Raw genomic sequence first — 67192 nt, forward strand, 5'->3', positions numbered from 1 at the left:
CTGAAAAGGACATAACTTCCAACATCTGATTCAGTATAAGCAGGCTCTGGTGAAGAGAACTATTCGTCAGGCAAAGAGGTCATGTTGGCTTTGGTGCTGTGACACCATTTGAAGGGCGACACCTGTGGGAGAAGTGTGGGGGATGATTAAGAGGATGAAGGGAGTGGGATTATCCAGTGTTGACAAGTGGGAAGGATGTGGCAGTAACAGATGCGAAGGCAGAAATGATGGCCGAAGCATTTGTCCAAGTGCATAGCTAGGCAAATTTGTCAGAGGGGGAGGGGGAGAACGAGAGAGGAGCATCCTGGGGTGCTGGATAGGAGGATGTAAATTATGTGTTGAATGCACCATTTACAATGGCAGAGGTGAAAAGGGCAAAAGGTAAGGTTGGGTTAACTTCACCTGGGAAGATGAGGTGTGCTATGTTATGTTTTCCCATTTTAGTGATGCACTGTATAAGGTATTGGTGTTGTACAACAGAGTGTGGGAGGAGGGGAAACTACCAGGCAGTTGGAAGGAGACAGTAGTGGTACCAATCTGGAAGCCAGGGAAGGACCTAACGAGGTTAACAGGCTATCTGCCAGTAGCTTTAACATCACATGTATGTAAGATTATGGAACGTATGATTACGAAGAGGTTAACTTACTTTCTGGAGAGCTAGTATCGCCACATCAGAGTGGGTTCAGGAAGGGTGGGGGAACTATGGACCCAGTTCTCTGCTTTGAATCAGAGGTCAGGAAGGCTCAGGTGAACTAGGAGATTGTTGTAGCTGTCTATTTTGATGTGAAGGCATACGATATGATGTGGAAGGAGGAGTTGTTAACCAAGCTTGATATTATGAGGGTAGGAGGAAGAACGTACAACTGGATAAAGAATTTCCTGTTTGAAGGTCTATCCAGGTGAGGGTGGGGAAGTCTATCAGGGTGGATAACGGTACACCGCAGGGGAGCGTGATTAGTCCTATGTTGTTCTCAATGATGTTTACTTTCAGATACGGACGGATATTGGGAGGTTGTTATTTGCAGAAGATGGGGCCTTATGGAAGAGGGGAAGAAATGTGCCATACATAGTCAGGAAGGTAAAGGAAACAAGTGATGTAGGTAGAGCGGTGAGAATTAATGTGGGGATTCAGGTTCTCTGTCGAGAAAACTCAGACAGTGTTCTTTAGCAGGAGGAAGGTGGGAGATGAGGTATGCTTGAGGTAATATGGGAGAAACTTGGAGACTATGGCAGTATAGCATATGGTTCGGCAGCCCGGACCTCATTGGAAAGACTAGATGTCATACCGGGGCAAGCACTTAGAATATGTAGTGGGGCGTTTCGGACCTCCCCAGTATCTGCACTACCGGTGGAGATGGGGGATATGCCATTGCAGATTAGGAGACAGCAGCTGGCAATGAATTATTGGGTCAACCTACAGGGACATGGGATGTCTCAGCCTGCAAAAGGGATTTTACAGGCATGCTGGGAACACGAGCGAAGACAGAACACAAGCTTTGGGTGGGTGGGTAATACCCAGGCTAAGGAGATGGGATTGTATGGAAGGGAGTTTAGTCCAATGGTAGCTATTCCTGTAAATACACCATGGCTACTCCCACCTCCAGTAGTTGATCTAGAAGTGTTGGAGAGACGACAGAAAGATAGGGAGAGTGTTGATCCATCTGATTTGTTTAAGAGACGTCTGGATACTGTGTATCAGAATTTTGTGGCTATTTACACAGATGTTTCAAAAGATCCAAGGACAGGAAACACTTGGTCAGAATTTGTAGTGCAGGAATGTGGTGTGGCAATCAGGAAACATATTACAGATAATCTGGTTGTATATACGGCAGAGCTGATGGCCATACTGTTGGCCTTGCAGTGGGTGGAGGAAGTCAAACCAGACAGGGTAGTTATTTGCTCTGATTAATGTATAGTGAGTCTCCAGTCCTTTAGCTCACGTAGGAGACAAGACCTGCTTTATGAGGTGCTACAAACCCATTGCAGGATTAGACAAATGAGTACAGATAAGATTTACTTCGGTTCCAGCCCATGTGGGGGTGGAAGGGAACATGGCAGTTGATGTACAGGCTAAACAAGCACTTAGTAGTGGGAATGTTGAAGTTGTAGTTTCAATGACCAAGGCAGAGGCAAAAAGACTGATATGGACAGTGATGTTGCAGAGATGGCAGGAGAAGGATAGACAGGCATTTATTTCATGTACAGAGGAAGGGGAGGGGAGGACAGCAGGAAGGGACAGAGGAGAGGAGGCTAATTTTACAAGATTAAGGGTGGGATACAGCCAGTTGAATAAGACCTTAAATGTGATAGGAAAGTATCTAACAGGAAAGTGTGATTATTGCCAGGAAACAGAAATCGTGGAGCATGTGTGGGCAGTATCAGGGGGGAAGAGAGAGGTTGAGATCTAGTATGAGAGAGAAGGGATACAGGAAATTAGTTTAAAGGGTATATTGAGTAGAACGTCATTAGATATAGTCTCAAATATTGTATATGTTTTATTAAGAGCAACGGGCTGACAGGTAGGATTTAGTTTCTCCCTGTCGCTGGCCCACACTCCATGACAGTAGGTGGCGGTAATGCACCATAACGTTGGATGCCAACCGCCGATAAACCACACTGAAGAAAAATAAGAAAAAGGCTGTTTTTGTTTCCAGTGAGCTGCTGCGAAAATGGCGGTGTCTCGTCGCTCATCGCAGCAACAACAGCAGGGTAACCTGCAATCTCCGCCACGAAACAGTTCTCTTTCTGTAAGTCCTCCGGACTCTCTGCCAATTGATCTTGTGGCAGCGACGTCAATGCCCCCGGATGGTGAGCGTGGATGCAGTGCAGGCATGGAGAATCCTTCGGGCTCTCCGGATCTTCCAGCCCCGGCCCTCAGCACTGGGAGCAGCACAAGCCCGACCACAACAACCTCCGGCGGGGAGAGTAGTAGTGTCTCGAGCCCCGGTTCAGGAGGCATGAGCCCCGGCGACGGCAGTAGCGGGGTCGGGGGGGCTTTCAGGGATCTATTTGAGGCCTGTCGGAATGGAGATGTATCCCGTGTGAAGAGACTTGTAGACTCGGTGAATGTGAATGCGAAGGACATGGCCGGGCGAAAATCTACCCCTCTGCATTTCGCTGCAGGTTAGCTAAGCGTTAGCAAGCTTTGTTTTTGTTGTCAGCGCGAGCTGGATCGTTGACGTGTTTTCACACATCGCCTTACTTGTGCGTGCTAAAATATCACAATCTGTAGTTGTCACGACGGGAATGGCTCTCTAGTTATTAGTTAACAATACATGTTCATGTTTTTATTCTCTAACGTTAACTATCTGGCTAGTTTGCCAAGACCAAGGCCCATCGAAAACGGATAGCAAACTATAACGCTAAAAACAGTTTGGCACACCTACCGATGGGGACAGAAGGCCTCAAATCTAACTCATCCCTCGTAGCTGCTAACTACTTACTAAGTGTAAACAAAAATTCACAGATGTGTTGTTTCATGGGTGTTAATACATTTAATAATTGGCGACCCCCAGTGTTTTAACTTGTTTTGTTCTTACCCAGTACTAACACACCCCTGTTCAGCAACGCAATGGTTGGTTACCAGCTGATTTATGGAATCCGGACTGTTAGTGCAGGGCTTGGACAAAATTGTGCACCCCGTTTTTACATTCTAGAGGAGCTGCAAATAAAAATAGTAGTTTAGGTTGTTGATATTGTGCTCTCTGTAATGTTGTTAGTTTTCTTTTGTAGAAGCGACATTACTTTACCATTTAGGGCCAAACCTCTTAACCGCTAGGCTACCTGCCGCCTTATACATTTTGCCTTCCTGTATTGTACTTATGCTAAAATGTTTATTCTATTCTACTGACCCATTTACTTTATGTTGGTATTCTTATCTTTATTTCTTATGGTTGTTGCAATGTCGAAGGAACCTGCAAGTAAGCATTTAGTTGGACGTGTATACCACGTGTCTCCTTTACATACACCTAATGAAACTTAACTTGTATGCACTGACCAGGTTTTGTCTGTTGCCATGTCAGGTTTTGGACGAAAGGATGTGGTTGAGCACCTTTTACAGACTGGAGCTAATGTGCATGCTAGAGATGACGGTGGTCTCATTCCCCTTCACAACGCCTGCTCCTTTGGCCATGCCGAGGTGGTCAGTCTCCTGCTGTGCCAAGGTGCAGACCCCAATGCACGGGACAACTGGAACTACACACCTCTGCACGAGGCAGCCATCAAAGGCAAGATTGATGTGTGCATCGGTAAGGATGGATTACTATGATGATGGTCTGTTTTGTTTTGTCTTTGAATATAATGAGGGTGACATGCACATCCTAAACTTGAGAATACCTGTGCTGGGCACATTTTTTTATATTTTTTTTACCGTGACAAATGAATGAGAGGTCCACACAATATTGCTGCGCCCAGTGCTTTATTCCTGCACCCAAATATACTATTTTGTTTCTTTCAACACTTAACTTTCCCAAAATTAACAAGGTTTATGTTGACTATATTGAATTTAAGTAATCTACAAGTGTGCTTAGGTGCATGACTATAGTTAAAGTACTCTAAACTCAAAGGTATAAGACTATAATTGAATTAAAATATTGAAACTGTTTCCTGTCTCCTTCACAAAGTGCTCCTCCAGCATGGCGCCGATCCCAACATCCGTAATACGGACGGCAAGTCTGCCCTGGATCTGGCAGACCCCTCTGCCAAGGCTGTGCTTACTGGTGAGTTTCATACAACTATCCCCTTTCAGTCGGTTATCTCCCCCATTATGTTGGGTATGTTCCAGGTTGTCTTTCTGTTTTAACTTGACTGCAACTTTAACGACCTGGACTGTAACCTTTTTATGTGAATCATGGCTTGTCTTGACTTTGTGCTGTTCTAACCTGGTATTTTTGTATTCAGGTGAGTACAAGAAGGATGAACTCCTGGAAGCAGCAAGGTCAGTGCTATTTTTATGTTACCTATCACATCTTTACACATTTTATAATGCAACATATGTAATGTCTCTCCTCTGTTGTCTGTGTGCTACAGGAGTGGCAACGAGGAAAAACTGATGGCACTACTGACCCCGTTAAATGTCAACTGCCATGCCAGTGATGGCCGCAAGGTAAAATATCACCATCGCAACCTTCCATCCCCACACATTATGTTAATGTTGTATAATATTGTAGCAGATGCTTGACATGTTCATAAGATTTGCGTGACCAACAGCAACAAAAGTATGGAGAAACTCTGTCAGCCTAATTACCAAAACAAAGTCACTGTGGTGTGGGGATTAAAAACACCATCTAATCCTAGTCTGCATAATTTGAAAAGGATTTGTCATTGGATTGGATTTAAGCAGGGGAAGCTTGACTCAATTTACTGTATTGACTTAAAGGGATACTTGGGATTTTGGCAAGGAAGCCATTTGTCTACTTCCCCAGAGTCAAATGCACTAATGGATACCATTTTTATGTCTCTGCATCCAGTATGAAGGAAGTTAGATGTAGTTTTGTGGGCAAATGCTAACTAGCGTTAGCGCTATGTCTGGAAGTCAATGGGAAAGATTTTTATAACCAAACCAAGATGGACCACAGCCTGTCGTTTCCAATAGGACCAAATAAGTCATAGTGGGCAGAACAAGCAAGGAGGTGGGCAGAGCCAAGCAAGAGCTAGCGAGATCCTACTGGCCCGTTCTAGCAAGCGTCTGCATATTTCCTTTAGGTAACGCCTACTCAGTGACGTGCACGTATGCAATAACTCAATTCACCTTTGCATTCCTTCGAAACAATGCCATTTTTTAAACTTTGGCAAAGGGTAAAGTCTACAAAACTTAGTCCACTCTGTTCATAACAGATTGTAGTTTTGGCAACAGAAAACTGTATTGAGATCAAATGTTTCATCGATGAGACAATTTGCTAAATGTTGGCCAAACCATCTCCTTTCATCTTCTGCCGGCCACTGGGCTTCCTCTCACTACTATATTTTGTAGTAAGTGTAAACACCAAGCGGGTGCTTCATATTTATACATCTGGTGAAATATCTGTGTCTATGGTATCTATTAGCATGCTAGCAATTACCATAGACTTCCAGTCATTGCGCTAAAACTAGTTACCAATTGCACTAATGCTAGTTAGCAACTTCTTTCACACTGCACACAGAGACATACAAATGGTAATGGTATCCACGTGTTCATCTAACTCTGGGGGAGTCCTTCAGTATCCCTTTAACGGTTATCTATCAACATGGATTTCTCTGATATTTGACCTAAAAGATGCCCATCTGTCTAAATATTTTTAGCTCCTGTGATCAGAGTCGAAATGTCATCCGTTTGTTTCATTGTATATAAACATATCTCACCCTGTTCAACCATCCCCTGTGTGTAGAAGTTAAGTAAAAAATGTTTTTCTGTGGTTAAGACGAAGGCTTTTATCTTATTTTCTACTCCTTCTGTGGTTAGGTATTGCTCCAAATATTTTTGGCGGGTGGGTTTGGTAGGAATTATTTTCACTTTTATTTTGGTCCCTCAGTTACCCCTAACCCTAGAAACACTGATCCTCTGTCTTCTACACACCCAATGTTTTCTATAACCAAGTTGTCCCTATATCCATCGAATTTTTCTAATTCCTAAGAAAACTGTTATCTTGAGCGCTAATTGAATATAATAGCTCTAAGCCTTCAGCTCTTTTTTATTTTTATGTAGGCCTAAAAATCTGTTTAATATTAGGTCATGGTTAACCACGTCCATTCATATTCTATCATGTAGGGTATATGTTATGGGAACTTCATTTTAAATCATTGCATTCTGCCTCCTTTAGCACACTGTGTCATTGACTTGTTGTCATGACTCGTGCTGGGCTTTGTCGACATACTGTAGATAGAGTGCCTGTTTAGGATTATAGAAATCTTTGCGTTGTTGTTTTTATCTGTTGATGCGTGAGTGTTTAGATCAAAGAGCATTGTGCTTCACCAGAGCCTTCCTTTCTCTACTCAGTGCATCACGACTAGACAATTAACTTCAGTCTGAGGAAAGTGTGTACTTGAAAAGTCAGAAGGCTCTACTTTGCATTGGTAATTGTGGCATTGGACTGGGTTATTTTTGATTTTAATTTTTTTGTTTACCCCTTTTCCTGTTTGGCACCAGTTTTTAAATATTCAATTTTTCACCCCCAGTGCATTTTCATAAATAGGCGAGTCCTCGTCAAAAATCTCCTAGTTGGCAAGAAACCATATCTTGGTCTCCTTTTCGTAATTATGAGTAATGTGTACTCTTGAGGCTATTGACTAGGATGAGCAGTATTTTTCTGCCATTGTAATTCACTCTGGCTAACCAGGTCCCAAAAGTGGATAAATTAAAATCCTAATCAATATTCTTTGATATATGTTTTCCAAGCACATTACCTTGTTCTCAACTGACATTTAGGAAATCCTTATTTTTTTCTAATCATAGCAGCTTTTCCTCCTCCATCTCTGATTTGTTGGCGGAACATATTTGGGTTTATGACTGGGCCATTTGTCCTTAGGGGATAACCAGGGAGCCTGGCTGCCTTACTAAGAATACCTCGGAGTCACATTTCCCTTAAGCTGTGTACTCATTGTACCTGGTGTCTCTTTGAATTTATATAAAGTGATAATTCTGGTGTGTCTCTCAATTACTTTAAAAGGGTGATGGGCTAGAAGTATTATCTCTTGCTGTGAAAGAAAAATGCTACAATTTAGTAATTTTTTGTTTTGTTTTGTTTTTTGTGTGAATCTGGCAACATTGTCGATCAGTCAACATCCCAAAAAATGCTGGTAAGTTTATCTCGATAACAGCCACCTGATTGTTGCACTTTTGTGATGTACATTTTTTCTTTAATCCGTGTTGTATTTGACCAATACGCTGGCTCTCACTCATAATTGCACATCATGGACCTGGGTCTACTGGTCACTTTCATATTCCCCACCCTAATGCTCCTGTGTGTGTGTGTGCCAGACCTGGGTTGAAATATGATTTGTTGTCTTTCAAATACTTTAGCTGTGCGTGATTGAGCTTGTCTGGTGCAATAGTAATGATGGAGTAGGACTAGTCCCCAAAGTGTAAACTACACCCATTTGACACTTCTGGCAGTCTCAATCAAATTCGGAAAGTATTTGAAAGAAATCAGACGTGCCTACTATATTTGAACCCAGGTGTGGTGTGTGTGTGTGTGTGTTTTAGTGCGTGTGGTGGAGGTTGGAAGGTGGTTCTAAGGCCATGGCCGCTCTGCTTGTTGGATTTGGAAAGGAGCTCAAATTCCACATTGCCTGCTTTTCGAGTGCTCCCTCCTCCTTTCTGCACCCCTCTAACTGCTTTACACCCTTTCACCTCTGCCGAGTTTCAATCACTTCTTGCTCTTCAATCATTCTATTTATTGTAGGCCTGTGACTTTTTTCTTTTTTGATAATCATACGTGCATGTCTGGAAGCATCCACCTGCATTTTGTCAATCAGTTCTTGTACTGTTTGTGATTTCGTCACTGTCCACTTCTCACTTCTTCTAGTCTTGACTAGGTCATATTCCTTGGTTAAAAACGAAACAAATCATTCCTCATCTTTAAGTGCTGTGCCGTCGTCGCTGCTCATGCTTTTTGTATTAATGCTTTTCTTTTCTTGTGATTGCCTTCATCAAACACTGAATGATCCTATTATTAGTCAGGGCCCGGTTTCCAAACAGAACCGAAGACCTGTCATTGCCTTAAGATGCTTTTGGGAAACCGGGCCCTGATTTGATTTGGATAATCTGTTGTGTTCTGGTGATTCAGTGATCATCCTCACTATGTCTGAGTTGTGCAGTGGTCTTATTTTAATACCAGTGCATGAATGCTACTGTTTCTTCCTCTCTGTCTGCGAGGTCAGCTGTTGGTAGACTCATGGGTGGATAACCGGTATCTATGACACAGCTTTGCATACACTAACGTTGTAATGCTTGGTTCACATAGGCATCATGTGATTTGGAATGGGCATACACATTTTTATGAATACACAGTAGATTCAAGCCTTCCTTAGCCAGCCTTTTAGCAAGCGTTATGTTTTGTAAGGGGTGTAGTTGAGGGACAAACTCCGTTTTGACTAGCTCAATGTTTACATTTCACATTAATTTGATGCATGTTGGAAGTCAGATTTCCCTTTTGTCCTTTATTTTCAGAGGTAAGCTCGCGTCAGTGTGTGACCTAAGAAGTATATTTTTAAGATGCATGATCTGAGACTTGCTGTCAAACTTGCATAGTTAGTGCTAAGCGATTAACCACTTTTTTTTAGGGGTGGGGCTATTAAACAACTATTTGACCAAAGTCTGTTAAACTCCTTGAATTCCATTTAGTTTAGGTTTTTTGTGAGACGAACGTGCCGTTTCTCTAGAGAGAAATCAAATAATTCACGAGAGAAGTCAAGAACTGGGAAGCTGGGCTGAAGGGAGTTGTAGTTTTCATTAAGCAAATATTCAACCTAATTCTGCTCAGGAATGTGGTAATTACCTAAATCAAATTTATTTATATAGCCCTTTCTACATCAGCTGATATCACAAAGTGCTGTACAGAAACCCAGCCTAAAACCCCAAACAGCAAGCAATGCAGGTGTAGAAGCACGACGGCTAGGAAAAACTCCCTAGAAAGGCCCAAACCTAGGAAGAAACCTAGAGAGGAACCAGGCTATGAGGGGTGGCCAGTCCTCTTCTGGCTGTGCCGGGTGGAGATTATAACAGAACATGACCAAGATGTTCAAATGTTCATAAATGACCAGCATGGTCAAATAATAATAATCACAGTAGTTGTCGAAGGTGCAGCAAGTCAGCACCTCAGGAGTAAATGTCAGTTGGCTTTCCATAGCCGATCATTAAGAGTATCTCTACCGCTCCTGCTGTCTCTAGAGAGTTGAAAACAGCAGGTCCGGTGAACAGGGTAGGGTTCCATAGCCGCAGGCAGAACAGTTGAAACTGGAGCAGCAGTACGGACAGGTGGACTGGGGACAGCAAGGAGTCATCATGCCAGGTAGTCCTGAGGCATGGTCCTAGGGCTTAGGTCCTCCGAGAGAGAGAAAGAGAGAATTAGAGAGAGCATACTTAAATTCACACAGGACACCGGATAAGACAGGAGAAGTACTCCAGATATAACAGACTGACCCTAGCCCCCCGACACATAAACTACTGCAGCATAAATACTGGAGGCTGAGACAGGAGGGGTCGGGAGACATTGTGGCCCCATCCGATGATACCCCCGGACAGGGCCAAACAGGCAGGATATAACCCCACCCACTTTGCCAAAGCACAGCCCCCACACCACTAGAGGGATATCTTCAACCACCAACTTACCATCCTGAGACAAGGCCAAGTATAGCCCATAAAGATCTCCGCCGTGGCACAACCCAAGGGGGGGGGGGGGGGGGGCGCCAACCCAGACAGGAAGACCACGTCAGCGACTCAACCATAATGACCATAACCCATTGCGCCTGTTCTTTCCATCTTGGACAGAGATGGATACACTTTTATGCCTGCTACGTTAGGTTAGATACACACAGACCGCATGAGGGAGGAATGTACACAACACCACGAGAGAGGGATAGAGACAGTTTGTGAAAGTATGCCTTATCTATTTTGAAGAACTAATAAAACATTTAAAAATGTCAGACTGCTCTGCAGCATACTTAAGCAGGCTAACCTAGCTAAATAGGATGACTAATGACAGTACGGTATGGAGAACACAGAAATAATATTGTCTGGCTGCTACTGCCTGAGCAGAGATAATGACTTTAAGGAATTAAAAATCAAGTAATCAAATAACTAAGTAACATACACAACTGATATTTTAATATTTCATAGTAATTTCCTTGATGTCCACTCATAATGAACCTGGCAATTGAATGTTCACTATTTTTGGCTTGGGAATTTCCTTTTAAAAGCTCTAAAATCATTTTAATGTCATTATTTCTTAATGCATTTAATGTATAAATATATTTATTTTTTAATAATCAAACCGAACCGACTTCAAAAAGCACTAGTTGTTGTTTTAGGGTGGGCTACAACCTTTCTGAGCTTGCATCCTTCCACCATTTACCTTGACTGCAATGAAAACACACAGACCACCTAGTGTATACAGTTTGCTTCCAAGTATAATCAGCCATTCACTCACTCTGGCTCCCTAAAGGCAGTGTGTTCTGAGGTGCATTGACTCTGGGCTCTGTGTCTAATAACATGTCCTCTTTTCCAGTCCACCCCACTGCACCTGGCGGCTGGTTACAACCGCGTACGCATCGTCCAGCTACTGCTGCAGCACGGGGCAGACGTCCATGCCAAGGACAAAGGGTAAGACAATTCTGAAATAGACTGCATCGCAAAAACATCATATAGGCCCTGGTTAAAAGTAGTGAATTATATTAGGAGCCATTACCCTGTTTCCTCATCTAAGCCCCATTCTCAGACATTTTCACAGCTGAGAAAGTCAACCATATTGTCATAGTGATAGAATATGTTAATTTGTAGAACTTGAAATGAATGATGATCATTCAATTAAAAGGCTGTATATTTGTCATACAGTGGCCTGGTCCCTCTTCACAACGCCTGCTCCTATGGACACTTTGAGGTCACAGAGCTTCTTCTCAAGGTAAGGGTTTTATAGACCTGTCATTGAAACCCAGCTTTAATTTGACTTTTAGAATGTCGAATGCTTTTATTGATGGAGAATGATGGATTAAATCGTCTATGTGTTTACAGCATGGAGCGTGTGTGAATGCCATGGACCTGTGGCAGTTCACCCCTCTCCACGAGGCTGCATCTAAGAACCGTGTGGAGGTGTGTTCTCTGCTGCTGAGCCACGGGGCCGACCCCAACCTGCTCAACTGCCACAGCAAGAGCGCCGTGGACTTGGCCCCCACCCCCGAACTCAAAGAGCGGCTCACCTGTGAGTTCTGCTGGGAGACATGCATACACACACCCCTTATACATGTTAACAAAGAAGAAAAACATACTTATATACACACACACACACATCACTCCCTATTCACAAAGACTATAGACAGCACACAACACACTCTCACACGCCTTCTAAACTGAAGATAAGGCCTGCCTGAGCACTCGGATCTTCTCACATTAATGTCAATATCCTCTTTCTACCATCCAGATGAGTTTAAAGGTCATTCGCTGCTCCAGGCAGCTCGGGAGGCAGACATGGCCAAAGTGAAGAAGACTCTGGCTCTGGAGATCATTAGCTTCAAACACCCACAGACCAACGAGACAGCCCTGGTGAGATCCATTCTCCTTCTGGCTAATGCTCGATGTCACAGTGCTGACACCTAACAGTATCTCATAATGTACAGCTATGGATGTGTCACAAATGGCAAACTATTCCCTTAAGTGCACTACTTTTGAAAAGTGGTCTGCGGTCAAAAGTTGAGCACTATATAGGGGACAGGGCTGCCATAATATTATGTCTCTATCAGAACGCGTTTGTGTGACATGCATAGCCTAGGATGACCACTATAAAACGAGTACAAAACCTGAGGGATTTTGCATAAACCATGTGATGGACAGTGATTCATGGAAGGTGTTGTCCCTCTGTTTCAGCACTGTGCCGTTGCTTCCCCTCACCCCAAACGGAAGCAGGTGACCGAGCTGCTACTGCGTAAAGGTGCCAACGTCAACGAGAAGAACAAAGAGTAAGACACCATTAAAACTCAGAGACCATGTATCAGTGTTTCTCCTACCACTGTATAAGATGCCCCTCCCCCCAACAAAAATAGTTTAGTACCTATTGTTTTCAATTGAGAATGTTTGAGTTTTTGGGACTTTTGCACGACGCCTGGAAACACTGCCATATGCATTCAAATAGCCCCATAGTGAGGTACGAATGGTTGTCTGTCTCTCGTCCTGTCTGTAGCTTCATGACGACTCTGCATGTAGCGGCTGAGAGAGCACACAACGACATCCTGGAGGTGCTGCAGAAACATGGAGCCAAGGTGAACACTGCATGGTCTCTCTATTACCATATCATTTAATGTACCTTTTCATCTAGCTCTTTTCTCTCCTTTCGCTCTCACTTGCCTCTATCTGATAACGTGACTAAAAAAAATTCATAGCTGTGAGTATGTTGCTGTTTGAGTGACTGACTCTTCCCTCTGTCCGTCTCCCTCCCTCCAGGTAAATGCGGTGGACACCCTAGGGCAGACAGCCCTCCACAGGGCAGCCCTGGCGGGCCACATCCAGACGTGCAGGCTACTGCTGAGCTACGGGGCCGACCCGGCCATCGTCTCCCTACAGGGCTTCACTGCCTCACAGATGGGTAACGAGGCCGTGCAGCAGATCCTCAATGGTACAGCAGTAGAGCGTCTTGGTTAAATACAAAGATCACCTTTCATATTCTTCTATCTACATTGTGATTGACAATGTTGCTTGTGTGGATGTAAGATGCATGGCCTTAAATTCTAGGCTATGCTAATCAATGTTGGAAAGTTAGCAAGTTGTATAACAGAGAAACTATTGATTTATGTTGCCCAATCATTTTAGTGTTTTATTTTTATTTTTTAACTCTCGTTTTTATAATAATTTAAAAAAAAATCTCGGTATGTGTTATTTAACAATGTTGGTCTCTTCCCTACAGAAAATATTCCAACTCGTAACTCTGATGTCGACTACCGGTTTCTGGAAGCCGCCAAGGCTGGAGATTTGGACACTGTGCAGGTAAGCTGATCAGCTACATCGTCTCAGGTTCGTGAGTTCAATCCCGTTACATGCATCAACGATGCTTTACATACTACCACGAATCCAAGATGTCTCCCTCAATCCTCTCTCACACTTGATCTTCTGTCTGTGTCTTGTAGCAACTCTGCACTCCTCAGAACGTGAACTGTCGGGACCTGGAGGGTCGTCACTCTACCCCTCTGCACTTTGCTGCAGGCTACAACCGTGTGGCCGTGGTGGAGTACCTGCTACATCATGGCGCTGACGTACATGCTAAAGACAAAGGGTACGTGTCATCCTCCTAGTCCACCCTAGGCGGACAATGTAGCCTAGCGGTTAAAGCGTTGGGCGAGTAACTGAAAGGTTGCTGGTTCGAAACCCTGAGCCGGACAGATTTAAAAAAAAATCTGTATCTATATATAATCTCTCTGGCTGTCTGTCCTTGAGCAAGGCATTTAACCCTAATTGCTCCTGTAAGTCACTCTGGATAAGAGCGTCTTCTAAATGATTAAAATGTTAATGTATTACCTCGGTCTGTCTGTTTTTACAAGACTGCTGCTTTTGCTTTCACCTCAGATAGTCAATAAAAAGGCTTTCATTCTGTTTTGAATAAGTCTTTATCATTGGATTTTATTTAGCATTAAATACACACGGTACTTGAAACTTTCAATGATTGAAATACATCATTTATAGGATCTCTGTTCCTTCAGTGGTGTAACTAGTCAGTCTCTCTGTCCTGCAGTGGTCTGGTGCCCCTCCACAACGCCTGCTCCTACGGTCACTATGAGGTGGCTGAGCTGCTGGTGAGACACGGGGCATCGGTGAACGTAGCTGACCTCTGGAAGTTCACCCCTCTCCACGAGGCTGCCGCCAAGGGCAAATACGAGATCTGCAAACTGCTGCTCAAGGTTAGTCTTGCTGTGCCTCTTCTGAAATGATCAGGACCAAATGGCCTGAGGCTATAAGGAGGCATTTATATAGTCAAAACAGTGAAGTATCTATAGCTACGACAGAACAAACTATTAAACTATGAGATTTTTGTATGTATACTGAACAATATGTTAAGTGTTGGTCCCATGTGTCATGAGCTGAAATAAAAGATCCTAGAAATGTTCCATGCATACAGAAAAACATATTTCGCTAAAAATTTAGGTACAAATTTGTTTGCATCCCTGTTAGAGCATTTCTCCTTTTCCAAGACAATCCATCCACCAGACATGTGTGGCATATCAAGAAGGTGATTAAATAGCATGATCATTACACAGGTGTACCTTGTGCTGGGGACAAAGGCCACTCTAAAATGTGCAGTTTTCACACAACACAATGCCACAGGTGTCAATTTGTTTTTGACTGCAGTTGGGCATCGTAACCAACTTCAGTGGTCAAATGCTCACCTTCGATGGCCACTGGCATGCTGGAGAATTGTGCTCTTCACAAATGAATCCCAGTTTCAACTGTACCTGGCAGATGATAGATGTGGTATCGTGTGGATGACTGGTTTGCTGATTTCATTGTTGTGAATAGAGTGCCCAATGGTGGTGGTTGGGTTATGGTATGGCATAATCTACGGACAATGAACACAATTGATTTTATTGATGGCAATTTGAATGCACAGACATACCGTGACAAGGTCCTGAGGCCCATTGCTGTGCCATTTATCCACCGCCATCACCTCATGATTCAGCATGACAATGCACCATGTTGCAAGAATCTGTGCACAATTCCTGAATGCTGAAAATGTCCAAGTTCTTCCATGGCCTGCATACTCACCAGACATGTCACCCATTGAGCATGTTTCGGATGCTCTGGATCAATGTGTACAATGGCGTGTTCCAGTTCCCAACCACTTCACACAGTCATTGAAGAGGAGTGGGCCAACATTCCACAGGCCACAATCAAATGGTCAAACCAGACACTGACTGGTTTTCTGATCCACACCCCTACCTTTTTTAAGGTACAGTGGGGCAAAAAAGTATTTAGTCAGCCACCAATTGTGCAAGTTCTCCCACTGTAATTCTCATCATAGGTACACTTCAACTATGACAGACAAAATTAGGGGGGAAAAATCCAGAAAATTACATTGTAGGATTTTTAATGAATTTATTTGCAAATTATGGTGGAAAATAAGTATTTGGTCAATAACAAAAGTTTATCTCAATATTTTGTTATATACCCTTTGTTGGCAATGACAGAGGTCAAATGTTTTCTGTAAGTCTTCACAAGGTTTTCACACACTGTTGCTGGTATTTTGGTCCATTCCTCCATGCAGAGCTCCTCTAGAGCAGTGATTGTTTTGGGGCTGTTGCTGGGCAACATGGACTTTCAACTCCCTCCAAAGATTTTCTATGGGGTTGAGATCTGGAGACTGGCTAGGCCACTCCAGGTCCTTGAAATGCTTCTTACGAAGCCACTTCGTCGTTGCCCGGGCGGTGTGTTTGGGATCATTGTCATGCTGAAAGACCCAGCCACGTTTCATCTTCAATGCCCTTGCTGATGGAAGGAGGTTTTCACTCGAAATCTCACGATACATGGCCCCATTCATTCTTTCCTTTACACGGATCAGTCGTCCTGGTCCCTTTGCAGAAAAACAGCCCCAAAGCATGATGTTTCCACCCCCATGCTTCACAGTAGGTATGGTGTTCTTTGGATGCAACTCAGCATTCTTTGTCCTCCAAACACGACGAGATGTGTTTTTACCAAAAAGTTATATTTTGGTTTCATCTGACCATATGACATTCTCCCAATCTTCTTCTGGATCATCCAAATGCTCTCTAGCAAACTTCAGACGGGCCTGGACATGTACTGGCTTAAGCAGGGGGACACGTCTGGCACTGCAGGATTTGAGTCCCTGGCGGCGTAGTGTGTTACTGATGGTAGGCTTTGTTACTTTGGTCCCAGCTCTCTGCAGGTCATTCACTAGGTCCCCCCGTGTGGTTCTGGGATTTTTGCTCACCGTTCTTGTGATCATTTTGACCCCACGGGGTGAGATCTTGCGTGGAGCCCCAGATCGAGGGAGATTCAGTGGTCTTGTATGTCTTCCATTTCCTAATAATTGCTCCCACAGTTGATTTCTTCAAACCAAGCTGCTTACCTATTGCAGATTCAGTCTTCCCAGCCTGTCTTCCCAGCCTTCCCAACAATCACTGCTCTAGGTCTACAATTTTGTTTCTGGTGTCCTTTGACAGCTCTTGGGTCTTGGCCATAGTGGAGTTTGGAGTGTGACTGTTTGAGGTTGTGGACAGGTGTCTTTTATACTGATAACACGTTCAAACAGGTGCCATTAATACAGGTAACGAGTGGAGGACAGAGGAGCCTCTTAAAGAAGTTACAGGTCTGTGAGAGCCAGAAATCTTGCTTGTTTGTAGGTGACCAAATACTTATTTTCCACCATAATTTGCAAATAAATTCATTAAAAATTGTGATTTTCTGGATTTTCTTTTCTCATTTTGTCTGTCATAGTTGAAGTGTACCTATGATGAAAATTACAGGCCTCATCTTTTTAAGTGGGAGAACTTGCACAATTGGTGGCTGACTAAATACTTTTTTGCCCCACTATCTGTTACCAACCGATGCATATCTGTATTCCCAGTCATGTGAAAACCATAGGTTAGGGCCTAATGAATTTATTTCAGTTGACTGATTTCCTGATATGAACTGTAACTCAATGGAATTTTTATTGTTGCTTGTTGCGTTTTTATATTTTTGTTCAGTGTATATTTATGTTTCTCCAGCATGGAGCGGACCCCACCAAGAAGAACCGTGACGGCAACACTCCTCTGGACATGGTGAAGGATGGCGACACGGACATCCAGGACCTGCTGAGAGGAGACGCTGCACTGCTGGACGCTGCGAAGAAGGGCTGTCTGGCCCGCGTCCAGAAACTCTGCAGCCCAGAGAACATCAACTGTAGAGACACACAGGGACGTAACTCCACCCCCCTGCACCTCGCAGGTACTGGACGTACCAGCGCTCAGAATCTATTCATGGGATCAAATAAATGTTCTACTTTTATAAAGCACTCTTTACATTAGCAATTGTCAGTGCTTTAGTTACCCAGCCTAAACCCATAATAGCAAGCAAAGCAGTGGAATCAATTCATTTAATAGCAAATGTGGAACCCATACACAGATGTTTATCTCCTTACATACAATTATGACAGGCAGATCATCAAACCCTGGGAATTTAGATAATTTGGAGCTATATTATTACTTAGACAAATTACAGAAATATCTTTCATGTTGTCATGTTTCTCCCCTCCTGTAGCTGGCTACAACAACCTGGAGGTTGCGGAGTATCTCCTGGAGCACGGGGCTGACGTCAATGCACAGGACAAAGGAGGCCTCATCCCCCTGCACAACGCTGCCTCCTATGGGGTGAGTCCGCACCAAGTCTACATCAGGCCTTGGAACCCATTGTACATGCTGTACGGTTTGACATAAGTTTTTTTTTAGCATAGACAATGCATACAAAACACCTACCCTGTGACCTTCTGGCCTAAAATATGTAACAGCTTGGAGGATTTCTTAGAAGGTATTGTATGCATTGTTTAGGTTACAAAACCTTATAGAAAACCATACAGGACAGGACAAAACACCCACACTGTGAAAGTGACCTTGTGGAAAGCTTAGATATGTAACAGCTTGGATGTCATCAGTTTTTGGGCATGTCATGATTAAATCGTGTTGCTGGTCTCTCCTCTCGTGTCTCCTCATCTGCTACTTCTATCTTCTCTGCTCCTCTCCACTGTCTCTCATCTACTCCTCTCCTGTCTCTCCTCTTTCTCTCCTCTTCTCTTTTACAGCACGTGGACATTGCTGCACTTCTGATAAAGTTCAACACATGTGTGAACGCTACAGATAAGTGGGCCTTCACCCCGCTCCACGAAGCAGCTCAGAAGGGCCGTACCCAGCTGTGTGCTCTGCTGCTGGCCCACGGAGCAGACCCCAGCATGAAGAACCAGGAGGGACAGACCGCACTGGACCTGGCTACGGTAAAACGTCTTGCTCTCCGACTGTTAGAGCAGTTAGCAATGCCACAAAATCAAGTGTTTTTTTGCTGTAAATGGCAGGCATTTGCTTGAATTATGATATGCCTACCATTTGTCCCCATCTACAGTGCATTCGGGAAGTATTTAAACTCCTTTTTCCACATTTTGTTCGGTTACAGCCTTATTTTAAAATTGATTAAAAAAAATGTTTCTCATCAATCTACACACATTACCCCATAATGACAAAGCAAAAACTGGTTTTTAGAAAGACCCTTTACTCAGTACTTTGTTGAAGCACCTTTGGCAGCGATTACAGCCTCGTCTTCTTGGGTATGATGCTACAAGCTTGGTACACCTGTATTTGGGGAGTTTCTACCATTCTCCTCTGCAGATCCTCTCAAGGTCAGGTTGGATGGGGAGTGTTGCTGCACAGCTATTTTCAGGTCTCTCCATAGATGTTTGATCAGGTTTAAGTCCAGGCTCTGGCTGGGCCACTCAAGGACATTGAGACTTGTCCCAAAGCCATTCCTGCATTGTCTTGCATGTGTGCTTAGGGTCATTGTCCTGTTGGAATGTGAACCTTCGCACAGGTCTGAGGTCCTGAGTGCTCTGGAGCAGGTTTTCATCAAGGATCTCTCTGTACTTTGCTCCGTTCATCTTTGCCTCGATCCTGACTAATCTCCCAGTCCCTGCCGCTGAAAAACATCCCCACAGCATGATGCTGCCATCACCATGCTTCACCGTAGGGATGGTGCCAGGTTTCCTCCAGACGTGACGCTTGGCATTCCGACCAAAGCGTTCAATCTTGGTTTCATCAGACTAGAAAATCTTGTTTCTCATGGTCTGAGTCTTTCGGTGCCTTTTGGCAAACTCCAAGCAGGCTGTCATGTGCCTTTTACTGAGGAGTGGCTTCCGTCTGGCCACTCTACCATAAAGGCCTGATTGGTGGAGTGCTGCAGAGATGGTTGTCCTTCTGGAAGGTTCTCCCATCTCCACAGAGGAGCTCTGAGTGACCATTGGGTTCTTGGTCACCTCCCTGACCAAGTCCCTTCTCCCCCGATTGCTCAGTTTGGCCGGATGGCCAGCTCTAGGAAGAGTCTTGGTGGTTCCAAACTTCTTCCATTTAAGAATTATGGAGGCCACTGTGTTCTTGGGGACCTTCAATGCTGCAGAAATGTTTTGGTACTCTTCCCCAGATCTGTGACTCGACACAATCCTGTCTCGGAGCTCTACGGACAATTCCTTCGACCTCATGGCTTGGTTTTTGCTCTGACATGCAATTTCAACTGTGGGACCTTATATAGACAGGTGTGCCTTTTCACATAATGTACAATCAATTGAATTTATCACAGGTGGAATCGTCAAGTTGTAGAAACATCTCAAGGATGATCAATGGAAACAGGATGCACCTAAGCTCAATTTCGAGTATCATTGCAAAGGCTCTGAATACTTATGTAAATAAGTTATTTCTGTTTTATATTTATAATAAATTAGCAAACATTTCTAAACCTGTTTTTGGTTTGTCATTATGGGGTATTGTGTGATAAAAAAAATAATATTTTTTTTAATCCATTTTATAATAAGGCTGTAACGTAACAAGATGTGGAAAAAGTCGAGTGGTCTGAATACTTTCCGAAGGCGTTATATCTATCCTATATTAGGGATTAGGCCAACAATTCGAGCCCCTTCTCACCCATGACTTCTCTCTCTAAATATGTCCTCCTCTTTCAGGCTGATGACATCCGTGCCCTGCTGATGGATGCCATGCCCCCAGATGCCCTGCCCAGCTGCTTCAAGCCCCAGGCCACGGTGGTCAGTGCAGGCTCGGTCATCTCCCCAGCCTCCACGCCCTCTTGCCTGTCTGCAGCCAGCAGCATCGACAACCTGGCTGGGCCCCTCAACGAGCTCGGGGCCACAGGGACCTCCGGAGTGGCCGACGGGGCCGCGGGCTCTGACAGGAAGGAGGGGGAATGTGAGTATAGATGAAGAGCCTTGATCAAAACTGAGCTGGGTTTTAGCAAGCAGCTGATATTGTACTAGTTTTGGTAGAATATGGTTGAAAGTACAGTACAGTACAGATGAATCAATCATTTTACTCACATGCTGAATTTGCTCTTGTGGTGTTTGTATTCCAGTGGCGATGTTGGATATGAACATCGGTCAGTTCCTGAAGAGCTTGGGTCTGGAGCATATAAGGGAAATCTTTGAGAGAGAACAGGTGAGTGTTCATTGATTTGGGTTTCATGTTATAATTTTTCATTTAATAGGGCTTCTAATTAGTCTGATATTTTATCTATCTTTGCCCCTCTTGGAGTAGCTGTTGTCATGTCACAGTTCAGGATCCCTGCTCTGTACGAAATGTCCTGTTCTTTCCCAGATCTCTCTGGATGTGCTGGCTGACATGGGTCACGAGGAACTGAAGGAGATTGGGATCAACGCTTACGGCCACCGACACAAACTCATCAAGGGAGTGGAGAGGCTGCTGGGGGGACAACAAGGTCAGGACATTCCCAGAGAAATCTCTGAGGCGCTGATGTGATTCCCATTTATTGTTGCATCAAATACTTCCCAGACTTTTCTTCCTATTCCTGGAATGGAGATTCTCTATTGAAAGTTATTTGTAGTTCAGGATTAGGCCTAATATGTCTCTGGTATACTTGCCCTTAAAGTATAGGTGGAAAACCACCCCAATATATAACCAAGTATGAGTGCGTAACAGGTGCTTTGTTTGTTCTCCAGGTGCCAACCCGTACCTGACATTCCACTGTGCCAACCAGGGCACGGTCCTCATCGACCTAGCCCCTGACGACAAAGAGGGCCAATCAGTGGAGGAGGAGGTGGGTACAGACAGATGCGTGTGTGTGTCAAATGAAATGTTATTTGTCACGTGCCGAAAACAACAGGTGTAGACCTTACTGTGAAATGCTTACTTATAAGCCCTTAACAAACAATGCAGTTCAAGAAATAGTTACGTTTATTTAGTAAATATTTTCTTAAGTATTTTTTTTTATTACGTAACATAAACAAGGGGTACCGATACCGAGTCAATTTGTGGGGGTACAGGTTAGTCGAGGTAATATGTGCATGTAGGTAGGGGTAAAGTGACTATGCATAGATAATACACAGCGAGTAGCAGCAGTGTAAAAACAAATGGGGGGGGGGGTCAATGTAAATAGTCCGGGTGGCCATTTGATTAATTGTTCAGCAGGCTTATAGCTTGGGGATAGAAGCTGTTAAGGAGCCTTTTGCACCTAGACTTGGCACTCCAGTACCACTTGCCTTTTGGTAGCAGAGAGAACAGTCTATGACTTGTGTGCTGGAGACTGACAATTTTTAGGGCCTTCCTCTGAAACCGCCTAGTATGTAGGTCCTGGATGGCAGGAAGCTTGGCCCCAGTGATGTATTGGGCTGTACGCGCTACCCTCTGTAGTGGCTTGCGGTCAGATGCCGAGCAGTTGCCATACCAGGCGGTGACGCAACCGGTCAGGATGTTCTCGATGGTGCAGCTGTCTAACCTTTTTGAGAATCTGGGGAACAATGCCAAATCTTTTCAGTCTCCTGAGGGGGAAAAGGTGGTGTTGTGCCCTCTTCAAGACTGTCTTGGTGTGTTTGGGACCACGTGGTAGTTTGTTGGTGAAGGAACTTGAAACTCTCCACTACAGCTCCTTTGATGTTAATCGGCCCTCCTTTTCCTGTTGTCCACAAGCATCTCCTTTGTCTTGCTCACATTGAGGGAGAGGTTGTTGTCTTGGCACCACACTGCCAGGTCTCTGACCTCCTCACCGTTGTCGGTGATCAGGCCTACCACTGTTGTGTCGTCAGCAAACTTAATGATGGTGTTGGAGTCGTGCTTGGCCATGCAGTCGTGGGTGAACAGGGAGTACAGGAGGGGAATAAGCACTCACCCCTGAGGGGCCCCAGTGTTGAGGATCAGCCTGGCAGGTGTGGGGTTGCCTACCCTTGGGGGGCAACCCATCAGAGTCAAGGATCCAGTTGCAGAGGGAGGTGTTTAGTCCCAGGGTCCTTAGCTTAGTGATGAGCTTTGAGGGCACTATGGTGTTGAATGCTGAGCTGTAGTCAATGAACAGCATTCTCACAGAGGTGTTATTTTTGTCCAGGTGGGAAAGGGCAGTGTGGAATGCGATTGACCAAAATTATGTGGACACCTGCTCGTTGAACATCTCATTCCAAAATCCTGGGCATTAATATGGAGTTTTCCCCCCGTTGCTGCTATAACAGCCTCCACTCTTCTGGGAAGGCTTTCCACTAGATGTTGGAACATTGCTGCAGGTACTTGCTTCCATTCAGCCACGAGCATTAGTGAAGTTGGGTACTGATGTTGGGCGATTAGGCCTGGCTCGCAATCGGTGTTCCAATTAATCTCAAAGGTGTTCGATGGGGTTGAGGTCAGGGCTCGGTGCAGGACAGTCAAGTTCTTCCACACTGATTGATAAACCATTTCTGTATGGACCTTGCTTTGTGTACGGGGCATTATCATGCTGAAACAGGAAAGGGCCTTCCCCAAACCGTTGCCACAAAGCTGGAAGCACAGAATCGTCTAGAATGTCATTGTATGCTGTAGCATTTAGATTTCCCTTCACTGGAACTAAGGGGCCTAGCCCGAACCATGAAAAACAGCCCTAGACCTTTTTTCCTCCGCCACCAAACTTTACAGTTGGCACTATGCATTGGGGCAGGTAGCCTTCTTTCTCCTGGTATCTGACAAACCCAGATTTGTTCGTCGGATGTGAAGCGTGATTCATCACTCCAGAGAATGTGTTTCCACTGCTCCAGAGTCCAATGATGGTGAGCTTTACACCACTCTAGCCGACGCTTGGCATTGCGCATGGAAACCCATTTCATGAAGCTCCCGACAAACAGTTATTGTGCTGACGTTGCATTCAGAGGCCGTTTGAAACTGAGTGTTTCAGATTATTGATGTTTTTTATACTCTACGGGCTTCAGCAATCGGCGGTCCCATTCTGTGAGCTTGTGTGGCCTACCACTTTTGCTCCTAGACGTTTCCACTTCACAATAAAATAACTTACCGGGGCAGTTCTAGGAGTGCAGAAATTTGACTTTCTGACTTGTTGGAAAGGTGGCATCCTATGACGGTGCCACGTTGAAAGTCACTGAGCTCTTCCGTAAGGCCATTCTTCTGCCAATGTTTGTCTATGGAGAATTCATTGCTGTGTGCTCGATTTCATACACCTGTCAGCTACGGGTGCGGCTGAAATAGCTGAATTCACTAATTCAAAGGGGTGTCCAAATAGGTGCGTGTGTGTTCTAGAAAATATTAAAAATAAAGAAAAGAAACTCTGGAATGAGTAGGTGTGTTCTAACTTTTGACTGTGTGTGTTATTTAACACGCACAGTACCAGTCAAAAGTTTGGACACCTACTCATTCCAGGGTTTTTTTCTTTATTTTTATTTTGTAGAATAATAATGAAGACATCAAAACTATGAAATAACACACATGGAATCATGTAGTAACTAAAAAGTGTTAAACCAATCAAAATATATTTTATAGTTGGAATTCTTCAAAGTAACAGCTCTTTGCCTTTGACAGCTTTGCATTCTCTCAACCAGCTTCACGTGAATTGCTTTTCCAACAGTCTTGAAGGGGTTCCCACATATGCTGAGCACTTGTTGGCTGCTTTTACTTCACTCTGCGGACCAATTTATACCAAACCATCTGAATTGGGTTGAGATCGGGTGATTGTGGAGGCCAGGTCATCTGATGCAGCACTCATCACTCTCCTTCTTGGTCAAATAGCCCTTACACAGCCTGGAGGTGTGTTGGGTATTTCTGCTGTTGAAAAACAAATGATAGTCCCACTAAGCGCAAACCAGATGGGATGGTGTATTGCTGCAGAATGCTGTGGTAGCCATGCTGGTTAAGTGTGCCTTGAATTCTAGATAAATCACTGACGGTGTCACCAGCAAAGCACCATCACACCACCTCCTCTATGCTTCACGGTGGGAACCACATATGAGGAGATCATCCATTCACCTACTCTGCGTCTCAAAAAGACATGGCGGTTGGAACCGAAAATCTCAAATTTGAACAGTTGATGTTGAGATGTGTCTGTTACTTGAACTCTGAAGCATTTTTATGGGCTGCAATTTCTGAGGCTGGTAACCCTAAAGAACTTGTCCTCTACAGCAGAGGTGACTCTGGGTCTTTCTTTCCTGTGGCAGTCATCATGAGAGCCAGTTTCATCATAGCGCTTGAAGGTTTTTGCACATGAAGAAACTTTCAAAGTTCTTGACATTTTCCACATTGACTGACCTTCATGTCTTAAAGTAATGATGGACTGTCATTTCTCTTTGCTTATTTGAGCTGTTTTTGCCATAATATGGACTTGGTCTTTTACCAAATAGGGCTATCTTCTGTATACCCCCCCCCCCCCACCTTGTCATAACACAACCGATTGGCTCAAATGGATTAAGAAGGCAAGAAATTCCACAAATAAATTTTTAACAAGGCACACCTGTTAAGTGAAATGCATTCCCGGTGACTACCTCATGAAGTTCGTTGAGAGAATGCCAAGAGTGTGCAAAGCTGTCATCAAGGCAAAGGGTGGGTACTTTGAAGTACCTCAATTAGAAAATATATTTAGATTTTTATATAACACTTTTTGGGGGGAGGGAGGGGGTTATTACATGATTCCATATGTGTTATTTCATAGTTTTGATGTTTTCACTATGATTCTACAATATAGAAAATTGTTAAAATAAATTACAACCCTGGAATGATTAGGTGTCCTAACTTGTGACTGGTACTGTCAAAGTATTAATGTTTAATATGTGTAGCCTAGAAAATAGCCTAATTCATTTTTATTTTTTTTAGCATTTAATCAACAATGGCATTATTTCCTTCCAACTATTCTTTTTTTTCTTCAACTACAACCAGTTTGGCCCCAAAACATTTGCAAGGTCATATTGACAATTTTATAAAATGTTTTATTTATTTTACAATTTCATGCTGAAACCCTCATATTTAACAACAATGGTATCCATTAAGTTGACTGTTTTAAATTTAGGATGTTTTACTGCTTTGTCATTCAGTTTTTCCTTTATTTAAATAAAATGTGTATACATGTTAAACAGGGGGCCAGAGATAAGACGCCTCTTATCTGAAGTACCCGGGAACGCCACTAGATGTCGCCTGAAAAAAATGATATTCCTTGATGGTTACCAAAATTCTAATAGTTTCTGATCATATACCCTCCCTTTGCAACCCTACTCAAGGGTGAAAGAGTGCCATGTTTGGAGAAATGTAATGAAATCCTGTATTTTTTTTATGATTTTAACTTTCTTTTTTCTTCTCTGCTCAAGATGCAAAGTAGCATCAGAGAACACAGGGACGGAGGGAACGCAGGAGGGGTGTTCAGCAGATACAACATCATCAAGGTCAGCTTTACATTCAATTACAGTACAACACACTCTACTATCTACATTTGCTCATATGATGGAGCTCGTTGAGATAGAAATACACATCTTTACTTTGGAAATATACACATCTTTACTTTGGAAATACACACATCTTTACTTTGGTACTACCCTTGATCACAGTTATTGGTTGGTAAGAATCCACTATGGTTTCAGGAGCTCAGGTAGTGTTAACAAGCCCATCTTCTGAAAGGGAAGGAATATTAGAAGTCCTCAGTATTGCTTCTCTAGTTGATTCCTGTTTGTGTGTCCATGCAGATCCAGAAGGTGGTCAACAAGAAGCTGCGGGAGCGATACACACACCGCCAGAAGGAGATCTCGGACGAGAACCACAACCACCACAATGAGCGCATGCTCTTCCATGGTAACAAAACATATTCATATTATAACCCGTTTGTTTTTTTTACCACGCTTTTTGTTATTTCTGAATGGCAATAATGTCTTAACTGATCATCCCTGGATAAATGTTAACCCTTTATCATTTATTTCTTGTTTTTAGCGAGTCAATTTCAATCGTATTTGACATTGTTCTTGTTTCATGTTTTTTGGTTCTCCAGGTTCTCCGTTCATAAATGCCATCATCCACAAAGGCTTTGACGAGCGGCATGCGTACATCGGAGGAATGTTTGGAGCAGGGATCTACTTTGCTGAGAACTCCTCTAAGAGTAACCAGTATGTTTATGGCATCGGGGGCGGCACCGGATGCCCCACTCACAAAGACCGCTCCTGTTACCTGTGCCACAGGTGAGACATGATCTATAGAAAGAACACATTTAGGTGCATTTAAGGCTTTACTACTCTAACTCATGAAAGAGAGCACTTGATGACTCGATAGCATTCTATACCACTGTTGCCAAACTAGTTCCCTTCGATCAATTAATCAATCAATTCCGGCCTTCATCAGAGCTTAGATAATTGTGAAACATCATTAGTGAAACATAATTTGACACCTCTTCTCCCTGTTCTTTGTGACCTCCAGGCAGATGTTATTCTGCCGTGTAACCCTGGGGAAGTCCTTCCTCCAGTTCAGTGCCATGAAGATGGCCCACGCCCCCCCTGGACATCACTCTGTGATTGGCCGGCCCAGCGTCAACGGCCTGGCCTACGCAGAGTATGTAATCTACAGAGGAGAGCAGGTGAGACCTCAACTCATTTCAATACAACTTGAATTATACCCAAAGGCAATTCCAGACATTATGGACACAGATTAAGCCTGGACCTGGACTAAAAAGCATCCATAATGGAAAATAATTTGTACTCATTACACTGAACAAAAATATAAACGCAACACGTAAAGTGTTGGTCCCATGTTTCATGAGCTGAAATAAAATGTCCCTGAAATTTTCCAAACGCACGAAGGTATTTCGCAAATTTTGGGCACATTTGTTTATATCCCTGTTAGTGAGCGTTTCTCCTTTGCCAAGATATCCATCCACTTCACAGGTGTGGCATATCAAGAAGCTGATTAAACGGCATGATCATTACACAGGTGCACCTTTTGTTGGGGATAATAGAAGGCCACACTACAATGTGCAGTTTTGTCACACAGCACAATGCCACAGATGTCTAAAGATTTGAGGGAGCGTGCAATTGGCATACTTAATGCAGGAATGTCCACCAGAGCTGTTGCCAAAAAATTGTATCTTCATTTCTCTAAAACAAATTTGGAGCCGGCTTACGGTAAAGAATTTGGCAGTACGTCTAACCGGCCTCAAAACCGCAGACCACATGTAAACACGCCAGCCCAGGACCTCCACATCCTGCTTCTTCACCTGTGGGATCGTCTGAAACCAGTCACAGCTGATGAAACTGGGTTTGTGCAACTGAAGAATTTTTGGTCAAACTGTCTCGGGAAGCTCATCTGCGTGTGCGTCGTCCTCACCAGGGTCTTGATCTGACTGCAGTTCGGTGTTGTAACCTACTTCGGTGGGCAAATGCTCACCTTTTGATGGCCACAGGCACCCTGGAGAAGTGTGCTCTTCACGGATTAATCCTGGTTTCAACTGTACCGGGCAGTTGCAAATAGCTTGTATGGCATTCTGTGGGCTAGTGGTTTGCTGATGTCAATGTTGTGAACAGAGTGCCCCATGGTGGTGATGGAGGTTATGGTATGTCAAGGCATAAGCTACAGACAACGAACACAATTGCATTTTATTGATGGCAATTTGAATGCACAGAGACATCGTGACGAGATCCTGTGGCCCATTGTCGTGCCATTCATCTGCCACCATCACCTCATGTTTCTGCATGATAATGCACGGCCCCATGTCGCATGGATCTGTACACAATTCCTGGGAGCTGAAAATGTCCCAGTTCTTCCATGGCCTGCATACTCACCAGACATGTCGCCCAATGAGCATGTTTCGGATGCTCTTGATCGACGTGTACGACCGTATGTAAGACAACGTGTTCCAGTTCCCGCCAATATCCAGCAACTTCACACAGCCATTGAAGTGTGGGACAACATTCCACAGGCCACAATCAACAGCCTGATCAACTCTATGTGAAGGAGATTTTGCGCTGCATGGGGGAAATGGTGGTCACGCCAGATACTGACTGGTTTTCTGATCCACTTCCTTACTACTATATTTTTGAAGGCATCTGTGACCAACCGGCAGGCATATCTATATTCCCCAGTCATGTGAAATCCATAGATTAGGGCCGAATGAATTTATTTCAATTTACTGAATTCTTTATATGAACTGTAACTCAGTAAAATCTGTGAAATTGTTGCGTTTAATATTTTAGGTCAGTGTATTTGCTCTTCTCATTGACTTCTGTCCCATGTGTGTTTGCAGGCCTACCCAGAGTATCTCATCACCTATCAGATCCTTAAGCCGGAGAGCACAGCCACGTCTGCTGCAGGAGCGGAGCAGAAGTCTTAGTCCTGCACCACCAGACCAATCTCACACAGTTACTGAACACAGTCCTCCTGACCCACAACACACAAGACTGAAGCTTTTTAGTGTTTTGTCTCTGTGCTTTTTTGTTTTATTGTAATGTTTTTTTTTTTTTTTCACAGCCTGAGTTCCAGTTCAATTCTTCTTGTTCAGTAGAGTTAACAGTAGACTGCTCAGATGACATATGAAGTATACTGTAATATATTATCTCCTGCTTGTGGTGATAGTTTTTCGGTTTCCTTTGCATTGGCTGCATGCATAGACAGACGCATGTATGGCCCAATAGCGTGTGTGTGTTCCCCACTAGCTACCCCTGGAGAGGGTTGTAGAGATTCACCCTCTCGTCTGCCCTACAGTGTCAGAATATTAACAATTAGCTACCATTCTCACCTTATCATGCCTTGTGACTTGGAGAATCACCTCTCTTCAACCCTGTTGTTTTCAACCAGAGTATGTAACACCTGTAATACTGGCCTGCCCCAGCCATCCTTGCATACATACATACATGCATGCATGCATACATACTATACATGACCAAAAGTATGTGGACACCTGCTCGTCGAACATCTCATTCCAAAATTATGGGCATTAATATGGAGTTGGTCCCCACCTTTGCTGCTTTAACAGCCTCCACTCCTCTGGGAAGGCTTTCCACTAGATGTTGGAACATTGCTGCAGGGACTTGCTTCTATGCAGCCACAAAAACATTAGTGAGGTCGGGCAATTAGGCCTGGTTCGCAGTCGGTGTTCCAATTCATCCCAAAGGTGTTTGATGGGGTTGAGGTCAGTGCTCTGTGCAGGCTAGTCGAGTTCTTCCACAGCAATCTCCACAAACCATTTCTGTATGGACCTTGCTTTGTGGATGGGGGCATTGTCATGCTGAAACAAGAAAGAGCCTTCCCCAAACTGTTGCCACAAAGCTAAAAGCACAGAATCATCTAGAATGTCATTGTATGCTGTAGCATTAAGATTTCCCTTCACTGGAACCAATGGACCTAGCCCGAACCATGAAAAACAGCCCCAGACCATTATTCCCCCTCCACCAAACTTTACAGTCGGCACTATGCATTCGGACAGGTAGCGTTCTGTGGACTGACAAATGGTGAAGCCTGATTCATCAATCCAGAGAACTCATTTCTACTGCTCCAGAGTCAAATGGTGGCGAGCTTTACACCACTCCAGCCGACGCTTGGCAATGCGCATGGTAATTTTAGGCTTGTGCGGCTGCTCGGCCATGGAAATCCATTTCATGAAGCTCCCGATGAACAGTTCTTGTGCTGGCTGACGTTTCTTCCAGAGGCTTTTTGGAACTCGGAACTCGGTAGTGAGTGTTGCAACCGAGGACAAGTGATTTTTACGGGCTTCAGCACTCGGCAGTCCTGTTCTGTGATCTCGTGTGGCCTACCACTTTGCGGCTGAGCCGTTGTTGTTCCTAGACGTTTCCGCTTTCCAATAACAGCACTTACAGTTGACCGGGGCAGCTCTAGCAGGGCAGAAATTTGATGAACTGACTTGTTGGAAATGTGGCTTCCTATGACTGTGCCATGTTGAAAGTCATTGAGTTCTTCAGTAAGGCCATTCTACTGCCAATGTTTGTCTGTAGAGATTGCATGGCTGTGTGCTCGATTGTATACACCTGTCAGCAACGGGAATGGCTGAAATAGCCAAATCCACTAATTTGAAGGGGTATCCACATACTTTTGTGTATATATATATATTGTACATACTGTACAGCCATAGAATGGCTTATGAAATGTGTGAACCACCCAGTTTATAATGATACAGATAACACTAGTACCATGTGAATTACTCAACGTTATTAATAGGATTGCTTTTCATGGACTCGTCTTGAAAACCTTACTATTTGCCTGAGGCATATTCCAGATAGAGCAGGACATCAGGAGAACCATAGAACTAGAATGAGGAATTCTAATTCTACCAGAACACACGTTTAATGGGAAGAGAACAATTATCTACTCACACGCTATTATTATTATTATTGTTCGTTGCACAAGAAAAGATGTGAACTCCACATCCCGGATTGCCATGGTCTTATTCAAATCCATGTGTAAGGATTTGCACTTTTAAATAAAACTATTTAAGTTATTTGAAATTAATTGCAAATGTTATGGGGGGGGGAAATGTATGTACAGGTTGTGTAAATGGATGTGTATAACTTGATGTTTTAACTATGTAATTTGAGTTTTATTGTAAATTAAGTCTAAATTTCGTTCTGGTCTTGATTCTCTCTACCTTTTGAATAAACATTGTCCACGTAAGAGCAGTTTGCCAAGACTTTATTCACATGTTGGCTGATTATTCTCTACTGTTTTATAAAATAGTATTCAGTTATTATAGAAAAACATCTGATACAAAACTTATATCAAAATATCTTTGCTAATGATGGCAGAAGTTATACATGTTGTAGAGAAAAGTAATTACACAGAGCTGATAGATGACCCTTAAAAGAACAAAAGTTAAAAGATACATGAGGCATGGATACCTTAAAAAAACAAATCCCAACAGCTTGAGCAGTTCAACACCTGATTAGTTATTACAGCGCCATAGATAATACAAACGTCATGTATTTAATAAGAAGCAAGTCAGAATGTTTTAAAACTAGAACCATTACAAAACAGTAGCTACAAGAGTTTTCTGCAATGAGTTTCTGGCTCTCTGTCGAGTGTCCTCGTCGCTGGTGAAGGCTTAACGTCTTCTTGAGTCTCTGGCACTGGAGTAGGGTCTATGGTTCGAGTACTAGTTGGTCTTACTGGAGCTGCCAGACAAAGATATAATGAACCAAGCAGCAAAATGAAGGTGTTCATACTGAACATTCACCTGTGAGACAATGATTGTTTATTGACAAATATGACTCGTTTTGTTAACTTAGCTTGAGCATTTCCAATTTCAAAGCAAAATCAAGCATTCCATGAATAAATCATGTCATAAAATCTTAAGTAAAAACTGATGAGAGAAGGCCTCATCAACATAGCTTTACCTTTGAAAAATGTTTTTGGGTCTTCTGTTGCGTAAAATTGTTTGTTGTTATGCCAATACACTTTACCCCTTTTAAATATTTTTTCATGGCCTTTCAGCCAATCAAAATAGCACTTACATTCCAATCACATCTATAAGGGTGTTTTCACATTTTGCAACCCCTATCAGTGTTTTATGGTTGACTTGTGGTTTAATTTCTAATTAACTTAAGATTGATATCTCAACAAATAAGTTTGTCTCATGAGGATGTAATTTACCACATGCAAAAACAATTCCCCACATGGTATCTTGGTGAAACAGGTACTACCCAAATGTTTGTATATGTCACCATCTTCTAAATTAGGACCACTCTAGGCCAACCTCTGTACAGTAGCATCCAGAACTTTCCAATTCCCTGGTGTTATAGATGAAGCTGGGAAAATGTTTCATGAGTTGGATCTTTTTTAATACAGCCCATCTTTACCTCATTCAAACATTATTTTCAAATGAAATATTCCCATGGGTGTGAGCATACTGCACTAAGGAGGATAGAGGGTTGCCTATAGCGGAGGGGGGCAGGACAAGAATGCAGTTCCAAGAACGGGTACTATATACAGTGGGGAGAACAAGTATTTGATACACTGCCAATTTTTCAGGTTTTCCTACTTACAAAGCATGTAGAGGTCTGTCATTTTTTATCATAGGTACACTTCAACTGTGAGAGACAAAATTCCAGAAAATCACATTGTATGATTTTTAAGTCATTCATTTGCATTTTATTGCATGACATAAGTATTTGATCACCTACCAACCAGTAAGAATTCCGGCGCTCACAGACCTGTTAATTTTTCTTTAAGAAGCCCTCCTGTTCTCCACCCATTACCTGTATTAACTGCACCTGATTGAACTCGTTACCTGTATAAAAGACACCTGTCCACACACTCAATCAAACAGACTCCAACCTCTCCACAATGGCCAAGACCAGAGAGCTGTGTAAGGACATCAGGGATAAAATTGTAGACCTGCACAAGGCTGGGATGGGCTACAGGACAATAGGCAAGAAGCTTGGTGAGAAGGCAACAACTGTTGGCGCAATTATTAGAAAATGGAAGAAGTTCAAGATGACGGTCAATCACCCTCGGTCTGGGGCTCCATGCAAGATCTCACATCGTGGGGCATCAATGATCATGAGGAAGGTGAGGGATCAGCCCAGAACTACACGGCAGGACCTGGTCAATGACCTGAAGAGAGCTGGGACCACAGTCTCAAAGAAAACCATTAGTAACACACTACGCCGTCATGGATTAAAATCCTGCAGCGCACGCAAGGTCCCCCTGCTCAAGCCAGCACATGTCCAGGCCCGTCTGAAGTTTGCCAATGACCATCTGGATGATCCAGAGGAGGAATGGGAGAAGGTCATGTGGTCTGATGAGACAAAAATAGAGCCTTTTAGTCTAAACTCCACTCGCCGTGTTTGGAGGAAGAAGGATGAGTACAACCCCAAGAACACCATCCCAACCGTGAAGCATGGAGGTGGAAACATCATTCTTTGGGGATGCTTTTCTGCAAAGGGGACAGGACGACTGCACCGTATTGAGGGGAGGATGGATGGGGCCATGTATTGCGAAATCTTGGCCAACAACCTCCTTCCCTCAGTAAGAGCATTGAAGATGGGTCATGGCTGGGTCTTCCAGCATGACAACGACCCGAAACACACAGCCAGGGCAACTAAGGAGTGAAGCATCTCAAGGTCCTTGAGTGGCCTAGCCAGTCTCCAGACCTGAACCCAATAGAAAATCTTTGGAGGGAGCTGAAAGTCCGTATTGCCCAGCGACAGCCCCGAAACCTGAAGGATCTGGAGAAGGTCTGTATGGAGGAGTGGGCCAAAATCCCTGCTGCAGTGTGTGCAAACCTGGTCAAGAACTACAGGAAACGTATGATCTCTGTAATTGCAAACAAAGGTTTATGTACCAAATATTAAGTTCTGCTTTTCTGATGTATCAAATACTTATGTCATGCAATAAAATGCAAATTAATTACTTAAAAGTCATACGATGTGATTTTCTGGATTTTTGTTTTAGATTCCGTCTCTCTCAGTTGATGTGTACCTATGATAAAAATTACAGACCTCTACATGCTTTGTAAGTAGGAAAACCTGCAAAATCGGCAGTGTGTCAAATACTTGTTCTCCCCACTGTATGTACGTCTCTATGGTTCGGGTGGTGTTGTATTGGAACAATTGAGACATGTAATCAAAGGTTTTGGTTTCTTGTACGGTCATTTTTGCACAACGTGTTTATGGCTATTGCTCTACAGTGCTGTGTATGACTCATAGGCCAATGCGGTTCCTTTGCAATTAAATGATCTGTTTGGAAATATTTTTGTTCCTCATTTTTAAGCAATGTTTGATAAACGTTGATGTAAACAGTTCTGATTGGATGATCAAACAGCTACAGAAGCATTTATATTAAGTCTAGGTTGGTTTAGGCAATTCGGGGATTTAAGAATAATATGACTCCTCTCCAAGGTAAGATAATACTCCTCATTTCTATTATAATTAACATTGTTAGGTTTATTATTTTTGTCTTGTGAATTCAAGTTCACTTGATTTATCATATAAGGATTAACTACAAAAAAAGGCATTGTATTTTTATGATTTTTCTTTTTCTTTTAACAAAATGAAATCCTAATGAAATGCATCCGACACATTCTTATGAGTATGGATTTCATCTGAACAGGTTTCTGAAGCTGTAAGGATGAAAGGCATAGTCGTGTTTCTGGGACTTCTTGTTACATGTTGTACTGCCCCGGTAAGTGCGGTGCCAGATGAGAAACATGAAAGAGTGGCACGATCTGCACGTGATAGTGAAGAGGTAAGGCAATATAAAATTTTCCTCGCTGCAGTTAAAGCAACAAAAATATATATATTTTGAGGGGGTGTTGCACACGGACACGGACATAGGCAGTACATTTACACTGCTTTTATACTGTTATGTTTTCTGGATGAGTGGATTACAAACTGACAGGTCGGGGGTTGTTTTATAGGGACAGGACTTTCGTCTCTTGATGACTGAGATAAAACAGACCCTATCAAAAGTCAACCAACCCCCTCCTCAAGCCCCAGCTGCCCCACAACCCCCTCAAACCCTCCCTCTGGATCTGGATATCACCAGGCGGTGATACAGCTCGACAGCATGCTCTCAATTGATGATTTGTCGCCATTTATAAGCTTTGTTTACATAGCAGGTTAAGATAACTAACGTGGCAGGTTAGACTAACTAACATAGCAGATTAGGTGAATGAGGTTAAGGTTAGGAAAATTGTTAAAATCAGACACACCGGTAGGATTACAAACGTTTACAAATCGTTTACTAGGCTACCTAAATTATTGGCATAATCTGGTTACCACCAATGTTTGGAATACATTGATTGAGTTCGTTGACAAACCAGACCATTGGATGTCTTTTCACACAGAGATGTATTTGTCAAAGGTCCGTGGTGGGTCTGTGTAAACTATGCGATTAAATTGGAGACAGCTTTACAGCAGTGAATGTTCTATTCTCAGCCAGGCCCATAAAAAAAAACAGTTTAATTCAATCTATATTTGAGCAAAATAAGTAGTTTTGTTGTGATTACAAGAAAATCCTAACAATTCAGGTGGAGCGCCACAGTCACGCAGAAAAATCTATGTTCTATCATAAAGTGAGAATAATTAGTTCCCTGACTGATATAGCTGCTACTTAGAAATACTATAAAAGTAAATTAATAGATTACATGCACTGCTATAAAGCTGTCTCCAATATAATCGCATTTGGAGAAAGAGTGTACCACTGCTCCAACGCTAACACTTCAGTAAGGCATTAGCTGCCATACCACTTGAGGCATGGTCTGCAGGGTTGACGTTGGTCTTAACATGTCTCCACTGCGTGACATCTGACAGTTCTCTGATGGTGCTTACATGGGTTGCCACAAATGTCTGAATTTTTTGGGTCTGTTCTTCATGTATTTCAAGACAGATTCACTGTCTGTCCAAAATGTACATTTCTCCAGTGCAGTGGCGGTCAGTGCCATTTAATGTGAGGGAGGATTTTTTTTTTCTTCTTCACATGAGCATATTGGATGACTGTCATTCATATTCCATTCACCCAGTTCAATGTAACAGCGATAGGTTTAGGCTACTACATGATACTCAAATTATCCCTATACCCATGAGATTTCTACAACCTAGCCCATGAATGAAAGTTTGCAACGAAGGTGCACACAGGTCGAGATAAAAATTTGAGGGGACAGACAGTGATACATGGACAGACAGTGACACATTCAATACCACCTTGCATACTCTTGCCTGCATCTAGCTGATATAGAGTGTTATCATTTGTCCAACAGTTGCAAACGAGAGTATGTTTATCCCCATTTTGTTCCATTTGGTTCTGTTTAAGAAACATTTTTCCACAGAATCTGTGGAATGAATACACCCCTGATCACACGTAAACACTGTTCACTTGCATAGCAGCCACGTTGTATTCCGTCTCGCATCTATACGCTCTCCTCCTTTCACAATCATACAGTAAAGTTAGGGTACAGTAAAGTTAGTAAGCAGTTTAGCACTCACACCAGCGGGCCCCGGTGGCAACAAATTAATAATACCAAAAGCTTACCTTGACTTGGAAGAGTTCCAGTGTTGTGTTGGATAGTCATAGCCAGCGAGCTAACAGAGCATCCCTCTGTTTGAGCAGGGTGTTTGAGTAGGCTAAACTAGCTAGCTGCATTTGCGAGCTAAGTAAGTGAAACTGAATGTGAAAAAAATGACAATATCTCTCTCTTCTCCTTCATTTTGGAAAAAATCTATTTGTTAAAAACTGTTCAACTGTTGTCTTTCTCTCTCTTTGAGTCAACTAAACACCACATTGTATGCACTGCAGTGCTAGCTAGCTGTAGCTTATGATTTCACTACCAGATTCATTCTCTGATCCTTTGATTGGGTGCACAAGATGTTGATTCATGCTGCAGGAGCTCTGAAAGTTTGGAGGACGTCCTCCGGAATTTGTCATAATTAATGTGTAAGTCTATGGAATGGGGTGAGAACCATGAGCCTCCTAGGTTTTGTATTGAAATCAATGTACCCAGAGGAGGACGGAAGATAGCTGTCCTCCGGCTACACCATGGTGCTACCCTACAGAGTGCTGTTGAAGCTACTGCAGACCTTCATTGCACAATAGTGTGTTTTAATCAATTATATTTAGTATAGATTTACTTAAAAAGGATAACTTTTTAAATGTTTTACAATTTATATGATGGTCCTCCCCTTCCTCCTCTGAGGAGCCTCCACTGCTCCTGTGTAAGCTGTAGCTCTGTAGTTAGCACTCTTTCAACACGCACTGTTAGCACTGTTAGCACTGCTGCAGCAAGTTCCATTCTTGGGATTGTCATCTGTTTCAACGGTGCTACTCTTGCCTTTCCCATTATGAAAGCTAAATGCACGTGATCTTCAGAATTGGTCAGTCTCAGGTAGCTTATGTTGCAGTACCCTGATTCACTTGCATCACAGAAGTGGTACAGTTGGGCTGACTTGATCTGTCAAAAGTTCATTGGCTTGATGCACCTGTTGTTGCTGAAGGCCTCACTCTGCTGTAGGTCTACTAGCCATCTTTGCCATGATTGGATGCAGGCCTCTGGAATTTCATCATCCCATCCATAGTTAAGCTTACATAACTCCTGCAGGATGTGCTTTGTGATGAATATGAACAGAGCTAGAAATCCAAGCAGATCGTACACAGAACTAACAGTACACAGAATACCTCTCCTGGTAAAGGATTGATTATTCATGGCCACTTGAAACTTGAATGTTTCCTCTTCTACACACCACTGAACCCTCAGGGCTCATTCTAAAGGGAGGATTTCTTTGTCTGAGTCGAGGTTCTTCACCTCCTTGACTCTCTGCCTCTTGAATCAAGGCCAACACAGAGTGGTTTGTTGCTGATCCATTTCATCAAGTGACATTCTTGAGTTCTTCGCACAGTACTATGGCTTGCCCTTCAGTTGGTACAGACTTCAAGCAGTCATCTACATAGAAGTTGTCTTTGATGGTGTCAACTGCTTCAGCTGAGAAGCTGCTCTTGTTATCTTATGCAGTCTTCTTCGGAGCATAACTATCACAACTGGATAAGGCCCCAAAACATACGCACTGTCATCCTGTACTCAAGATTCTGACTGACATCACTTCCTTAACACCTGTTAATCACCTTCCACGGTTCCATAAATGTTGGTGCATTTATCCCAATTAGCAGTTCAATGTCAATGTGAGATTTGAGATTACTGAACCTATTTCAGATAACTCCACTTCTTTACTGCTTCTTGAGTCGGGATATGCTTTTTCATGACCAGGATTTTGCCTTGGGTGTACAACTCTGGTAGTTCAATGAATTCTTTACCTTCTAGACTGCATACTTCGAAGCCAGTCACAATGGAGCTGTTGACTGTTTTTTATTGTCCCATAGTACGCAGAAAGATTCTGTTTTTTATCCTCCTTCACATACAACTTTCTTTTTAAAGCTTTAGTGCAGAAGCTTGCACTGCTTCCTGGATATAGGAAGGGGCTTTGTTCGAATTGAATACCTTCACCTGCACTGGTATAATGGGAAGAGTAGTGTGGTTGCCAACCCGTGTGGCCTTGCGTCTCCAGTGAGACCAGTGCGCTGCTCACTGACGTTTTCTGTTTCTTTTCCTCCATCACCTTTCCTGTAGCCTTCTTCCTTGTTTCTCTGTATATGGATAATTTAGTCGGTACTGAATCTGTCTCCAAATCAGGACTTTAATTGTCTTTCTTCATATGCATGTATGTACTGAACTTTAAGTATTTTTTTATGTTGCAAAAAGAAATTGCAGTTCAGATTAAAACTTGTTAGAACTCATTTTACACTATGTTGACATACTGTGTTGACATTATGTTGACATACTGTATACTGTATTGGATCTGACCCTTGTTAATAGATGAGCAATAGAGTTAGTCTTCAACTTCATGCTTCAACTTCAGATGTTTCATGATTGTGATTTTGATTTCAGGACTTGTGTATATAACATATTACCTGGACAACAATGTTACCAGCCTGTCCCAGATGTGGCAGAACATGGGCAGCCTAGACTACCCCACACCAGAGAAATTCAGACAGATGAGGAACATGGAAGTACATGAAGAAAAACACCTTCTTCCAAACACCCTCTGAAATAACTGATCTTACTCTCAACATGTAAGTTTGTATTTCAGTCAAAATCACATAACATTATCCTCTTAATTCTGAATGACAGCAATGTATGACCATGGTCAGTTACTATGGAATTAACTCTGGTATTTATAGCTGAGCTGAAATTATTGTGTTGATTTGACTCCAGGATCTTCAGGTGGATGGACCACTGCCCTTTCATGTGGAGGGCATCCTAACCCTGCATGAGCTCATGTGTATGTATGAGCAAGGCCAGGCCAAACCAGGTCAGTGCCACCATCTCACATGGTTTGTGATGACAGTATAATCCACTTCTTACTGATTAATTTGTATTATATTTCTCCAGATGGTATTTTCATACTGTACTGTTAAATCATCAATACCCTAACTCTATTTTATTGATCTCCTTCTAGTGTGGTGATGAGGATGAAGAAATTAAGGACGTGTTCTGTTTTATTTGTAAATGCATTAAGACGTTTGAGGTGGAGTTCTCTAATATATTTATAAATATTTTGAAATTTCACATTCAATAAGTAAAAGCTTTGTGAATTTTTTAACTATCTTGAACCTTTTTTAAAGCTCATCAGAGGGATAACATTAGAATGCTCATGTCCATGGACAATGTATTCACAAAGTCACTGACAACGCAAAGTTTTTTTCAATGTTTTTATTGTCGCCAACACGAACTGATGAACAGTGAATGAGTGAAACAACACTGTGGTGTTAATATTGATTTTGGTAATTCTGTGATGTACAGTACACCACATTCAATAAATTTTTCTAAATCAATTTAAGTGATTGGGTTGGTGCAGGTGTCATGCCCTTTTATTTAAGGGGGCATAGAATTATTTTCATAAAAAAATCATTTGTATGCAATTTCCCTCTTCAGTCGTCAGTAGGTGTCTCTGTCCAAGCCAGTAGGGATCCTTTGGCAGCACAAGTTCCTTTGGGGTAGACGTTTAGCAAGCTCCTGTTGAGGAGAGGGAATGAAAAACAGGGTCAGGTGGGGCATAAACTTCTAGGACATAGACCATCCAAAAAAAGCACTTTATGACTTGATGTAGGAAGGGCTTTATTAATAAAATGTCATTGGACACGTACCAGACTGCAGCACGGGCTCAAACTGTCCGGCCATGCAGATCTCCTCTTGCTTGGCGCGAATGCTCCTCTGGATGGTTGGGGGCAGGCCACGGGGGTTACGAGAGAAGATAAGGGAGTAACCATCCTCACAGCTTCCATCGTCCTTCAGGGTACGGCAGGCATAGGTGATGGCATAGTTTTCATAGTCGGTGTCAATCACCCAATAGTTGTCACCTGAGAAAAGAGGAGAGTATACTGTGAGTCTCGAGGGTGGCTTACTGTTGGTTGTTAATGATGTGTCTCTGTGCCTGTAAGTGTATAGGCGTATTGTCTATAAGGCTATATTGTGGTCTTGTAGTGCTCAGTTGGTAGAGCATGGCACTTGCCACACCAGGATTGTGGATTCCAGGGCCACCTACACATAAAAATGTATGCACGCATAACTAAGTCGCTTTGGATAAAGCGTTGGCTAAATGGCATATATATATATATATATTCAGAAAATGTACCTCCGCTGGACAGATAGCTGGCCAGGCCCTGGTAGTTCATGAACATCTTTCCAGGGTTGGCAGAGTCAGGCACAGTGTACTGGGCAGCCATGTCAGCGCACACAACCCAGAATCTGAAGATGGATGTCAATGGTGGAAAAAGCTATTATAATATACAGTACCAGTCAAAAGTTTTAGAACACCTACTCATTCAAGGGTTTTTCTTTATTTTTCTACATTGTAGAATAATAGTGAAGACATCAAAACTATGAAATAACACACATGGAATCATGTAGTAACCAAAAAAGTGTTAAACAAATCAAAATATATTTTATATTTAAGATTCTTCAAAGTAGCCACCCTATGCCTTGATGACAGCTTTGCACACTCTTGGCATCCTCTCAACCAGCTTCATGAGGTAGTCACCTGGAATGCATTTCAATTAACAGGTGTGCCTTGTTAAAAGATAATATGTGGAATTTCTTTCCTTCTACAGAAGATAGCCCTATTTGGTAAAAGACCAAGTCCATATTATGGCAATAATAGCTCAAATAAGCAAAGAGAAACGACAGACCATCATTACTTTAAGACATGAAGGTCAGTCAATCTGAAACATTTCAAGAACTTTGAAAGTTTCTTCAAATGCAGTTGCAAAAACCATCAAGCGCTATGATGAAACTGGCTCTCCTATAGGGAGGAGGTCAGAGACCTGGCCGTGTGGTGCCAGGACAACAACCTCTCCCTCAACATGATCAAGACAAAGGGGATAATTGTGGACCACAGGAGAAAGAGGACCGAGCACGCCCCCATTCTCATCGACAGGGCTGCAGTGGAGCAGGTTGAGAGCTTCAAGTTCCTTGGTGTCCACATCACCAACAAACTAACATGGTCCAAGCACACCAAAAACAGTTGTGAAGAGGGCATGACAAAACCTATTCCCCCTCAGGAGACTGAAAATATTTGCCATGGATCCTCAGATCCTCAAAAGGTTCTACAGCTGCACCATCGAGGGCATTCTGACTGGTTGCATCACTGCCTGGTATGGCAACTGCTCTGCCTCCGACCGCAAGACACTACAGAGGGTAGTGCGAACGGCCCAGTACATCACTGGGGCCAAGCTTCCTGCCATCCAGGACCTCTATACCAGGCTGTGTCAGAGGAAGGCCATAAAAATTGCCAAAGACTCCAGCCACCCTAGTCATAGACTGTTCTCTCTGCTACTGCATGGCAAGCGGTACCGGAGCGCTAAGTCTAGGTCCAAGAGGATTCTAAACAGCTTCTACCCCCAAGCCATAAGACTCCTGGACACCTAATCAAATTGGTACCCAGACTATTTGCATTGCCCCCCCCCCCCTTTTTTACACTGCTGCTACTCTCTGTTGTTATCATCTATGCATAGTCAATTTAATAACTCTACCTACATGTATATATTACCTCAACTAACCGGTGCCCCCGCACATTGACTCTGTACCAGTACCCCCTTTATATAGTATCGCTATTGTTATTTTACTGCTGCTCTTTAATTACTTGTTACTTTTATTTCTTATTCTTATCCGTATTTTTTTAAACTGCATTGTTGGTTAGGGGCTCGTAAGTAAGCATTTCACTGTTAGTTCTACACCTGTTGTATTCAGAGCATGTGACTAATAAAATTTGATTTGATGAGGACCATCACAGGAAAGGAAGTCCTAGAGTTACCTCTGCTGAAGAGGATAAGTTCATTAGAGTTACCAGCCTCAGAAATTGGCAAATAACCGCACCTCAGACACATCTCGACATCAAATGTTCAGAGGAGATTGCGTGAATCAGGCCTTCATGGTTGAATTGCTGCAAAGAAACCCCTACTAAAGGGCACCAATAATAATAAGAAACTTGCTTGGGCCAAGAAACATGAGCAATGGACATTGGACTGGTGGAAATCTTTCCTTTGGTCTGATGAGTCTGAATTTGAGATTTTTGGTTCCAACCGACGTGTCTTTGTGAGATGCAGAGTAGGTGAACGGATGATCTCTGCATGTGTTGTTCCCATCGTGAAGCATGGAGGAGGAGGTGTAACGGTGTTGGGGTGCTTTGCTGGTGACACGTCGGTTATTTATTTTGAATTCAAGGCACACTTAAAGAGCACAGAATTCTGTGAAAGCGATACACCATCCTATCTGGTTTGCGCTTAGTGGGACTATCAATTGTTTTTCAACAGGACAATGACCCAATACACCTCCAGGCTGTGTAAGGGCCATTTGACCAAGAAGGAGAGTGATGCATCAGATGACCTGGCCTCCACAATCACCAACCTCAACCCCTTTGAGGTGGTTTGGGATGAGTTGGACCGCAGAGTGAAGGAATGCAGCCAACAAGTGCTCAGAATATGCGGGAACTCCTTCAAGACTGTTGGAAAAGCATTCCAGGTGAAGCTGGTTGAGAGAATGCCAAAGCTGTCATCAAAGATAGTGTACAAAGCTGTCATCAAGGCAAAGGGTGGCTACTTTGAAGAATCATGGTTACTACATGATTCCATATGTGTTATTTCATAGTTTTGTAAAAACTAAATTGTAAAAAAAAAAAAAAAATGTATGTATTGAGTAGATGCGTCCAAATCTTTGACTGGTACTGTATATACACTGAACAAAAATATAAACACAACATGCAACAATTTCAAAGATTTTACTGAGTTTCAGTTCATATAAGGATATCAGTCAATTGAAATAAATAAATTAGGCCCTAATCTACAGATTTCACATGACTGGGAATGCAGATATGCATTTGTTGGTCACAGATACCTTAAAGTAGGAGTGTGGATCAGAAATCAGTCAGTATCTGGTGTGACCACCATTTGCCTCATGCAGCACGACACATCTCCCTCGCATAGAGTTGATCAGGTTGTTGATTGAGGCCCGCGGAATGTTGTTCCACTCCTCTTCAATGGCTGTGCAAAGTTGCCGAATATTGGCAAATGGACCACGCTGTCGTACACGTCGATCCAGAGCATTCCAAACATGTTCAATGGATGACATGTCTGGTGAGAATACAGGCCATGGAAGAACTGGGCCATTTTCAGCTTCCAGGAATTGTGTACGGATCCTTGCAACATTATCCGTGCATTATCTGTAAGGTTCTGCTTTTCTTTTCTTTTTCAAACACGTGGTCTATTGTTGTGAGGCCAGTTGGACGCACTGCCAAATTCTCTAAAACGATGTTGGACGCGGCTTATGGTAGAGAAATTAACATTCAATTACTTGGCAACAGCTCTGGTGGACCTTCCTGCAGTCACCATTCCAATTCCACGCTCCATCAAAACTTGAGACATCTTTGGCATTATGTCGTGTGACAAAGCGGAACATTTTTATTGTCCCCAGCACAAAGTGCACCTGTGTAATGATCATGCTGTTTAATCAGCTTCATGATATGCCACACCTGTCAGGTGGATGGATTATCTTGGCAAATGAGAAATGCTCACTAATAGGAATGTAAACAAATGTGTGCACAACATTTTAAATAAATACGTTTTTTGTGCATATGGAAAATTTCAGGGACCTTTTATTTCAGCTCATGAAACATGGGACCAACACTTTACATGTTGCGTTTATATTTTTGCTCAGTGTAGTTACTCATCACAGATACAGTACTAGAATAAAATTCCGAGCAACATGTACAGGTAAGCCTTATGTTTTCAGTCCAACAAACTGAATGACTAGGGAATGGCACATTTCTAAGACTATTACCATTTCATCAGAAATAATCTCCAGCTCTCTTACCCGAACAGTGTGACACGGCCCTTGGAAGAGGCGACCATGGAGCCGTCGTCACCGATGGTGTACTCCGCTGAGATGTTGTCCTGGAGGAACAGACCCTCAGGGTCCTTCTTCTGCAGAGCGTACCACTTCCCTGCGTACTGGAGCACACACGCATAAACAACAACAGGTTAGTTGAAGGGCCTTGCATGTAGGACTGTTGTAGCCTAAGCAATAATAATTTCCTGCATACTGAAGAGTGTCACAATATTTGTCTAGCTGCGTACTGTAGCACTGGCACACATGAAACAGATAGATGTACTACAACCTTGCAGGTAGGTCTGCTATAGACTATGTACTACACAACATGTGTATTGTCGGCTGTACTCACTCTCTTGGGGTCAAAGTCCTCCTTGACTGTGAAGCTGTCCACCACACAGGAGGCAGCCCAGCTCTGCTCCAGACCCGCCAGGAGCACCACCACCAGGGCGAGCATATGGAGATTCATTACTAGAGGAGACAGAAATGTAGAATTTAATACGCATGTAAGAACAAATTAAAGTGACATTAGCATGTCTATTTTGATAGAGCACAATAGCTATTCCTCTCAATCGATTGTTAACAATTCCATGTCCTAACTTGGTAAACTGACAAGCTGACTATGATGGAACGTTTCAAAGTTTATCTCATCTTCTCTCAAAGTTTCTCTACAAATTGGTCCCAGATAAAACTATTTACAAACCATTTTATAAAAAACGATAACGTTGACAATATTTAACAAAGCTAAATTTTCAGATAAAATCATATTAGTAGCCACATTTGAACAACATTCCCATGAAAAGTTCCAAAACTTACCTGTAATGGAACAAAGCAAGTGGTGAAGTTTCAATGAAGTTGTAGGTATGTGTTTCTCTTCGACTGTGTTTCTCTTCTGTCTAGGATCCTTATATACCCAAGGAACAGACGAGCTCACTGATTATTTTCACATTCTGGTCCTAAATCTAGCACTAATCCAGTTAACTAAATCCTGTAAGCCGTTGAACTTTCCCATGCAGCACTGAAATGGCTTTATGTAATTGTATCAGTGGTGTATAATAGTCTAAACTCAAAGAAAGCACATGTCTAGGGAATTAGTTCACCTCAGCCAAGCCAAAGTACTGTTTACACATGGGAATGGCAATACTAGTGTATTTTAGGCTACAGAAGTGTATTGTTAGATAGTTCCTTATTGACATGCAAATTAAATGGAAATCAATTACACATGTATTTATCACCAGTTGGTATCACTTCCTTTTAACTGAATTTGAATAATATGAAGGATAAATATAGAGGGACTGGATGTCAAGTTGGGGCAGCTGAAGTAAAAGTACCAATCAAACCTACCATTTACACAGGGAGCCCAAGTCTGGTCTTTTTGTCACTTATTGGTTTTTTGACCAATCAGAATAGCTCTGAAGAAGATCTGATGTAAAAAGATCTGATGTGATTGGTCAAAAGACCATTTGTGGAAAAAATATCAGAATTGGGCTGCCTGTGTAAAAGTAGCCATACTGTGCCTGTAAGCTACAGATGTGTGTCCTCAGTCCACTCGGTCAAGTTGTTTCAAAGACAATATTCTCACACTCTGTATCAACTGTGGGTGGGCTACCATTGTTTTACCTGTTAAGTGAGCAAAATATAATATCCACAAATTACATTCATACATTCGTCCATGAAAGACCCCCCCAACATCCAACAGAAATCATACAGATAGTGATTCCATAGAGATAAAGATGTTGTAATCACACAATTTTGTGTAAAGACCATACACCTTCAGCCAATATATTTGTGGTGCATAATATCTCGTGGAATATATTATTGTTCAAAGTTGAAGCAATGTCATGCTATCCAAATGTTATCATGTTATGTTATGCAAATCTACATGCCAATCATTGAAATGAGAGCATGATCAGTAGTCTATAATAACTTGCCCAAGAGTACACGTTGTAAGAATACACGTGTTATGAAATTTAAAGGTCTGTGTGGGTATTATGTTCCTGCCCCTGGGTTAAGTCACATGGTCTGTTGCACCAGCTTGCTTCTGTAATCCCAGACAAAACGTTCTTGGGCAGGAGACTGCAGAAGCGCATTTCAAGATGGTTGTCAACACAAGGTTAAATGGGTGTCTTGACCCTGTCATTTGAATAGTTTCTCAGTGAGGAAGGCAATACATTGGAACACATCCATTAATACTTTTTAATAGTGCACTATAGTTGACAAATAAAGGTAGGATGATTTACATAGTTGACAAATAAATCTTTTGTCTCATGCTATAATTAACCACTTCTGTCATTGTTGCTGCTTATATTTAGATTGGGGATGAGCTTGAATTACTGTGGCTTGGCACCTTTGCCTTTCAGCCGTGCCAACATAACACATACAGTGTTTGCTTCCCCTGAAGTCAGTTGTTGGACCCACCACAGCCCCCGTATTCACGTGCATGGCCATGACACCGAAGACAGTAAGACTTTGTTTTTTATCAATATTTAATAATTTTTGTAATATCAGTTTCATAGTTTCTAAAAGTTTAGAAAGTACCCTAACATATATTTGAGTTGGTGGATGAAGATTTCTTAAGTGTAACTTTTTCTTATTCCATAATAAACTCAACAAAAAAAGAAACGTCCCTTTTTCAGGACCCTGTCTTTCAAAGACATTTCGTAAAAATCGAAATTACTTCACAGATCTGCATTGTAAAGGGTTTAAACACTTAAAGGGTTTAAACACTTAAACAGTTATGAAAACTTAGGACACTAAAGAGGCCTTTCTACTGACTCTGAAAAACACCAAAAGAAAGATGCCCAGGGTCCCTGCTCATCTGCGTGAACGTGCCTTAGGCATGCTGCAAGGAGGCATGAGGACTGCAGATGTGGCCAGGGCATTAAATTGCAATGTCCGTACTGTGAGTCGCCTAAGAGAGCGCTACAGGGAGATAGGACAGACAGCTGATCGTCCTCGCAGTGGCAGAACATGTGTAACAACACCTGCACAGGATTGGTACATCCGAACATAACACCTGTGGGACAGGCACAGGATGGCAACAACAACTGCCTGAGTTACACCAGGAACGCACAATCCCTCCATCAGTGCTCAGACTGTCCGCAATAGGCTGAAAGAGGCTGGACTGAGGGCTTGTAGGCCTGTTGTAAGGCAGGTCTTCACCAGACATCACTGGCAACAACGTCACCTAAGGGCACAAACCCACCGTCGCTGGACCAGACAGGACTGGCAAAAAGTGCTCTTCACTGATGAGTAGTGGTTTTGTCTCAACAGGAGTGATGGTCGGAATCGCGTTTATCGTCAAAGGAATGAGCGTTACGCCGAGGCCTGTACTCTGGAGCAGGATCGATTTGGAGGTGGAGGGTCCGTCATGGTCTGGGGCGGTGTGTCACAGCATCATCGGACTGAGCTTGTTGTCACTGCAGGCAATCTCAACGCTGTGAGATACAGGGAAGACATCCTCCTCCCTCATGTGGTACCCTTCCTGCAGGCTCATCCTGACATGACCCTCCAACATGACAATGCCACCAGCCATACTGCTCTGTCTGTGCGTGATTTCCTGCAAGACAGGAATGTCAGTGTTCTGCCATGGCCAGCGAAGAGCCTGGATCTCAATCCCATTGAGCACATCTGGGACCTGTTGGATCGTAGGGTGAGGGCTAGGGCCATTCTCCCCAGAAATGCCCGGGAACTTGCAGGTGCCTTGGTGGAAGAGTGGGGTAACATCTCACAGCAAGAACTGGCAAATCTGGTGCATTCCATGAGGAGGAGATGCACTGCAGTACTTAATGCAGCTGGTGGCCACACCAGATACTGACTGTTACTTTTGATTCCCCCCCCTCCCCTTTGTTCAGGGACACATTATTCAATTTCTGTTAGTCATATGCCTGTGGAACTTGTTCAGTTTATGTCTCAGTTGTTGAATCTTATTATGTTCATACAAATATTTACACATGTTAAGTTTGCTGAAAATAAACGCAGTTGACAGTAAGAGGATGTTTCTTTTTTTGCTGAGATTAGTATAATCATGACTTGATAGCAAAACAAGTGTCAGGAAAAAGGTGAAGCAAGTGCAAGGTAAATGAAGAAAGAACAACAATTTAAATGTTTACCATGTATTTATCATGTATTATTTATGACATTGTCATGAGGCTGTGTAACTAGTGTACAAACATTTAACTTAATTTACAATACTGCATTTGTGATGTTACAGTTCTGAATCCAAATAGCAAGCCATTATTTTGTATGCCATGTAAATAACTACAACATACTATATCTGGTTTCAAAGTGAGGGTTTATAGGTTAGAGCGCACACGTCAATAAAATAACCGCCGGAGAGTTTTTGACCAAGTATATACAGGACGAAAAGAGTGGAAAATTGCAGGAGCTGTGTGAAGAGCTTCACAGTAACTTCTTCCAGTGCCTGCTCATTTCAAAATGGACTCTTCACTGGCTGTAGTGAGAGAGCAGAGAAAAGTAGATGTAAACTTTCTATACAGAAACAATTTAGTGTTGGAATAACAAAGCAGCAGTTTACTGCCGTAGGTTATTATTCAGGCTATACCTAGAGAATATGCATTGCTGTTCAAAAGTTTGCGGCCACTTAGAAATGTCCTTGTTTTTCAAAGAAAAGCATCTGGAGCATCAGCATTTGTGGGTTTGATTACAGGCTCAAAATGTCCAGAAACAAAGAACTTTCTTCTGAAATTTGTCAGTCTATTCTTGTTTTGAGAAATGAAGGCTATTCCATGTGAGAAATTGCCAAGAAACTGAAGATGTCGTGCAACGCTGTGTACTACTCCCTTCACAGAACAGGGCAAACTGGCCCTAACCAGAATGGAAAGAGGAGTGGGACGCCCCGGTAAACAACTGAGCAAGAGGACAAGTACATTAGAGTGTCTAGTTTGAGAAACAGACGCCTCACAAGTCCTCAACTGGCAGCTTCATTAAATAGTACTCACAAAACACCAGTCTCAACATCAACATTGAAGAGGCGACTCCGGGATGCTGGCCTTCTAGGTAGAGTTGCAAAGAAAATGCCATATCTCAGACTGGCCAATAAAAATAAAAGATTAAGATGGGCAAAAGAACACAGACACTGGACAGAGGAACTCTGCCTAGAAGGCCAGCATCCCGGAGTCGCCTCTTCACTGTTGATGTTGAGACTGGTGTTTTGCTCAGTTGTACACCGGGGCCTCCCACTCCTCTTTCTATCTTGGGTGATTGTCCTGTTGAAAAACAATTGATTGTCCCACAAAGCGCAAACTAGATGGGATGGCGTATTGCTGCAGAATGCTGTGTAAGCCATGCTGATTAAGTGTGCCTTGAATTCTAAATAAATCACTGACAGTGTCACCAGCAAGCATCCCCACACCATCACACCTCCTCCTCCATGCTTCACGGTGGGAACCACACATGCAGAGATCATCCGTTCACCTACTCGGCGTCTCACAAAGACACAGTTAGAACCAGCGGTTAGAACCAAAAATCCCAAATTTGGACTCATCAGACCAAACAACTGATTTCCACCGGTCTAATGTCCATTGCTCGTGTTTCTTGGCCCAAGCAAGTCTCTTCATCTTATTGGTGTCCTTTAGTAGTGGTTTCTTTGCAGCAATTCGAAAATGAAGGCCTGATTCACACAGTCTCCTCTGAACATTTGATGTTTAGATGTGTCTGTTACTTGAACTCTGTGGAGCAGTTATTTAGGCTGCAATCTGAGGTGCAGTTAACTCTAATGAACTTATCCTCTACAGCAGAGGTAACTCTGGGTCTTCCTTTCCTGTGGTGGTCCACATGAGAGCTAGTTTCATCATAGCGCTTGATGGTTTTTGCGACTGCACTTGAAGAAATTTTCAACGTTTTTGAAATTTTCCAGATTGATTTGACCTTCATGTCTTAAAGTAATGATTTACTGTCATTTTTCTTTGCTTATTTGAGATGTTCTTGCTATAATATGGACTTGGTCTTTTACCAAATAGGGCTATCTTCTGCATACCACCCCTACCTTGTTACAACACAACTGATGGGCTCAAATGCATTAAGAAGGAAAGAAATTCCACAAATGATATTTTAACAAGGCACACCTGTTAATTGAAATGCATCCAGTTGACTACCTCATGAAGCTGGTTGAGAGAATGCCAAGAGTGTGCAAAGCTGTCATCAAGGCAAAGGGTGGCACTTTTGAAGAATCTCAAATCTCAAATATATTTTGATATGTTTAACACTTTTTTGGTTACTACATGATTCCATGTGTGTTATTTCATAGTTTTGATGTTTTCACTAATATTCTACAATGTAGAGAATAGTACAAATAAAGAAAAACCCTGGAATAGTAGGTGTGTCCAAACTTTTGATTGCAACCAAGACTGCACACAAGACATGCAACCAGAGGTCTCTTCACAGTCCCCAGGTCCAGAACAGAGGCTGGGAAACATACAGTAATAAATAGAGCCATGACTAAATTGAACTCTCTGCCACCCCAGGTAACTCAAGCTAGCAATTAAACCAGATTTTAAAAAATGATAAAAGAACATGGCGTAACAGGGACTGTGAAGAAACAGACGTTTTTACATATTTTGTATTATATTTTGCGATTTATTGTATTATGTAGTATTATGTACTGTATATTATGTATTTTATGTATTCTATTTGTTGTGTTTTGTTTCCTGTTTGGACCCCAGGAAGAGTAGCCACTGCCTTGAAAGCAGCTAATTGCGGATCCTAATAAAATACTAAGTACAACTAAGTTGACATTTTATTACAAGTTTTCTGACAAACTATAATTGACCTCATCCCTAGGTTCATGCATTTGTTTATTCTAGTTTTACTACAACTTTGTGAATTTAAGTGAAGAAAATGCAGAAATGGTGTTTGTTGCTGACTAGACAGAGCTGGTCATTACAGTAATTAGTCAAGTTGACAGGAATAGATCAAGACTTATTAGGGTGTATTCACAAGCAGTATCATACCATAGGTTTATGCGGATCTGCCACTTTCTTACAATTTTTGCCTAAAATGACATACCCAAATCTAACTGCCTGTAGCTTAGGCCCTGAAGCAAGGATATGCATATTCTTGATACCATTTGAAAGGAAACACTTTGACGTTTGTGGAAATGTGAAAGGAATGTAGGAGAATATAACATATTAGATCGGGTAAAAGATAATAGAAAGAAAAGAAAAAAACGTTTATTTGTATATTTTTGTACCGTCATCTTTGAAATGAAATGGCATAATTAATTATTCTAGCCCAGGCTCAATTTAGACTTTGGCCACTAGATGGCAGCCCTGTATGTGCAAAGTTTTAGAGTGATCCAGTGAAATCTTGCATATCTATACAAAATGTTGTATCAAGACTGTCCAAATGTGCCTAATTGGTTTATTCATACATTTTCAAGTTCATAATTGTGCACTCTCCTCAAACAATAGCATGGTATTCTTTCACTCTAATAGCTATTGTAAATTGGACAGTGCAGTTAGACTAACAAAACTGTAAGCTTTCTGCCCCTATCAGATATGTCTATGTCCTGGGATTTGTTTTTGTTTCTTACAACCTCATGCTAATCACATTAGCCTACGTTAGCTCAACCTTCCCGTGGACGGGACACCAATCCTTAAATAGGACTTCCAAATGGATTGCAAAGCATGTTCAATCTTCGCAGGGTAGATTCAAATGATGAATATTACACATCCTCACACAGGTACTTGAATAAGACGCTTTAAAATGTCCATCAACATTTTATATATTTTAATGAATACAATTCCCAATGCAGACAACAACAACTTACTTCTTTCAGTTGGACGTTTTGAAAAACAGTGCCTAATAGGTGCTTCCTGTGGGGATTCAAAAAGTGGACGATAGATGAGACGATCTACAAAATAGAGGGTATTCCTGAGCAGGCTATTAATGTTAATATGCTGCTCTATCCACATTATCCGATGAGTATGCATTTTACACCACAAGTGGCTTTGAGCGGTTTAAGAGTTGAACAACCCCAATGCATCAGATTATCTGTTATCATCTCAGGACAAAAGGGACAAAAGGGGGCTAACCTGTTTGCAGGTTTTTATCTACACAACGTAGTAGATGCATTGACCTTCTGGTTCCTTTCGTATGGTAGACTGAACAGTAATGGTCCAGATTGGTCTATGCTCTCTATGCGTTCCAAATAGGAACATTAAAAAGTCAACTTTAAACATTAAAACGTTTATTTTTGAAGTAGTGAAGCTATTGGATACATTTTTTTATCTGTATCTGTGTCACCAGTAAATGATCAATGTGTGTTGCATGGTGGAAAACATATTTGACATGAGCTGTGGTATCTCTCAACAAAAGTGTTTCTGTAATACTGGAGAGAAAAAAACAACACCCACTTGCTCACTCAGTGCATTGCATTCATACCAGAAGTTAAACACCATCTGCTCCAGGGTCTCTATGTCTTTCTGGGTCCGACATTCAGTTGTACGCATCACAAGCTTTACATTGCTAGTGTAGATAAAGCTGCAAACTAATCTAAGAATGTATTATCATTCAATGATAATTGAGGACACAATGAGAGTCACGAAGAATGCACAACAGGTGACTTTGTCTGCAAATCCCCTGTAGTAAGTTTTGTAGTATAATCAAAATCCCAAACACATCCTGCAGCACACGAAAAGGAAGTACTCTTTCTGATCTCTGTCCTTTTTCTAAATGTTTAAAGAGCATTTATTTACAGATGGTGGAGGTACCTTTTGCAGGTACACGAACAGGTTGTTGACAATGTTAATGGCAGCAATATGTGTCACGTTTCAAAACAAATCAGACATAAGTGTATTTTACCTTTATTTAACTAGGCAAGTCAGTTAAGAACAAATTCTTATTTTCAATGATGGCCTAGGAACAGTGTGTTAACTGCCTTGTTCAGGGGCAGAACAACAGATTTTTACCTTGTCAGCTCGGGGATTTGATCTTGCAACCTTCCTGTTACTAGTCCAACGCTCTAACCACTAGGCTACCTACCACCAAATATATTGTAGATTGTCTTATGAAAGACTGAGCAATATGAGGTACGGTATATCTGCATCTTTATCACTGATATCGTGCAGAAGATACTAGTGAATCATTTTCATGAGTGTTTTAGCAGGCCATCCAGCTCACAAGGCACTAATGTAGGTGTCAGTAATGTGCAGCTCACTAAGACAAATTAAAAATAAGTCTGCTTTTGTGTCTGGATTTAAAGGCACAATGCAGTCAACAACAAAAAAAATCCTTGCATTTTATATATATTTCCATGCTATGAAGTTGGAATAATACTGCAAAATTGTGAAAATTATGATAATGCCCTTTTAGCTTAAGAGCTGTTTGAAAAGACTGCCTGAAATCTTAGCCTGTTTTGATGGGATGGAGTTTTAGTAAATTAGTTAATAGACCAATAAGAAAGAAAGTTCCAAACCTCTCTTGCCAATAACAGCAATGTTCAGTTTCCCCCTCCCCACTCAGACCACTACAAGACTGTCCTAGCAACATTTTTGCTTGAGAAATTGCTATTTACTAAGAATATATTTTTGTTTCTTTTTGACCATTTTAATTCGAGAAAAAATAAGAAAGCCGCACACTGCTCTTGCTAGTATCACTGCTCTTTATTAAGCTTTACGTATCGGCCTCAAGGCCTTCGTCAGAGCTTTCATCTTATTAAACTGTTAGCATCCACCTGCAACAAAGATGTGCAAGTGACTTTTGAATTTTTACAATTTTAATTCATAACAATGACAGTAAAGTACTTAATTGTTACCCAGAAATGATTTGATATTGAGATAAAAATGGCTGCATTTGACCTTTAGAGCTAGAATCCTTAATGGTGAAACAGCCATGACCGTTGCAACGTTACAACAACAAAGAAGTTACTGCAAACAAAGAACACAATTTTTTCCGCCTCGGACATCATTACACGGCAATACATGCAAACATTTTTACCATCCTGCGTGACGCTCCTAAGCTCGGCAACAAAAACAATAACAACAGTGGCGGGGTGGCCAGTGGCGCTGTTTCCCCCTACTTCGGATTCCATCTTTAATCATAGATATTATAGTTTCCTCTCAGCTTTAAATGTTATCGCCTCTAGCTGGCTGAGGGCTAGTTATGTATACTACAGTAAAACAACCTGGCACAGCAGCTATGTCATCGGTGGTTTCCAATGGAACTGGCTGCTGGGGAGTTAGGCCTAGTACTGAGGAGACTGGTGGAGTTGTTGGCTGCTCCATAATGGGTATGGGGTATGGGCTCGGGGGAAGAGTTGTGCCCACATGGAATTCTTGGATTGTAGCTGTGTCAATGATTGATGGAAGAGCCGTCGTGAGCATAGACCTTATATGGGTTATGACATCAGAAGTCAGACTGGGAGAATCAGTCACTGTGATTATGACTGGATGTTGTGAGGTAGTCTCAGTTTCTGTCCCATTTAGTGAGTCTGCTGATGAGGCGTCAGTTCCAAGTGCAGTTTGTGAAGCGATCAAAGCATCATCAACTTCTGAGGCTGTTTCAGAGGCTATAGCATCGCTTTCTTGTGGATCGGTCTCCTCCTCTGAGTCTGGTATTGCAGTCTCAGCGCCAGTGACCATAGGCTGACCATTGGCTGTCTGTGGTGCTACGCCAATGTTCTCAGAAGACTCGTTGGACTCAGAAGACTCAGAAGATTCCAGGCTGTCAGCCATCAGGTTTCTGAACTGGAATCCATGCAGACTGACCTGTTTTCAGAAATATAAATACATATTTTAGTGTAGAAACATAGCATAGCACACTTTTTACACAGTCTGTTTTTACTGACTTTGTGTCATTGTGCACATTATAGTGCAATAGTGACAGATTTATAAGAAAAACTATTATGGAAAAACAACATGGGCATTCTTACTGGTTTTGAATAAGATACTGTCACCACAAAGAAAACACAAAGGGTGGTCCTCAGAATCTCCTTTTTAATTTCCATCATTTCTGTAAGAGTAAAATAAATGTCACCGTTGTTATATTTTTTACATAGTAAACTTCACAAGTATTGGTGAGAACCAAAGGTTTATGGAATACATTATAATTGTACATAATTATTTCAACACTAATTGACAAAGACATGTATGTTATTCTAAGCATTACCTTGATTAGGTTGAGTATCCTCTTGTCTTCAGCATAAAAAGGGAAGGGTTTACAGTCCCAATGAATACGAATTTAAAGATAATGTTCCTGCTGTACATCCAATGCTGATAAGAAGACTATAGCATCAAATAGGATGTATGACTGAACAATAGACGTTATTTGAATGGGGCATGCTTATATGCATGATTTGGTGCGTGGGATCAACCAAGTGTCACTATGATAATTAATTTCCTTTGCTGACTCATTTCCATGGCAATACTGGTATACCCTTTAGTCTTGTCTATATTTTAAGAATGGAAAGCTCAACATTAAATCCTTCGAAGTGTTGAATTAGAGAGAAGCAGAAATAACACTGAACCAATGTCATTTGAAGACAAAGCTACAGTATAAGCCTGGTAAACATGTTGTTGTGGTTCCATAATTCCAGTGTAAACGGCGAAAAACAATTGTATACTTTTAGAAAAGCTTCCTTCATGACGCAGGGCAATATTCTGTCAAGAGTCTAGTCATTACAGCAAACCACCAAACCAAAGGAGCACCCTCATTCCTGAGGGGGGCGGGACTCAATTTATTTGAGTGAACACAAAAACAAATAGACCAATACACATTTTGCCTGAAGCAGAGAAGGCATAATCACGTTAAAATACCATTGTATAATCTTTATGATATAAATAAAATTGTGGTATTTTCCCCCAAAGTGTGTAGATACACTGTAAAATCACACAATTTGACTAATCTATTGCAGATAATTGCTCTACATCCAATAGTAAACAGCAATATGCAGAAAGTATAATAAGACCCAATAATTGACAATGTGGATGTTTATATAATAGTCAGCAGTCCACAGGAGGCTGCTGACAGGAGCTCATAATAATGTCCAGAACGGAGCGAATGGAATGGCATCAAACACATGGAAGTCATGTGTTTGATGTATTTGATACAATTCCACCTATTCCACTCCAGCCTTTACCACAAGCCCATCCTCCCCAATTAAGATGCCACCAACCTCATGTGATACAGTAATTGAGTTTAACCTCCAGCTATGTTCAATACAAAACACAAGCAAATAAAACTGATATTATAATCAATCAAGTTGTGTCTGATCGAGTTGTGTGAGGATCTGTGGCTATCAAATTTGTCACATGCGCCAAATACAACAGGTGTAGACCTTACAGTGAAATGCTTACTTACAAGCCCCTAACCAACAATGCAGTTTTAAGAACATACCTAAAATTAAGTAAGAGATAAGAAAAACTAACAATTAAAGAGAAGCATTAAATAACAATAGTAGGGCTATATTCAGGGGGTACGGGTACAGAGTCAATGTGCGGGGGCACCGGTGTCGAGGCAATTGAGGTAATATGTACATCTAGGTAGAGTTATTAAAGTGACTATGCATAGATAATATCAGAGAGTAGCAGCAGCGTAGAAGAGGGGGGGCAATGCAAATAGTCTGGGTAGCCATTTGATTAGATGTTCAGGAGGCTTATGGCTTGGGGGTAGAAGCTGTTTAGAAGCCTCTTGAACCTAGACTTGGCGCTCCGGTACCGCTCCGGTGGCTGGAGTCTTTGAAAATTTTTAGGGCCTTCCCCTGACACCGCCTGGTATAGAGGTCCTGGATGGCAGGAAGCTTGGACCCGGTGATGTACTGGGCTGTACTCACTACCCTCTGTAGTGTCTTGCGGTCGGAGGCCGAGCAGTTGCCATACCAGGCAGTGATGCAACCCATCAGGATGCTCTCGATGGTGCAGCTGTAAAACCTTTTGAGGATTTGAGGACACATGCCAAATCTTTTCAGTCTCCTGAGGTCGAATAGGTTTTGTTGTGCCCTCTTCCCGACTGTCTTAGTGTGGTTGGACCATGTTAGTTTGTTGGTGATGTGGATGCCAAGGAACTTGAAGCTCTCAACCTGCTCCACTACAGCCCCATTGTTGAGAATGGGGTCGTGCTCGGTCCTCCTTTTCCTGTAGTCCACAATCATCTCCTTTGTCTTGATCACGTTGAGGGTGAGGTTGTTGTCCTTGCACCACACAGTCAGGTCTCTGACCTCCTTCTTATAAGCTATCTCCTCAGTGTCGGTGATCAGGCCTACCACTGTTGCGTTGTCGGCAAACTTAATGATGGTGTTGGAGTCGTGCCTGGCCGTGCAGTCATGAGTGAACAGGGAGTACAGGAGGGGACTGAGCACGCACCCCTGAGGAGCCCCTGTGTTGAGGATCAGGGTGGCGGCTGTGTTGTTACCTACCCTTACCACCTGAGGGTGGCCCGTCATGAAGTCCAGGATCCAGTTGCAGAGGGAGGTGTTTAATCCCAGGAACCTTAGCTTAGTGATGAGCTTTGAGGACACTATGGTGTTGAACGCTGAGCTGTAGTCAATGAACAGCATTCTCACATAGGTGTTCCTTTTGTCCATGTGTGGAGTACAATAGAGATTGCATCATCTGTGGATCTGTTGGGGTGGTATGCCAATTAGAGTGGGTCTAGGGTTTCTGGGATAACGGTGTTGATGTGAGCCATAACCAGCCTTTCAAAGCATTTCATGGCTACAGTCGTAGTCATTTAGGCAGCCATTTCATGGCTACAGGGCGGTAGTCATTTAGGCAGGTTATCTTAGTGTTCTTGGGCACAGGGACTATGGTGGTCTACTTGAAACATGTTGGTATTACAGACTCGGACAGGGAGAGGTTGAAAATGTCAGTGAAGATACTTGCCAGTTGGTCAGTGCATGCTCGGAGTACACGTCCTGGTAATCCGTCTGGCCCTGTGGCCTTGTGAATGTTGACCTGTTTAAAGGTCTTACTCACATCGGTTGCAGAGAACATGATCACACAATCATCCGGAACAGCTGATGCTCTCATGCATGTTTCAGTGTTATTTGCCTCAAAGCGAGCATAGAAGTTATTTTGCTTGTCTGGTAGGCTCCTGTCACTGGGCAGCTCTTGGCTGTGCTTCCCTTTGTAGTCTGTAATAGTTTGCAAGCCCTGTCACATCTGACAAGCATCGGAGCCGGTGTAGTACGATTTGATCTTAGTCCTGTATTGATACTTTGCCTGTTTGATGGCTTGTCTGACGGCATAGCGGGATTTATTATAAGCTTCCGGGTTAGAGTCCTGCTCTTTGAAAGCGGCAGCTCTACCCTTTAGCTCAGTACGAATGTTGCCTGTAATCCATGGCTTCTGGTTGGGGTATGTACGTACAGTCACTGTGGGGACGACGTCATTGATGCATTTATTGATGATGCCAGTGACTGATGTGGTGTATTCCTTAATGCCATCGGAAGAATCCTGGAACATATTCCAGTCTGTGCTAGCAAAACAGTCCTGTAGTTTAGCATCTGCTTCATCTGACCACTTTTTTTATTGACAGAGTCACTGGTGCTTCCTGCTTTAATTTAGCTTGTAGACAGGAATCAGGAGGATTGAATTATGGTCAGATTTGCCAAATAGATGGTGAGGGAGAGATTTGTACGCTTCTCTGTTTGCGGAGTAAAGGTGGTCTAGAGTTTTTTCCCCTTTGGTTACACATTTAACATGCTGATATAAATTATGAAAACTGATTTAAGTTTCCCTGCATTTAAGTCCCCGGCCACTAGGAGCGGCGCCTCTGGAGGAGCGTTTTCCTGTTTGCTTATGGCGGTATACAGCTCATTGAGTGCGGTTTTAGTGCCAGCATCGGTCTGTGGTGGTATGTAGACAGCTACGAAACATACAGATGAAAACTCTCTAGGTAGACAGTGTGGTTTACAGCTTATCATGAGATACTCTACCTCAGGCGAGCAAAACTTTGAGACTTCCTTAGATATCATGCACCAGCTGTTGTTTACAAATGTGCAAATATGCTGCTGTTCTATCCTGCCGATAGAGTGTATAACCCACCAGCTGTACGTTATTAATGTCGTCTTTTCCAGTGATTGAACGTTAGCTAACAGTACGGATGGCAAAGGCAGATTAGCCACTCGTCACCTGATCCTCACAAGGCACCCCAATCCCTTTCCGCAAAATCTCTGTTTCTTTCTCCAGCGAATGACGGGGATGAGGGCCTGTACGGGTGTTTGTAGTATATCCTTCCCGTCGGACTCATTAAAGAAAAATTATTTGTCCATTTCGAGGTGAGTAATTGCTGTTCTGATGTCCAGAAGCTCTTTTCGGTCATAAGAGACGGTAGCAGCAACATTATGTACAAAATAAGTTACGAACAATGCAAAAAAATAAAATAAATAGCACCGTTGGTTAAGAGCCAATAAAGCGGCAGCCATCCCTTCCGGCGCCATCTTCACTATCTGTGGGATGAACTGGGGAAAACTACCTTGAATCAGTGCAGTCTGAATCTCGGAAGCCGTTTTTACATCTCAGATGTTTTCTCCAGGGATGTAAATGAAAACACCAGGGTGAATGAGGATGGGAGGAAAAACAGTCAGGTCATTGGGGAGGAGATGGCATGTTGACATCTGAAGTTTCATTACTTGAATCAGTGTCATCTACCTCCCCTTTATCCCACTGTTGCCCATCCCAGTGGCCACCTTAGATGGGAATACACAGATGGGTCCAGGAAGTCCCTCTACTGCCTCCTCCCCCAAGTCTGGGTTCTGTCCTGGAGGAAGTAGAAAAATGGGCATACAGGGCGGGATGGAGGCTGAACTGTGTGGTTGGCCACCGGAGGCAGAGGGCAGAATGAAAACTCTGGGCTGCTCCTTAGAGGCTGTGAAAACATAGACCGGAGGGATGCCATTATCTTGTATGGGCACACAGAGCAGGCCTCCACTTTGGTCTGTGTCCCCATCCCTACGTGTAGAGTCTGAGGGTTGGGGGAAGTTGGCTAGGGCTGGAGGGAGGCAGGGTGCCAAATAAGTTATCACAATTTCCGCTAAGGAAACAGGGAGGGTATGCAATTCCACTGATAGGTGGGACAGTGCCCTTGATAGGAGGGACAGAGGGGGGTTGTTGTGTCTGTCTGGTTTCTCTTCTGGGGGTGTTGGTGGTGGTGTGGTTCAGAGCAGTGAAGGAGGGACAGGTTTGGGGATGTGGCGAGGGGGCAATGGAGGGTCTTCAAAGTAAAAGTTGGGAGTGAAGGAGTCAGTCCCTGTCCCTGGAGATCCAAGGGTCTTGACAAGGGTAATCTGTGCATCTGTCCTAGCGGATGAGGTTTTCTGCTGTTCCAAAAATGTTTATGTGTTGATATGATGATATGAGCAGTTGTGTCCTTGTGATTTTGAACGTTAAATGTGAAGAAATGGTCACTTATGGGGAAACTGAGGGAGAATCCAATCAAGCTCATGAAAAAGATTAAACCACATCCTTCTGTTAAAAAAAATGAAATCCCAACTTTATCCCCTTTAGAAAGGAATCAACACAAGTATCAAATGAATCACAGTTTCATATGTAGAATTGAAGATACAATAATTAAATCAGAACAGATGGCTATCTAGAAGAAAAAAGTAAACATTACTCTTAAGAGATGACAATCCAGATTGAGTCGTTGCTTATCTTATTGAAACAATCGTGTTGTAAGGACAGGGCTACAATTATTTTTAATGCATGTAATCAAAGAGTGTGGACTGGTGTTTGAGGTGTGATGGTACATTTTCCCATGTTTCACTGCAGGCCCATCTGAGGGGTGACACACCCCTAAGGTTACAGACTCCACACCTAGATCAACCTGTCATGACAGCCTTAATAAAGTAGCGGATTGGTTCTGGGTTACGATATTATACCTAGATAACGACATCCAAATACATGAGGAATAATAACGGTAGTTACTGAAGCATTTCTATTGGCACATTAAATAGAAACTCCGGTCCGATACACATGCCCTCGCAGGTCTTGCAACAAAACAGTGATTCACCAGACCACCACATAGCTCAAGGCTACCTATCAAATGTATGAATCATGTTAATTGTTTTTGTATTCATAAAAGCCAAAGACTTGTATAACTAAACAATTTTTAAAATATTTTTTATTATTTCACCTTTATTTAACCAGGTAGGCCAGTTGAGAGCAAGTTCTCATTTACAACTGCGACCTGGCCAAGATAAAGCAAAGCAGTGCGACAAAAACAACACAGGGATAAACAAACATACAGTCAATAACACAATAGAAAAATCTGTATAAAGTGTGTGCAAATGAAGTAAGGAGGTAAGGCAACAAATAGGCCAATAGTGGCAAAGTAATTACAATTTAGCAATTTACACTGGAGTGATATGTGCAGATGAGGATGTGCAAGTAGAAATACTGGTGTGCAAAAGAGCAAAAAAACAAAAACAAATATGGTGATGAGGTAGGTAGTTGGTTGGATGGGCTATTTACAGATGGGCTGTGTACAGCTGCAGTGATCGGTAAGCTGCTCTGACAGCTGACGCTTAAAGTTAGTGAGGGAGATATAAGTCTCCAACTTCAGTGATTTTTGCAATTTGTTCCAGTCATTGGCAGCAGAGAACTAGAAGGAAAGGCGGCCAAACAAGGTTTTGGCTTTATGGATGACAAGTGAAATATACTTGCTGGAGCTCGTGCTACAGGTGGGTGCTGCTATGGTGACCAGTGAGCTGAAATAAGGCGGAGCTTTACCTAGCAAAGACTTATCGATGACCTGGAGCCAGTGGGTTTTGCTACGAATATGTAGCGAGGACCAGCCAACGAGAGCATACAGGTTGCAGTGATGGATAGTATATGGGGCTTTGGTGACAAAACGGATGGCACTGTGATAGATTGCATCCAATTTGCTGAGTAGAGTGTTGGAGGCTATTTTGTAAATGACATTGCCGAAGTCAAGGATCGGCAGGATAGTCAGTTTTACGGGTGTATGTTTGGCAGCATGAGTGAAGGACGCTTTGTTGCGAAATAGGAAGCCAATTCTAGATTTAACTTTGGATTGGAGATGCTTAATGTGAGTCTGGAAGGAGAGTTTACAGTCTAGCCAGACACCTAGGTATTTATAGTTGTCCACATATTCTAAGTCAGAACCGTCCAGAGTAGTGACGCTAGTCGGGACAACAGGCCCTCCGATTTGACACACTGAACTCTATCTGAAAAGTAGTTAGTGAACCAGGCAAGGCAGTCATTAGAGAAACCAAGGCTATTGAGTCTGCCGATAAGAATACGGTGATTGACAGAGTCGAAAGCCTTGGCCAGGTCGATGAAGATGGCTGCACAGTACTGTCTTTTATCAATGGCGATTATGATATTGTTTAGGACCTTGAGCGTGGCTGAGGTGCACCCGTGACCAGCTCGGAAACCAGATTGCATAGCGGAGAAGGTACGGTGGGATTCGAAATGGTCGGTGATCTGTTTGTTCACTTGGCTTACAAGAGACTTTAGAAAGGCAGGGCAGGATGGTTATAGGTCTGTAACAGTTTGGGTCAAGAGTGTCTCTCCCTTTGAAGAGGGCCGCTTTCCAATCTTTAGGAATCTCAGACGATACGAAAGAGAGGTTGAACAGACTAGTAATAGAGGTTGCAACAATAGCGGCGTAAAATTTTAGGAAGAGAGGGTCCAGATTGTCTAGCCCTGCTGATTTGTAGGTATCCAGATTTTGCAGCTCTTTCAGAACATCAGCTGTCTGGATTTGAGTGAAGGAGAAGCAGGGGGGGGGCTTAGGCCAGTTTCTGCGGGGGGTGCAGAGCTGTTGACCGGGGTTGGGGTAGCCAGGTGGAAAGCATGGCCAGCCATAGAGAAATGCTTATTGAAATTCTCGATTATCATGGATTTATCAGTGGTGACGGTGTTACCTAGTCACAGTGCAGTGGGTAGCTGGGAGGAGGTACTCTTATTATCCATGGACTTTACCGTGTCCCAAAACTTTTTGGAGTTAGTGCTGCAGGATGCAAATTTCTGTTTGAAAAAGCTAGCCTTTGCTTTCCTAACTGACTGTGTGTATTGGGTCCTGACTTCCCTGAAAAGTTGCATATCGTGGGGACTATTCGAAGCTAGTGCTGTACGCCACAGGGTGTTTTTTTGCTGGTCAAGGGCAGTCAAGTCTGGAGTGAACCAAGGGCTATATCTGTTCTTAGTTCTAAATTTTTTGAAAGGGGCCTGCTTATTTAATAAGATGGTGAGGAAAGCACTTTTAAAGAACAGGTGGTAAGGGTAGGGAACAACACATCTGCCACGCTGATCCTCAACACTGGGGCCCCTCAGGGGTGCTTGCTTAGTCCCCTCCTGTACTACCTGTTCACCCACGACTGAGTGGCCAGGCACGACTCCAACACCGTCATTAAGTTTACTGACGACACAACAGTGGTAGGCCTGATCACAGACAAAGATGAGATGGCCTATACGGAGGAGATCAGAGACAACCACCTCTCTCTCAACATAAGCAAGACAAAAGGAGCAGATCGTGGACTACAGGAAAAGGAGGGCTGAACACGCCCCCATTCACGTCGACAGGGCTGTAGTAGAGCAGGTCAAGAGCTTCAAATTCCAAACTGTTATGATCCGAACACACCAAGACAGTCGTGAAGAGGGCACGACAATGCCTTTTCCCCCTCAGGAGACTGAAATTATTTGGCATGAGTCCTCAGATCCTCAAAAAGTTATACAGCTGCACAATTGAGAGCATCTTGACTGGTTGCATCACTGCCTGGTATGGCAACTGCTCGGCCTCCGACTGCAAGACACTACAGAGGTTATTGCGTACTGCCCAATACATCACTGGGGCCAAGCTTCCTGCCATCCAGGACCTCTATACCAGGCTGTGTCAGAGGAAAGCACAAAAAATTGCCATAGACTCCAGCCACCCTAGTCATAGACTGTTCTCTCTGCTACCGCACGGCAAGCGGTACCGGGGCGCCAAGTCTAGGTCAAAAGGCTTCTTAACAGCTTCTACCCCCAAGCCATAAGACTCTTGAACAGTTAATCAAATGGCTACCCGAACTATTTGCATTGTCCCCACCCCCATTTTTACTCTGCTGCTACTCTCTTATCCATGTATCGTACCTTTACTGGATTAACAGCATGGCCAATGTATTCAACCTTTTATGTCCCTTGTTTATGTTTGAATGTTTATTCTTTTAAGCTTGGAAAATAGACCCTTAAACCCAGACTTTGGACCACACACCCACTCCACTGAATAGCAGGTTAGCCACTGATTCCTTCCAAACCACAAATTGTTGAATTTGCGATTTCCAACTTATTGTGTAATGTTTATGTCCAATGGCCGATGAGCACTGATATGTTTTATCTATAATTTCTCTTCATATGAGGCACGGTGATCGCCTGCCTGTGTGAATAACTGATTTCTGATGTAACGGCGTCCTCTAGTGATAGCTTTGAAGAACACCAAGGTTTAGTATTATTCCGATAATATTTAGATATACAGTGGATGGCACTCTAGGACCAGTCCTCCCTTAAATCAGTCTTATCTCTTAAGAAGGAGATTAATCATTCCTTTTTGACATTTATTTAGAAAGTAGGAAATAGAGAGGGGGAGATCTGAGAAGTTAGACATGGCATGAGGACAAGAAATGGCAGACTTGGGATTTTAACCCTTGGGATGTATTCATCGAAGTGACTAGGAGTGCTGATTGACAATAAACTTTCATTTGATCGTCAAACAGGTAGGCTACACAAATGATCAAATTAAAAAACAAGAAATCAATAAATGTCGGAACAAATCCAATGAACAACCCAAATAGCACCTTAACAGTAATTCAAATGCCATCTATACTTACAGTGTCTTCAGAAAGTATTCACACCCTTTTACTTTTTGTCACTGGCCTACACACAGTGGGGATCCCTAATAAATACAAGTACAATATGCCATAATGTCAAAGTGGAATTACGTTTTTCATTTTTTAGAATTAAACATTAAAAGCTGAAATGTCTTGAGACAATAAGCATTCAACGCCTTTGTTATGGCAAAGCCTAAGGAGTACTAATTAGTACCACAATACTAACCTGGGGTGGCAGGTAGCCCAGTGGTTAGAGCAGTGGATCAAATCCCCAAGCTGACAAGGTACAAATCTGTTGTTCTACCCCTGAACAAGGCAGTTAACCCACTGTTCTCCAGTAGGCCGTCATTGTAAATAAGAATTTGTTCGTAATCAACTTGCCTAGTTAAATAAAGGTTCAATATAAAATAAATTGACAGTGAAAAGAATGAACCCTGTACAGACAAAAGATATTCCAAATCATACATCCTGTTTGCAACAAGGCACTAAATGAATACTGCAAAAAATGTGGCAAAGCAATACATTTTTTGTCCTGAATACAAAGTGATATGTTTCGGGCAGATCCTATTATGGGTATACTTGTAATAGTTAAGGACTGGATAAAAAAATAATCTAAGCACAGGCAAAATCCTAGAGGAAAACCTGGTTCAGTCTGCTTTCCAACAGGCACTGGGAGATTAATTCACCTTTCAACAGGACAATAACTTAAAACAGAAGGTCAAATCTACACTGGAGTTGCTTACCAAGAAGACAGGGAATGTTCCTGAGTGCCCAAGTTACTATGGCTAGACCTGAAAATGGTTGTCTAGCAATGGTCAACAAACAATTTGACAGAGCTTGAAGAATTTTGAAAATAATAAAAATGGGCAAACGTTGCACAATCCAGGTTTGAAGAGTTCTTAGACTTACCCAGAAAGACTCAGGGTGTGTGAATACTTGTGAGATATTTCTCCATTTCATATTCAATAGATTTGCAAAAATTTTAAAAAGCATGTTTTCACTTCATCATTAATTTGATTTGATTTGATTAATGTTGATGGGTGAAAAAAAGATATTCATCCATTTTGAATTCAGGCTGTAACACAACAACATGTGGAATAAGTCAAGGGGTACAAATACTTTATGAAGGCCCTGTACATAGGGCAGCGGTCTATAAGGTGCAGGGTAGAGTAGCAGGTAGTAGCCGGTTAGTGACAGTGTCTGAGGTTCAGGGCAAGGTACTGAGCTGAGGCCGGCTAGTGGTGACTATTTAACAGTCTGATGGCCTGGCGATAGAAGCTGTTTATCAGTCTCTCAGTCTCAACTTTGATGCACCTGCACTGTCTCCTCCTTCTAGATGGTAGCGGAGTGAAAAGGCCGGGGCTCGGGTGGTTGGGGTCCTTGATGATCTTCTTGGCCTTCCTGTGACACTGGGTGCTCTGGGGGATCAGGTCTCCTCCGTCAATGTAATCTAATGTTAAAAGTAAGACATATTTCTGACCAAGCCTAAGAGCATCATGAAGACAAGTACCTGATATACCTCTCTAACTTAAAGGCCATCTAAAATATCTTGACTGCATAACTATGGGCACAAACGCTGGACCAGACAGGACTGGCAAAAACTGCTCTTCACTGACGAGTCGCGGTTTGCTCCACACGCTTTGCTCCACAGGTAGTATTACCATTACCATTTCATTTTCATTACAGTACAACGGTTTGATTTGTTTGATCTTAGCTAGCTACATAGCCGTCTTTGTATCAAAGATAATTGTGTAGTTATTGAGGTTCGCTAGCCAGCTATTTTCGTCCTAACGTAACGTAGTCAACACTGCTAGCTAGCCAGCTAGCCAGCTAGCCACTGAATAGCAGCACTGCAGAAACGATTA

The 67192-nt window shown here is 42.6% G+C and overlaps 2 protein-coding genes and 1 long non-coding RNA gene across 4 annotated transcripts; 2 read left to right on the top strand and 1 right to left on the bottom strand.

The window, feature by feature from the left end:
• The first annotated feature begins 2622 nt into the window (after window positions 1–2622).
• Window positions 2623–31287, top strand: LOC139576590 (poly [ADP-ribose] polymerase tankyrase-1-like). 2 transcript variants are annotated; one of them, XM_071402854.1, is made up of 28 exons: window positions 2623–3123; window positions 4023–4247; window positions 4623–4718; window positions 4900–4936; window positions 5029–5104; window positions 7753–7773; window positions 11202–11296; window positions 11528–11594; window positions 11705–11891; window positions 12111–12232; window positions 12554–12645; window positions 12867–12945; window positions 13127–13298; window positions 13587–13666; window positions 13807–13952; window positions 14409–14574; window positions 17398–17617; window positions 17930–18039; window positions 18468–18656; window positions 20385–20625; window positions 20789–20871; window positions 21031–21151; window positions 21393–21490; window positions 25995–26069; window positions 26367–26472; window positions 26666–26852; window positions 27088–27244; window positions 28907–31287. In XM_071402854.1, the coding sequence occupies exons 1-28, from the start codon at window positions 2670–2672 to the stop codon at window positions 28991–28993; spliced, it is 3789 nt and encodes a 1262-aa protein (XP_071258955.1). In that variant the 5' UTR covers window positions 2623–2669; the 3' UTR covers window positions 28994–31287. The 2 variants fall into 2 exon arrangements, with proteins under 2 accessions (XP_071258955.1, XP_071258954.1); XM_071402853.1 differs by having other exon boundaries at window positions 26367–26470; window positions 26655–26852.
• A 3440-nt stretch (window positions 31288–34727) lies between these two features.
• On the top strand, window positions 34728–39984 carry LOC139576593 (uncharacterized). The gene is made up of 4 exons (XR_011675149.1): window positions 34728–34857; window positions 39047–39231; window positions 39374–39470; window positions 39618–39984. It is a non-coding gene; the product is annotated as an uncharacterized lncRNA (long non-coding RNA).
• On the bottom strand, window positions 39857–45665 carry LOC139576592 (purpurin-like). The gene is made up of 6 exons (XM_071402855.1): window positions 45356–45665; window positions 44892–45010; window positions 44525–44661; window positions 40794–40906; window positions 40306–40518; window positions 39857–40174 (listed from the first exon to the last, which is right to left on the bottom strand). The coding sequence occupies exons 2-6, from the start codon at window positions 45006–45008 to the stop codon at window positions 40164–40166; spliced, it is 591 nt and encodes a 196-aa protein (XP_071258956.1). The 5' UTR covers window positions 45009–45010; window positions 45356–45665; the 3' UTR covers window positions 39857–40163.
• Between the last annotated feature and the right edge of the window lie 21527 nt (window positions 45666–67192).

Source organism: Salvelinus alpinus, chromosome 5 (assembly GCF_045679555.1).
Source record: "Salvelinus alpinus chromosome 5, SLU_Salpinus.1, whole genome shotgun sequence".
Classification (NCBI taxonomy): domain Eukaryota; kingdom Metazoa; phylum Chordata; class Actinopteri; order Salmoniformes; family Salmonidae; genus Salvelinus; species Salvelinus alpinus.

What these genes read in the sequence shown, in the direction of transcription:
- LOC139576590 (XM_071402853.1), top strand. Translation starts at nt 2,670, where the DNA reads ATGGCGGTGTCTCGTCGCTCATCGCAGCAACAACAGCAGGGTAACCTG. An exon ending in AGACCAACGAGACAGCCCTG is followed by an intron (nt 12,233 to 12,553) that starts GTGAGATCCATT and finishes CCTCTGTTTCAG; the next exon opens with CACTGTGCCGTTGCTTCCCC. An exon ending in AAATCTTTGAGAGAGAACAG is followed by an intron (nt 20,872 to 21,030) that starts GTGAGTGTTCAT and finishes GTTCTTTCCCAG; the next exon opens with ATCTCTCTGGATGTGCTGGC.
- LOC139576592 (XM_071402855.1), bottom strand. Translation starts at nt 45,008, where the DNA reads ATGAATCTCCATATGCTCGCCCTGGTGGTGGTGCTCCTGGCGGGTCTG. An exon ending in AGGACTTTGACCCCAAGAGA is followed by an intron (nt 44,662 to 44,891) that starts GTGAGTACAGCC and finishes TGTGTGCTCCAG; the next exon opens with TACGCAGGGAAGTGGTACGC. An exon ending in GGCCGTGTCACACTGTTCGG is followed by an intron (nt 40,907 to 44,524) that starts GTAAGAGAGCTG and finishes ATCCATCTTCAG; the next exon opens with ATTCTGGGTTGTGTGCGCTG.